We start from the raw sequence: 72,089 nt of genomic DNA on the forward strand, positions 1-72,089 counted from the left end.
TGGAAAAGGCAAAAGTCTGACACAGTGAGGAGATATTAAAAACAACTTTACTCTACAGAAAATGATAGACTGCTGGTCCTGCGCTAGAGTGTGTCAGATCTGGACCATGTGTGGTGGGGGAACTGCATCAAAGATTTAAAGCAACAGTGCACTTGGCAGTGTCTGCACCTAGCTCTGTGGATGATGTCACCCCAACATGTGAGAAAATTATGCCTGCTTGTCCTCAAACTATTATTTTTTTTTTTTTTTGTAAGGAGGAAAGACAAGTAAGCAGTGGGAGGAGAGAAGGGTTGGGGAGGGACCTGGCATCACCAGATATACCACAAGATAGGCACTAGCACCAGACATATCACTCCCATGGGCTCAACGGATCTAGAAGCAGAACAGGAGCCAAGATTCCCTAAAGGGACCAGAAGCTCTAGGGAGACTGTCCACCACCTGCTGGAGACAGAAAATACTGAAGGAATGCATACCATGCTATATAACAGTTCACTGCCTGTTCTCTATCCCCCCTTGCTGGTGGATAGTTATAACCCACAAGTTTCTGGATAACAAGGAAACACAGTTTAAGCTACTTAGATTGCCTTACACAGAAACTCCCTCCAATTTATGATAAGTTTTGATATGGCATGTTCCTTCATGCACACTACATTCACAGCTCAGTACTTGTTGGAATTTTCAAATGTGCATGTGGTTTGACTAAAGGCAACACAAGCTCATGTTTCAGTAGCTGGACTAGACCTTTGGAATAAGCTTCCTCCTCATCCTTGTCAAGAACAGACTTTGACCTTTCATAAGACACCATTTAGTTTGGCTTCTAAACTGTTTGTCTTTGACTTGTCTTAAGTGTGGTTTACTCATGTCTAGATTTTAGTTACCATTTAGCTATGGGTTTTTTTTTTTTGTAAACCACTTTGAAGTGTTAGAAGTTAGCCATACATAATACTGTAAATATTTATCCCTTATTGTACAACCTGAAGTGGCTTCACAATATATTTTAAAATAGCTGACAAACACAGGCAGGTTAAGCAGCTTCTCCTAAAGTTCATGGCAACTTGAATTAAATGAATTACCTAAAACATATTAGTAAACAGGGCCGTGCCAATGCGGTAAGCCAGGTAAGCAATGCAGGGGGGCGCCTGCCTTCGAGGGGCGCTGCTGCCCTGCGGTCCCTGCCTTCCACTCACTTGCAAAATCTTTTAGCTGAAGTTGCGATCGCCCCTTCCCTCCTTTTCATGGCAAACCGGAAGTGAAAGCAACAGCAGTATTCACTGAGGCAGGCAGGCTCTTCAAGTTATTTTAAAGAATGCAACCAAATTGCTATATATGCTGTGGTTTGGGGCTAATTCCTCACTCAGGGTGAGCTTCAAAGCTTGAACCGCATTCAAATTAAAGACAACCTGAAATTTTAAAAGTGCTAAAAATAAGTTTTTAAAGTATTTGTATTAAATCTAATTGCAGAATTCAGGTGCTGGGAGTCTGTACTTGGTTGTCATATGCTCAGATTTGTTTAAATCGTATGCAAATTAGTCCGTTTTTGGGAGGTTCTCATTTGCATATTTATGAATAAAAAATGATGGAAGTGTTTACAGCCTTAATGTTAGGGCATGGCTCTGATCAAAAGTGTGAAGTTTGGTCCAAAAACGAAGGGTTTATCTAGTGTTTTTCACTAAAAATTCCCATTACAGTGTCTGTATGTTAATCTGCATTCAAATAGAGCTCTCTGATTGGATGATCAGCTTTTGTTAGAAATCTGCCGGGAAGGGAACAGAGTGAGACAGCAACTGACTGTCGGTTTGGCCAAGAGAGACATGCAGCTGTGAGTTCCTGTGTGTGTTGACTGAAATTATAAAAGACTGCCAGATTATGTGGTAAATGAGAAAATATGAATGAAAAGAGGTTGGTGGAGATTGAAGTTTGAGATTTCTCTAGTGAAAAAGGATCTGATTTTTTCAGGATTACTTGAAGTTTATGAAGAATAGAAAAGGGTGAATTTCAGTTTAAGAGTGTTTAAATCCTATAAGCTATATAAAGGCTAGGTAGATTTAAGTGACTGTAAGCAAGGAAACCTTAATATTTAATCTGAAATAAATATTTGATCTGAGATAGTTGATCAGAGACAAATGTTTGATCTGAATTATATCCTTTGGTGCAAAGGAGATTAGAAAAAGAATCTTTGGAAACTAAGAGGACTTTGCTCACATTTTGAATTAGCATTCCTATTTTGAGTTGGAAATCTTTGAAGTGTTATGAAAATACATTTTGCTTTAATGAAATTGCTAAACTTTAGAGTCAGAGACTTATCAATGAGGGATACATACAGTGCTATTTTTTTCCTGAGGTCCAGCTTACTTGCCTGCTCCCTTCTGTTCCTGCTCTGCTAGACGGAGGGGGTGGGGGCGCCAACTGATAGTCTGCAGGGGGGCACCAGAGACCCTAGGCACGGCCCTGTTAGTAAATAGTTTGTCAGGTCACGTCAAACCAAGGGAACCACAATCTCAAACTTTAACTATAAAATTTGACACCACAAAAGTAAAAAGTCCATTGTTGCACACTCTTCCTTCTCCTGATTGTACCATGGTTTGCAAGGCACTATAGTAACATGTACCAATAAATAGACAATGATAAAGGATTATAAACCACACTGTTACCAAAGTTGATCATTCATGTGCTTCATTATAAAACACTACTAGCTTACTAGAGGCATGTTAATGAAAAGACAGACAAGCATTATGTAGTATTTCCTTTTCTTCATTAAGACTAGAATTTCTTTAGCTGAATCAACTCTCCATTGCAATTTACACAAATACCCAGAAGTAGAAAAATCACACAGTACATTGTAATCCAAAACAATGTTCCTGATTTTAAACAGTTCAGAAAGAACTTTTTAATTTGAGTTTTAAAAATAGGCTAACACTACAAGTATTCTTAAAGTTGTAAAGCATCCTATTAACCTCCAATATACCAGTCACATGGGAAGGATGCCAGTTAGTGAAAGGCCCAGTCAGCGGTTTTAAAGGGGGGAAAAAAGCAAAGGGCAGTTCTCACACTAGTGTTGCCCTTTGAGTTGACCATGCAGATTATATACCTTAATCCATGCATCTAATCAACCTTCACAGAAAGCTGCATTTATAAGTGGTCCTCATTTACTTGAGTTCAATTCAAGTAAGAAACTTAGGCCCCAATGCTCAAACGTAAACGCAGGCGCTAGAGGCCATTAGCTCCATACTAGTGCCTGTATCTACCTGCACAGAATGATCAGAGGGGTCTACCGTGGGAAACAAGCATGCCAGGCACTAGCACAGCTAGTGTAGTCAAGCTAAATGAGGTCATCTTATATTCCTCCCCAATGCTCAGAAAAAGGCGCCCAAAAACAGTCTTACCACTGCAAAAAAAACACCAGGTCGGAGCAGGCATTAGGGTGTTGGAAGAGAGTATTTCTCATGATTCTTTCCGCAAAATCTGCCATTTTGATTGCTTTTGGAAGCAGAGGGAAGCCTCTGCAAGCCCTTAAGTGCTGGTGTCTATTTCCTGTGTCTAAATTTAAAGAGTCTATGCTAAAAAAATAAACAAAATGCCCAGAGAAAGCACATTGGCATCCATTTCCTGTGTCTAAATGTAAGCGTCCAAGCTAAAATTAAAAACACATATTTAAGGCCACAGAAAACAAGACACCAATGTGTGCTTCACATTCAAGTTCATGTGCGCACATGAGCCAAGCTTACTGTGGAACTCTTCTGCGCACACACCAGCACAATCCTGTTGAATTCCCTAATGCTCATCGCTATGAGCATGCCTATATTTGCATCTCATCAGCATTGAGCATTAGGGTATTCTACGCTGTTCCGGCAGTATTTTTATGGCACTATTCAGAAGAGCATCAGGTTCTTAATGAAACCAGTTGCAGACCTCAGTTTGATCTCTTGCACCATACTTAACTTCAGGCTCGTCAGACTTCTACTTTCTAGGGCCCTCTGTGTGATGGTTCTATATTTATTTAATTTATTTGCTGCATTTGTATCCCACATTTTCCCACCTCTTTGCAGGCTCAATGTGGCTTACATTATGCCACAATGGCGATATATAAACTCTTGAGAGGTAAAAGAAATACTTAAGATTAAAATTGTTAGTTTAGATTTGATTTGCTGCTACTATGGATTACTGAGCACAAAGCTTGAAGACCACCACTCTAATGTCAAGATTTCATGAATAAGACCAATATTTAAAAGTGATGGTGTAAAGACAGCAAAAAGGCAAACCTGGAAAATTTAGGCAACTTGCAAGGAAAATGTTTAGACAAGAATCCCACAGCTTGTAAAGCAGATTTCAATTGGAGCCATTTAGATAGCATTAGCAATTAACTAATGTTTAGAAATTTATTGGCTATTAAAAAAAAAAATTTTAATCCTGGCTTTCTACGAGGACTTACAATTGTGATGTGTAATTGACTACACTTCAAACTCAGAAACCACTAACTTTCATGGATCCTACAGCCTCTGAAAAGCCATGACACTCCCACTTAATTTGAAAGAATTGCAGGCTGGTGTCAAAGTTCTTATGCCTTAGCACATACCATGCAATATACCTATAGCATTTGATGTGTGCATTTATGGAATAATTGTTGAAAACTTGTTTTTGATTAATACCATGATTTGTGTTGCATTTATGTTCCATAGAGCTCTATGTACCTTTTAATTATAACTCATTTGTACATTATGGAAAAGCACGAAAAACTTATGCTGCCTCAATGAAAGATCAAGAAGGTACATATGTGTAAGAATTTTCTGACAAGTATCCTTCCAGAAATATGCCCTTTTACTCAAGGTTACACCATCAAAACCTATTTTTGGTCATCAGATTTAAGTATAGTAGTATCCTTCCAGGCAAACTATTACTGTCACTATAACGTTCTAGTGAATTCAATAAAACATGAAGATAAGCTCAACTCTTTACCAGGAAAGTTAGATATGCTGCAATAGATTTGAAATTCTCCACAGAAATGCTGTCAGCATAGCTCACTCAATTCACTGTTCAGATTACTGAAAAAATTCCCCCCAAGCAAATGAACTTGGGGGAAGTCAGATTTGACTACAATGATACTGGTGTTAATTTTTGCATTTTTTTTTTTTTTTTGGAGGAGAAGAAAGCTACTCAATTTTGCTCTCTGCTCTCCCCCATTCACCTAGTCCTCGCCAATCACTGATGGCAGCAATTTATAAATTACTGAAAAGTTCATTTTTTTTGCTCCAATCCATTGGAGGTGCCTTCTTATTGGACCGTTTTTGGTGTGCTCTCTCCTTGGCAACAGCCAGTGGCACATTCAAGCCCAGCATAGGATTGGATGTGAAGTCTATTTTCTCATCGTTGTCCTGGGAAATAAACACAGAATATGTAAGAAACAGCAAAGTTAATACTCAACTTTCCACCCCAACCTAGGCAGTTGTTGCACTTGATTATAAACAAAGTAACGATAGTGGCAGTAACGTGTAACTAAGGTTATATCCTCTGCATCCATTGCTAGCTTCCAAGGGTTGGCTACACAAAGCTCTCTGCTTTGTACTTCAGATATAGTTATTTTTCCAAAAATAAGCACAGGTTAGTGTGCCTGAAAGCGAAGTTACTTACCTGTAGCAGGTATTCTCCGAGGACAGCAGGCTGATTGTTCTCACATATGGGTGACGTCCACGGCAGCCCCAGGTCCGGAAAATCTTCCTAGCAACAAAGGTTGCTAAAGCCTTCGAGCACGCAGGTGCGCGCACCGCGCATGCGTGACCATCTTCCCGCCCGTAGCGCTAGAGTCCCGCTTCAGTCAACTTGTGAAGCAAAAACAAAGAAAAGAACTCCTCCAAAGGGGAGGCGGGCAGGTTGGTGAGAACAATCAGCCTGCTGTGCTCGGAGAATACCTGCTACAGGTAAGTAAATTCGCTTTCTCTGAGAACAAGCAGGCTGCTTGTTCTCACATATGGGTATCCCTAGCCTGCCTCCAGGCTCACTCAAAACAACAGACAGGGTCAATTGGGCCTCGCAACGGCGAGGACACAACAAAGATTGACCTACGAAGAAACATCTGAGAGTGCAGCCTGGAACAGAATAAAATGGGCCTAGGAGGGTGGAGTTGGATACTAAACCCCGAACAGATTCTGCAGCACCGACTGTCCAAACCGACTGTCACGTTGGCTATCCTGCTGAAGGCAGTAATGTGAATGTGTGGACTGATGACCACATCACAGCCTTGCAAATCTTTTCAATAGTGGCTGACTTCAAGTGCGCCACTGACGCTGCCATGACTCTAACACTATGAGCCGTGACATGACTCTCAAGAGTCAGCCCAGCTTGGGCGTAAGTGAAGGAAATGCAATCTGCTAGCCAATTGGAAATGGTGCGTTTCCCGACAGCCACTCCCCTTCTGTTGGGGTCGAAAGAAACAAACATTTGGGCGGACTGTCTGAAGGGGCTTGTCCGCTCCACATAGAAGGCCAATGCTCTCTAGCAGTCCAATGTATGCAACTGACATTCAGCAGGGCGGGTATGAGGATGGGGAAAGAATGTTGGCAAGACAACTGACTGGTTAAGATGGAACTCCGACACCACCTTCGGCAAGAACTTAGGGTGCGTACGGAGGACTACTCTGTTATGATGAAATTTAGTATAAGAAGCATGGGCTACCAAGGCTTGAAGCTCCCTGACTCTACGAGCTGAAGTAACAGACACCAAGAAAACGGCCTTCCAGGTCAAGTACTTCAGATGGCAGGAATCCAGTGGCTCAAAAGGAGGTTTCATCAGATGGGTGAGGACAACGTTGAGATCCCATGACACTGGTGGAGGTTTGACAGGGAGCTTTGACAAAAGCAAACCTCTCATGAAGCGAACAACTAAAGGCTGTCCAGAGATTGGCTTACCCTCTACACGATAATGGAAAGCACTAATTGCACTAAAATGAACCCTTTTGGAGTTGGTCTTGAGACCAGACTCTGACAAGTGCAGAAGGTATTCAAGCAGGGTCTGTGTAGGACAAGAGCGAGGATCTAGGGCCTTGCTATCACACCAGACGGCAAACCTCCTCCATTTGAAAGAATAACACTTCTTCGTGGAATCTTTCCTGGAAGCAAGCAAGACTCGGGAGACGCCCTCTGAAAGACCCAAGGAGGCAAAGTCTACGCCCTCAACATCCAGGCCGTGAGAGCCAGAGACTGGAAGTTGGGATGCAGAAGCGCCTCCTCGTTCTGAGTGATGAGGGTTGGAAAACACTCCAATCGCCATGGTTCTTCGGAGGACAACTCCAGAAGAAGTGGGAACCAAAATCTGATGCGGCCAAAAGGGCGCAATTAGAATCATGGTTCCGTGGTCTTGCTGTAGTTTCAGCAAAGTCTTCCCCACCAGAGATATGGGAGGATACGCATACAGAAGGGCTGACCCCCAATGGAGGAGAAAGGCATCCGAGGCTAGCCTGTCGTAGGCCTGAAGTCTGGAACAGAACTGAGGGACCTTGTGATTGATCTGAGTGGCAAAAAGATCCACCGAGGGGGTGCCCCACGCTCGGATGATCTTGCGGACAACTGCCCTATTGAGAGACCACTCGTGAGGTTGCATTATCCTGCTCAACCTGTCGGCCAGACTGTTGTTTACGCCTGCCAGATACGTGGCCTGGAGAAACATGCCGTGACGGCGGGCCCAAAGCCACATCTGGACGGCTTCCCGACACAGGGGCGAAATCTGGTGCCCCCCTGCTTGTTGACATAGTACATAGCAACCTGGTTGTCTGTCTGAATTTGAATAATTTGATTGGACAGCCAGTCTCTGAAAGCCTTTAGAGCGTTCCAGATCGCTCGCAACTCCAGGAGATTGATCTGAAGACCTGATTCCTGAAGGGACCAAGCTCCCTAAGTGTGGAGCCCATCCACATGAGCTCCCCACCCCAGGAGAGATGCATCCATAGCCAGCACTTTTTGAGGCTGAGGAATTTGGAAGGGACGTCGCAAGGTCAAATTGGATCGAATTGTCCACCATATCAGGGAGTTGTAAAAAGTGATGGACAACAGGATTGCATCTTCTAGATCCCCTGCAGCTTGATACCACTGGGAAGCTAGGGTCCACTGAGCAGATCTCATGTGAAGGCGTGCCATGCGAGTCACATGAACTGTGGAGGCCATATGGCCCAGACGTCTCAACATATGCCGAGCTGTGATCTGCTGAGACGCTCTGACCAAGGAAACCAGGGGCAGAAGGTTGTCCACCCTCGCTTCGGGAAGATAAGCCCGAGCTGTCTGAGAATCCAGCAGAGCTCCTATGAATTCTAGTCGTTGAACTGGAAGGAGATGGGACTTTGGGTAATTTATAACAAACCCGAGTAGCTCCAGGAGTTTGAGAGTCATCTGCATGGACTGTAGAGCTCCTGCCTCCGAGGTGTTCTTCACCAGCCAATTGTCGAGATAAGGGAACACATGCACTCCCAGCCTGTGTAGCGACGCTGCAATGACCGCCAGGCATTTGGTGAACACCCCGGGCGCAGAGGCGAGCCCAAAGGGCAGCACACAATACTGAAAGTGCTGTGTTCCCAGACGGAATCGAAGATACTGCCTGTGAGCTGGCAGTATTGGGATGTGAGTATAAGCATCCTTCAAGTCCAGGGAGCATAGCCAGTCGTTTTTCTGAATCATGGGAAGAAGGGTGCCCAGGGAAAGCATCCTGAACTTTTCTCAAATCAGATATTTGTTCAGGGCCCTTAGGTCTAGGATGGGACTCATCCCCCCTGTTTTCTTTTGCACAAGGAAGTACCTGGAATACAGTCCCAGCCCTTCTTGCCCCGGTGGTACAGGCTCGACCGCGCTGGCGCTGAGAAGAGCGGAGAGTTCCTCTGCAAGGACCTGACTGTGCTGGAAGCTGAAGGACTGAGCTCCCGGTGGGCAATTTGGAGGTTTGGAGATCAAATTGAGGGAGTATCTCTGCCGGACTAATTGGAGAACCCACCGATCAGAGATTACAAGAGGCCACCTTTGGTGAAAAAATTTTAACCTCCTCCCGACCGGTAGATCGTCCGGCACGGACACTTTTATTGCGGCTATGCTCGCCTGGAGCCAGTCTAAAGCCCGTCCCTTGCTTTTGCTGGGGTGCTGCAGGGGCCTGACGAGGCACACGCTGTTGACGTGAACGAGCGCACTGGGGTTGAGCCTGAGCAGGCTGGCGGGAAGGTGGATTGTACCTACGCTTATTGTAAGCATAGGGAGCATTCCTCCTACCCCTGTAAAAACGTCTACCTGATGAGGTAGATGCTGAAGGGGCCAGGCGGGAGAGTTTCTCGAAAGCGGTGTCCCACTGGTGGAACTGCTCTACCACCTGTTCGACTTTCTCGCCAAAAATATTATCCCCCTGGCAAGGAGCATCCGCAAGCCGCTGCTGGACTCGATTGTCTAGGTCAGAGGCATGCAGCCAGAGTCTGCGCATCACTATACCCTGAGTAGCAGAATCGTAAGTACCCCTAGACAGGAATTTACGACACGCCTTCAGCTACCTGACCACTTCCTGAAAAAGCCTAGCCTGCTCCGAAGGGAGCTGATCGACCAGGTCCGCCAGTTGCTTCACATTATTCTGCAAGTGAATGCGCGTGTAGAGCTGGTAGGACTGGATTTTGGAGATGAGCATAGCTGACTGGTAGGCCTTCCTCCCAAAAGAGTCCAAAGTCCGAGCCTCCCGTCCCGAAGGCGACGAGGCAAAATCTCTCGTACTTTTGGCTCTCTTGAGAGCAGACTCCACAACCCCCGAGTCATGAGGCAACTGGGCCTTCATCAACTCTGGGTCCCCGTGAATCCTATACTGGGACTCAACCTTCTTAGGAATGGTGGGGTTAGATAGTGGTTTCATCCAACTCCTCAACAGTGTCTGCTTAAGGACATTATGTATAGGAACAGTGGATGACTCCTTAGGTGGCGAAGGATAGTTCAGGACCTCGAACATCTCAGCCCTGGGCTCATCCTCAGTTACCACCGGGAAGGGAATGGCCATAGACATTTCCCGGACAAAGGAGGAGAAAGACAAACTCTCCAGGGGAGAAAGCTTTCTCTCCGGCGAAGGAGTAGGATCAGAGGGAAGGCCACAAGACTCCTCAGAAGAGAAATATCTTGGGTCCTCCTCTGCCTCCCACGAGGCTTCCCCTTCGGTATCGGACAGGAGTTCTCTGACTACAGTCTGAAGCCAAGCCCGTCTCGACGCCAAGCTATGTCCTCGATGGTGATGTCGAGAAGTTGACTCCCATGCCGGCGGTGATGAAGCTCCCTCCATCGAAGTCGAGTCAACCCGGGGGGCAGCCGAGACAGACGTCGAGGGCCTCACCACAGGCAGGGAGTTAGCCGCCGCATCTATAGACAGTACCGTCAGCGCAAGCACCTCCAGTACCAGAACAGATAGTCGCAGCAGCCTTTCCAGGATCCCTCGAAGAATGGCATTGAGGCGCTCATCAAGAATGTCTGTCGAGAAAAGCTGTGGTGTCAGTACAGGAGTTGAGGCTAGAATCTGCCGAGGAGGAGGCGGTACCGGGCTGTCCGGAGACCGGCGCATCCACACTTCTTGTATAGAGGGTGTGTGGTCCTCCCAGCGTCGACGCTTCATGGGGGCTGATTCCCTCGACGCCCCGGAGCTCTCAGTACCGTGACGAGAAGGGGACTGATGACGGTGCTTCTTTGCCTTCGCTCGAGACACATCACTGGTACCCCTTGGTACCGATGAAGAGGACGTGGAATCCACACGCCTCCTCGGGGTCGGGTCCGAAAGGGGTCGGTCCCGATGGGCCTGTACCGCAGGAGCCCTCGAGGCAGGTGGAGACCCACTTGATGGTTCACTGCTGCCAGCATGTCTCTGGACAGCCATTACCTGTGCTCCCGAAGTCTATGAACTCTCCGGTGCCGACATCGACACCGCCGCCGTTGAAGTACCGGGCAAAGCTCCAAACAGGCATTCCCGTTGAGCTTGTCTCGATGCTTGTGTCCGCTTTTTAAGGCTAAGACACAACTTACATGTCCACTTTTTAAGACTAAGACACAACTTACATGCGTCTGGGCGATGGTAGGGCCCAAGGCACTGGATACAACACGCGTGAAGGTCAGTGCCTGAGATTGCCCGGTTGCACCGAGTGCACTTCTTGAAGCCGCTGGCGAGCCTCGATGTCACAGACGGAAATACAGCGGCGGCGAAATCAAAATTTGCGATGTTGCCAAAGGAAGGGCACAAAAAAAAGGGAGAAAACCCGTAAGGGTGGCTAAAATGGCCGCACACGACAACGAAAGGATATTTGAGGGCAAAAAACTAAGAAACTAAGGGAAAAACTTTTTTTTTTTTTTAAAGAAAAATTAAACAGCTCCTGCACGAGCACGACGAAGAAGAAAAAACTGGCAAAAAGCTGACTAAAACGAAGGCTTTTCTTTTCTGGTGTACAGAACTGCCGTAAACAGCCGCTCTTGACTGCGGAAAAAAGAAGACTGAAGCGGGACTCCTGCACTACGGGCGGGAAGATGGCCGCACCTGCGCGCTCAAAGGCTTTAGCAACCTTTGTTGCTAGGAAGATTTTCCGGACCTAGGGCTGCCGTGGACGTCACCCATATGTGAGAACAAGCAGCCTGCTTGTCCTTGGAGAATGTAAGTATTTTTAACCCAGAGGGCTTAGTTTTGTACCCGACAGATTAAAGGGTGAGGTGATTACAAGTATCAGAGGAAGAAGCAGGACCTGAACCCCTGATTTTCAGCCCACTACTCTACCCATTAGGCTGTGTCAACTTATTTTTAAAAATTTTTGACGTTTAATTACATCTCTTCTAATGATCTGAGTAGCCTTAAAACTCAACACTCTTATGTTTTCAGTGTTTTTAGCCAATAATGAATGTGTTAATATTTTTTTGCCGTTTTAGTTCCTTGCACTAAAGCAGACTTCCATCTCACTTTTAAGAACCTATATTTGTGTATTTTAGATAGTCATGTGTTCCACGCCATAAGTAGAGTGCTGCCACCTGATCTTGATTACAGCTATGGCACCTATTGCTTCAGAAAGACTAGTAAGTCTGCCATTTTTCTATTTCCATCTCCTATAGTCTGTATTGGATTTAAAATTACTAACCTATCATTTTCCCATGTTTCTGTTTTTAACCTTAGTGGTGAACCCATTTTAAAACACTTCTGGGGATTTTAAAATGTGCCTATGTATATATTATTTATCTAGGTATTTATTTTTAGATCACAATTCTTTTTTTTTCAATGTCTAGTTAAAAATGTAATGTGATATTAATGAGAATGTACTGATTAATCCATATTTATGTAATTTTAATGTATATTCATTTAATTTGGTCTGATTTGAGATCATTTGGTTCATTTAGATGGTGCTTTTTCATATATGCCTGTATACTTATGATTTAATATGATTTTTAACATGTTCTGACAGCATTATTGCCCTTGATGAGAACAAAACATGTTTGTTTGTCGGGCATTGGTTTTTAATCCTCCATGTGTTACGGTTGATTAATTCATCAGATCACTTTCATCTGATCTATTTTCACCTCCAAGGCGGGCTTTCCCCCATCCCTTTACCATATTAAGGGTTAACCACACAAGACCTCAACCTTATGGCAGATGTTGATTGCACACAGACCCTCCCTATTCCTCCTACTTCCATTATCTCTCCCATTCTAAGTTTCATTACCTGTTCATCTGGATCATTTGGAGTAGAAGGTACAGACAAAACTTCTGGCGTGGAAGGGGGACTTTCAGGCACCAGCTCAGATAGCTCTTCCGTCCTACTAGTCTAAAGAGATGGAAGAGGGAGAACACTTATGAAAAGTAATGTTGCAGCAAGGCTGATTTCCAGGTGTCTCAAACACTAGGGTCCAGTACCCAAGGTTTGTTATTACAAATTAACATTTGACAGAGCTGCAAAACAGTAGCCTGTACTAGAGAACTGTCTAGACACTAAATGTGAATGTGTGGTATTTTCTTAAAACTGCACATTGGAGGAAGGGAAAGGCAAGGATCAATACTTGTTCTCTCATGTGCTCGTTTCTGCTCTAGAAAAAAAAAAAAAAGTAAATCTGAATGGACTTGTTTATTCATATTAAAGAGGAAGCCATTCTTTACAGCAAAAATTCAAGTAGACCTATTGCTCCTTAAAATAACTGGATTCTTTTCAGGTTGATTAGCAGACCACCATAAAAAAATACAATAACCCAAAAGATAATCTCAATCTTATGTATTACACACTGGCTCCCTCTTGTACACCTTAGCACCGATGGGGGCTACACATCTCAAAAAATTCATGTACATCTTTGGATCATTCTGACATTAACAAAAGCTCAATATTATTTCAGATGTTTCTGGTTGAACATTAGCCACCGAGATTCTAGTCAAAGGAAACATCCCTGGGCTGGTAATGAAACATAAGGAATCCCATTTGATAAGAGATCACACAAGTAATCTTAGAAAAGATGGATCATTTTTTTTAATCTGGCAAATCCTATCTGCAACAAGCAAACCTGAACCAAGCAAAGTGGGTAATGTGAACACATGGGACCAGGACAAAAACTGAACCCCAAATTAGTACAAAGTTCTGAATATGCATGGCCTTTCCAGTGCACAGAAGCCTCCCCAGTTGCCTTTTTGTGCTCTGATCAAATGTGAAAAAGCTTTCAAGATTTATTTTTTTTAAGGTTTTATATCTATTCAAAATTATTGGCTTACAGTGATTGTAGCCAAACAGGAGTTCATTACTGATAAATATCAGCTTTGATTAACTTATACTGAACCATAATCCCCAAAAGAACTCTTCCCCCCCCCCCCCCCCAATCGTCCTCCCTACCATTACCTCCCCCTATCCATATCAACCCTCAGCCTTTCCGGAACCAGCTCAGCATCCTATACTTACCTACACATACAATGGTTCTGCGCCTATTTGATATTTTTGAAAAAAGTGTTTTCTTGAGTAATACAAATGTCTGATTTTCACTTGGCCACCGATGAATATGGGAGGAGGGCCCTGTGGGAGTATGTGGCATGTTCGAAACAGTGAATTGGGGTCTGCTGTGGCTTATATGCTAGGTTAAAGGGGTTGTGAGAGAAGGGATATTGTTTGTGTACTGAGCAGAGGTAGATATAATAGGAGGCAAGGTAGGTTTGGAATGAGGTTTTGTTTGTTCCAAAACAAGCTGATGTTTTGGGAACAGTGCTTAGCTACTTTAAAGACCAAATGCAGAAAACTTCCCATGTGGTTGGCACACTTTTGCACGGGTTTTCAGTGCAGAAAGGGTTTCTGTGCAGGCATTAATTCATGCAGAAACCCTGACCGCACATCACACTAAAATGAACGCAAATGCGGTGATAAGCTAACCAACAGCATGCAAAACAAAAAGAAAATGATTTGCATGTGCAGCTAATGGAGAGTTTTCATCAGGACAGCATGGAAAGGATTGGTTGAGTAGTCTTCCGCCAATCTGACCACCCTGCCCTAGATGTCCAGTATCGGTCCCTTCCCCAGAGTCAAAAAAAAGTCCGGTGGTCCAGTGGCTCCCCTCCTTTCCTCTCTGCTGAACCCCAACCCCACCCATAGTTCAAAGTGTTTCCCTGGTAGTCTAATGCCCTCCCGCCATTCAAATATTTTCCCTGGTAGTCCAGTAAGCTCACCCACCCCTCCCCCCTTTCCTGAATTAAAAAAAAATAATGTAAAATCCCTGCCTAGTGGCACTCCCCCCCACCCCCCTTCCCCAGACATCCCCATACCATCATCCTCTCTCCTAGAAAGGTACAAGCAGGAGTGATGCCCACTTGTTCCTGCAACCTGCCCTGGGGATGCACCAGATGGGCCTGCCTGCCATATAAGTTTTTGACACAGGGGATTTTTTTTTTTAATCTGAGGGAGAGGAAGGGGGTGCCATGACATCAGGGAATGGTGGGGGTTTTTTTCAGTGGGTGAGTGGTGCACTAGACACTCAGGATTATTTTTGGAGTCAGGGAGTGCTTAACACCAGGAAGTGAGGTTGTTAGTGGTGGGCAGACTTATACGGTCTGTGCCCTGAAAAAGACAGGTACAAATCAAGGTAAGGTATACACGAGTTTATCTTGTTGGGCAGACTGGATGGACCATGCAGGTCTTTTTCTGCCGTCATCTACTATGTTACGAATGAGGGGGACTAGGTGGTCCCCTGGGTAAGAGGGTTGGGTGAGCAGAAGGGTGTCGGACACCAAGGATTATTTCTTGGGTATCCGTTGGAAGGGAGGCAGGCAGGCAGCCTGCATAGAGCCCAATGCAGACCTACCAGACTTTCTCTGTTTTGAAAGGCAAGCGGGCTGGAGGAGGGGGATCAAAGGGTTAATATATATAAGGCAGCGGGCTAGAGGAAGGGGATCAAAGGGTTTATATATATATATATTGATGGATAGATAACCCTCTGATCCCCCTGCAGGACCTGCATTATATATATTCAGCCAGGGACCCACATAACTATCCTATGTGGGCCCCAGCTGAATATCATGGGAATGTGGTTAAATGAAAGCAAGGGGCCCTAGTAAAATTTCTGTTCAGAAGTGGATTATGTACACTCCCCAAGAAAGGGAAGCAAATTCAGTAAGACTTACCCTGCCTGAGCTAATTGTTTAGGAGATTTTAATGTGTATATGGAAGTAGCTCAGTGTGATAAAGCAGAACTGTTGACTTCCTCACTTGATGTAGCCAGTTTGGTTCATACGATGAAGTCTACGCACCAGGCTGGGCACACCCTAGATTTCATCTTTTTTACTGTTTTGCCCAAAGACCATTCATTCAGGGTTACAGAGATTAATAGCTCAATACACAAAAGACTAAATTAGTGTGATTTGGAGATTATCAAAGTCTCTTGTAAGACTATATTGTTGAAGCTTAACCAAAATGAAAATGATCACATCTTTGTTGTGAACCACCCTGAAGATTTTGTTAAAGGCGGTACAGAAGCATTGGAATAGAATAGAATAGGAGGTACTCTATGTCAATGTTGGGAAAGCATTGTAGTGTTCCTAACAAACCTAAATAGATATAATCCAACAAAAGAATTATTGGACTAGATAGCTTTCAAACGTAATACCTTCTTCAGGTCAGAAAATGAGCAAAAGATGGGCTCAAAGATGGCGATTCCTAACTGACGCGAGTTGATTCTCCACTCTTTTAACCTTTGTTGAATTTTCTCACAATGCAGAAGTGAAGGGGACGACCATCTGTTATGGTTTCGCAGAGATCAGCCTCAGTAGTGGCTGGCATGTTCGATTCTTTTGTACAGAGAACCGGGGATGCCTTTGGGGTTGGATAGCCTGCATATGACCCCCAGGTTGAGTGGAGATCTGTGGCACCACCAGAGATGGATGTTACTCTGAGCCCCAACCACAGAGCACCTCCCCTGCAGCTGCAGAGCACTAGTTTGCCACTGACAACGTCCTCGCAACCAAGAAGTGCTGCTCAGTTGGAGCAGCAGACTTTCACACATCCAGCCAGCAACTTAAGGGTATCAGCTTCACTGTAGTTCGATACCACTGTTAAATATGTGTTCTTTGAACCATCCCGTTTCACAGAGTTCCTTGCACCTAGAAGAGCAGGGGTTTAATCATTAGTATTAGCTCTCTAATTTAGACAGCCTGTATCATATCAGGTTTTTGTTTTTTTTTAATTTCTTGTTACAAGTTTTTTCTTTTTTGTATAATATTTCCACTTTATGTAATTTTGGATCCAATTATGTGGACTTCAGTGTAACTGTTTTCTAATGATGTAAAGATATTTTCTTTGTTATTCTGATTATTAATTATAATGATCCTTTACTGTATAAGTATTTACTTGGCTCTATAATTTTAAATCTAGAATAATTAAAAAAAAAAAAAAAAAAAGAAACGCGCAAAAGGTGACATACCAGAATATATAAGTGAACCATAAAAGAAATTCCAATTGAAGTCTCAGGGGGAAAGGCAGAGGTGGAGAGATGAGAAACAGGGAGAAATGGAGGAGTGACAAAGCAGTATTTTTTAAAAATTTTATTTGAAGAGGTCTTATTTTCAAACCTGCACAACTAAAAATAGCAACACTATTTAAAAACAAAACTAAAATGCCAAACCAATGCAAAAGCTTTTTAACCACTTAAGTTTTTCTGTTTTGTATAAATAAATCCACCCACAAAAAGAAAATATGGGGGGGGGGGGGGGGGGGAGGGTAAAGCACTACATTCTATAGTTTATACTCTCCCTCCCCCCCAGACTGTCATTGGAATGCTTTCATGGTTTACTTATGTATTCTAATGTGTTATCTTTTGCTCATTTCTGACCCAAAGATATTATCTTCAAAAGATAATCAAAAAATATATTTAGTCCAATAAATTTTATCTTTATTTCTATTTATTAGCTTCAAAAGTGAACATAGCTAACACACCAATTTGATCAAGTGGGGAAAGCATGCACTGCATGGCTCGGCTCATGGAATGCATGTGTAGGGGGCAAAGGGGTGTACATTGTGTCTGTGTGCACTTTGTGTGATCAAGATAGGAGATTGGGGAGGAAGGCAGTTTCAAAAGTGCAATTCTTTAATCACATTACAGTGAATGTGTATATATGCTGCAGCTGTTGAGAAGTGCTTCTCCAAGTAAATCATTGTAGTATTTTTTTGAAAGGGTTCATTTGTCTTGTGCCTCATACAAGATGCAGAAATTTCACTTTTACAACATATGGTCTGTGCAGATCACCTTCTCCCCTTCCTGTAACTAGAGATGGTTTCCAACCCTAATACACAACAGGGGAGCTCTTCTTCATTCCAAAATCTTCTTGATCTCCAAAAGAATGGAAACTGAGTAATAGCTGTTTTCTCCTTGGGTATGCTACCTCCAATTCACAACATCTTGATGGCAAGCAAGAAAACCTTCACAAGGTATTCATATGCTCTCAAGTGGAAGGGGTTTTCTATCTAGTGTTTTACTGAGCAAGACCCCATTTAGTGTCCTCCATATACTTCAGTCTACACTAGCTTGAACCACAGCTGTCCTGAGTAAATATCAGTTTACTCTCAACCCTCCAGATCTTGATAAGGCAGTTCCATTCTTTGTAAATTTGAACATTTGTTATACCACCATATGATCCAAGGATATCAAGCTGGTATACAAATAGTAAAATGAGCAGTATAATACTGTGACAGAACTGTGTTTCAAGCCTGTAAACTGCCTAAATTAATTTCTCTAGTTTGGCCAGCAAGTGGTGCATGTTTTATGTTAAAGCTGTTACAGAAAATTGAATGCCCTCTTAGTTTCACTCAGAGAAATCTACAGTACTGTGAGCAATATACTTTTAAAAATTGTTGACTGGGCTCTGATTGGCCCAGGAGCTGTACTGCCCCCCCCCATTTCAGCCCAGGAAGAGAGCGCAAAAGAGCTCTTTGCTGAAGCCCTGTAAAAGAACAGTTATATTTGATAAATGATGAACAGCTATATATGTATGCCCTGATCTCCTCAGGTACTAGGAAGCAACCAAATGTTTAGTTAGTGTTATGATTGATCCAGATTTCAGTTACCTGTTATTGGTTACGGACTGCACATTTTTTTTGTTCATTGTTCAAGTGTGACAAATTGACTACCTGTCTGGACTGATAAATCCTGGTGGTTTATGCGTTGGGTCTGGAGTGCTTTCTGGGAAATGTGGGACCACTGGGAGTGTAGCCCCAGTAACCTAGAAAATCAATGGGGATAATTTCAGAGCAGGAGACTTCCCCAGAGCGGTTGTGACCCAGGCGGTGGGAGGAGGGTGCTAATGTAGAGCAGAAGGGGCAGATGCAGGCTGACCTGAGCTGTGATAGAGATAGACCCTCTAAGTGGCCGAGGGGTAACCCCAGGCAGGTGGCTAGGCATTTCATGACTGACCCTAAAGATAAAAACAAAGGGAGAGAAAGGAATAGCACAACAGTTAAAACTGTACTAGTGGAACCAGACATGAATAACTACACAAAAGGAAGGTGAAAGTGCAGAGATGGAAAGGGGACTTTATATCACACCACCAATTCAGAAAGCTCATCCCATGAGATTTGGATGTTGTCCTTTCATCTAATGAAGCAATCCTTTGAGCCAATGAATCTTCATGCCTGAAGAATCTTGACCAGAAAAGTACTCTATGCAGCAGCAACATCAGCTGGAAGAAAATTCCTAAAAGTAACTGGTTATCTTCATATTAATGGCGATAATGCTATTTTATCATAAACCTCAAACATTACTGCAAGATTATCCTCTAGACCAATGTTATTCAGTATAAGGCCCATTGTCCAATAACAGCCTCTGGGGCAGTCCCCATTGTCACTTTTTCACTACCCTTTGTGCCTCCATACACAAGCTTTACAAAATGAAAATTTTTGGGGGGTGGGGAAAGGGAGCAAAGAGATGCATGCTTGGGACAAGGCACTTCTGAATAGAGCACATTTAGAAACACCCACCTCAAAGATCCATCAATGAAAATCTGAAGGTGGGCTAGAAGGAATGGATGTCTGTCACATGCTGGTCAGTGTAAGTCCCACACGAGAAGATATCTGGTAGCTCGCCTTCAGGTCATTTGATCCAAAGTGACCTAACTTAAAATTAGGCAACACCACTGCTCTATCCAAGATGAACCAATCAATAGGTCTACACAGCTGTGCATCTGACCCCAAAAGACTGGGAATTCCAGTGCCAAAGACAACTCTAGTGTCCTGTATCCAAATCAGGTTATGAGCAGGCAGCTATCCTTCTAACCACTACAATTTAAACCTCAGAGTCACTATTACCACTAACTCTTGAAATCTACTTTGCAAGAAAGCATCTTGACCTCGCATTACTAAGTGTACCAGTCTTAGTGCAAATGGCCATCGCAGTACTGAGCTATCTTCATAACCTACTCTACTTTCTGAATACGACGAGGTTGCTCCTCAACATCAATTATCTGAACTGCCTGTATCAAATATTATTAGCATTTGTATCCCACGTTTTCCCACCAATTCACAGGCTCAATGTGGCTTACATTTGCCGAAATGGCGATTGCCATTTCCGGGTCACAGAATACAAAAGTCGCTGCATTAAGGTGCATGCATACGTGGTAGAGAAGAATACATTGTGGTAGTGCATATTAATTTCTGTGTGATAAATAGGAATGTAACATACATTGGGTCATCGACTGTAGAGAAGTTATTCAACTTGAGGGTTAAAGTGACACTATATTCAGCATAAGGGTTAAAGTGAAAGAGGTCAGTCAGTCAAGTGTTAAGAGTTCATTTTTTCTAGTTCATGTGTAGTCTTTATTATTATGTATTGAGGATGAATATTATTGGTATGCCTTCTTGAAAAGATCAGTTTTCAGTAGCCTTCGGAAGATAGTTAAATCTTGCATTGTTTTAATGGCCTTCAGTAGTGCGTTCCATAGTTGCGTGCAGATGTAGGAGAAACTAGTTGCGTATATGTATTTATATTTTAATCCTTTGCAGTTGGGGTAGTGGAGATTGAGGAATGAGCGTGCTGATCTTTTTGCGTTCCTAGTGGGCACGTCTATAAGATCTGACATGTAGGCCGGTGCTTCCCCGTGAACGATTTTGTGGACCAAGGTGCAGACTTTGAACACAATACGTTCTTTTAGTGGAAGCCAGTGCAGTTTTTCTCTTAGGGGTTTGGCACTTTCGTATTTCCATATACGAATCTGGCTGCTGTAATTTGAGCGGTTTGAAGCTTCTTGATGATTTGTTCTTTGCATCCGGCATAGATGGCATTACAGTAATCTATAAGTAAGATAAAAGCCTACTCCTAATCTACAAGTCTCAAACCCGTTCAAACGGACAATCAGGTTGCCATGTTTTACACCAACAAGCAGGGGGGGCACCGGATCTCGCCCTCTGTGTCAGGAAGCCGTCCAGATGTGGCGTTGGGCTTGTCACGGCATGTTTCTCCAAGCCACTTATCTGGCAGGCGTGAACAGTCTGGCCGACAGGTTGAGCAGGATTATGCAACCTCATGAGTGGTCACTGAACATGGGCGTAGTCCGTAAGATCTTCCGAGCGTGGGGCACCCCCCTCGGTGGATCTGAATGGTCTAAAACATGGCAACCTGATTGTCCGTCTGAATTAAGATTACTTGGTTGGACAGCTGATCTCTGAAAGCCTTTAGAGCGTTCCAGATCGCTCTTAATTCCAGGAGGTTGATCTGCAGACCTCTTTCCTGAAAGGACCAGGCTCCCTGAGTGTGGAGCCCATCTATATGAGCTCCCCACCCCAGGAGAGATGGTCCATCGTCAGCACTTTTCGTGGCTGAGGAACTTGGAATGGTTGCCCCATGGTCAAATTGAATCGAATCGCCCACCACTGAAGAGAACTCTGAAAGTCAGTGGACAGTTGGATTACATCTTCTAGATCCCCCGCAGCTTGAAACCACTGGGAAGCTAGGGTCCACTGAGCTGATCTCATATGTAAACGTGCCATGGGCGTGACGAACTGTGGAGGCCATGTGCCCCAGAAGTCTCAACATCTGCTGAGCCGTGACCTGCTGAGATGCTCGAACCATGGACACCAGGGACAGAAGGTTATCCGCCCTTGTCTTGGGAAGATAAGCTTGAGCTGTCTGAGTGTTCAACAGGGCTCCAATGAATTCCAATTTTTGGACTGGGGTGAGATGGGACTTGGGATAATTTATGACGAACCCCAGTAGCTCCAGCACCCTAATAGTCATTCGCATGGACTCCAGAGCACCCTCCTTCGAGGTGCTCTTCACCAGCCAATCGTCGAGACAAGGAAACACACACTCCCAGTCTGCGTAGCAACGCTGCAACTACAGCTAGGCATTTGGTAAAAACTCTAGGCGCAGATGCCAGGCAAAAAGGCAGTACACAGTACTGAAAGTGCTGTGTTCCCAGCCGAAATCGAAGACACTTCCTGTGAGCTGGAAGTATTGAGATGTGTGTGTGTAAGCATCCTTTAAGTCCAGGGAGCATAGCCAATCGTTTTCCTGAATCATGGGAAGAAGGGTGCCTAGGGAAACCATCCTAAACTTTTCTCCGACAAGAAATTTGTTCAGGGCCCTTAGGTCTAGGATGGGACGCATCCCCCGTTTTCTTTTGCACAAGGAAGTACCTGGAATAGAATCCCAGCCCTTCTTCCCCTGGTGAAACGGGTTCGACCACTTGGGCCTGTAGAAGGGCGGAGAGTTCCTCTACAAGTACTTGCTTGGACTGAGCTCCCGGTGGGCAATTTGGAGGCTTGGATTCCAGACTGAGGGTGTATCCTAACCAGACAATTTGAAGAACCCACCGGTCGGAGGTTATAAGAGACCACCTTTGGTGAAAAAACATTAACCTCCCCCCAACCGGCAAGTCATCCGGTACAAACACGTTTACCGAGGCTATGCTGAACTGGAGCCAGTCAAAAGCCCGCCCCTTGCTTTTGCTGGGGAGCCGCAGTGGCCTTAGACGCACACTGTTGACGAGAATGAGCGGAGCTGAGACTGAGCCTGGGCAGGCTGCTGAGAAGTAGGAGTGTACCTATGCCTAGCATAGGAATAGGGAGCACTCCTCTTCCCTCCAAAAAACCTCCTAGATGAGGAGGTAGTAGCAGAAGACGCCCGACGGGAGAGAGAATCCATAGCATCATTGTGCTTCTTGAGCTGGTCAACCAGATCCTCTACTTTCTCACCAAAAAAGTTATCCCCCCGGCAACGAACATCCGCCATCTGCTGCTGGACCGAATGATCCAGGTCAGACACACGCAGCCATGAGAATCTGCGCATCACTATACCCTGGGCAGCGATCCTGGATGCTACATCAAAAGTGTCAAAAGTACCCCTGGCCAGGAATTTGACACGCCTTCTGCTGCCTGACCACCTGACGAAAAGGCTTGGCCTGCTCCAGAGGGAGTGCATCAACAAAACTAGGCAGTTGCCTCACCGAGTGCCGCAAGTGGATGCTCATGAAGAGCTAGTATGTCTGGATTTTGGCAGCGAGCATAGCGGCCTGATACGCCTTCCTCCCAAAAGAGTCCAAGGTTCTAGATTCTCTGCCTGGGGACGCTGAGGCATAGTCCCTAGTACTCTTGGCTCTTTTGACAGCGGAGTCCACCACCATGGAATTGTGAGGTAGCTGAGACCTCATCAATCCAGGCTCCCCATGGATCCGATATTGGGATTCAGTCTTTCGGGATCACTGGATTAGACAGAGGGAACGACCAGTTTTGCATAAGGACTTCCTTCAGTACATTATGCAAAGGAGCCGTTGCAGCCTCTCTAGGCAGAGAAGGGTAATCTAGGACCTCGAGCATCTCAGCCCTAGGCTCATCCTCAACCTCCATAGGGAAGGGAATAGCCACAGCCATTTCCCGGACAAAGGAGGTGAAGGATAGACTCTCCGATGGAGAAAGTCTGCTTTCTAGTGGAGGGGAAGGTTCAGAAAGAATCCCATAGGACTCGTCAGAAGAAAATTACCTAGGATCCTCCTCTTCCTCCCACGAACGCTCATCTTCGGTATCAGACAAGACATCCCTCAGAGCAGTCCAAAACTGAGCCTGCCTCGACGCCGGTGCTGAGAAGTCAACGCCCGCCTTGACTCTGGTGAAGCTTCCTCCACCGACGTCGAAAGGGAGTCGACCTGGGTGGCAGGCGGCACCAAGGTCAGGGACCTCACCACAGGCGAAGGGCCAGATGCTGCTGCAGCACGCATTGGCACCTCCTGAATAGAGGGGGAGCGATCCTCTCGGCGCCGACGCTTCCCGGGTGCTGATTCCCTCGACGCCCCGGAGCTCCCGGCACTGTGTGTCAAAGGAGAACGATGACAGTGCTTCTTCGCCTTCGCTCGACGCCCGTCATTGAGACTGCTCGGGGGCTTGCAAACAGGAGGCCTCGAGGCAGGTGGAGACCCACTCGATGCCTCACAGCTCCCAGCGCGAATAGGTCTTTCAGCAGCCATTACCTCTGCTCCCGACGTCGATGCTTCCCTCGAAGGCGATGTCGACGACTACGACCTTGGTACTGATGTCGAAGGACCGGACCGAGCCCCAAAAAGCTTCTCTCGCTGGGCTTCGAGATGCTTGGATCGTTTCTTCATACGATGACACAGACTACAAGCGGCTGGGCTATGGTTGGGCCCAAGGCACTGGATACACCAGGCGTGGGTATCGATACTTGAGGTGGTCCAGTTGCACCGAGTACAACGTTTGAAGCCGCTGGGTGTCTTCGATGACATGGAAGGAAAAACGGCTTCGGCAAAATCAAAAGATGCGATTATGCCTGTTAAAAGAAAAAAAGGGCACAAAAGAAGGGAACAACCCGACCGCGTCAAAAAACAAAGGAAACTTTAAAAAGGACAAAAAATAAAGAAAAAAAGGGCACAAAAGAAGGGAACAACCCGACCGCGTCGAAAAACAAAGGAAACTTTAAAAGGGGACAAAAAAAACAAAGGGAACTACGGGTACCTTTTGGTTTTGTTTTTTTAATGATAAATTGTTAAAAGAAAAATAAGGCAAAAAAAGCCACGAACAGACGAAGACCCTTCCCGGGCCTGAGAGGAGCACAGAAAAAAAAAAAAAAAAAACACTCTACCGCACCTCAATGCAGAGAAAAGAAAACAGAGGCAGGCAGGCAGGCGCGATGGGCAGAAAATCAGTACGCGCGCCACAAGACTCTGGCAAAACATTTTTTATATTTTGCTTGCAAAATGCCGTCCGATTCCCAGGCCGACTCGGATGTCGACCCACATGTGAGAACAAGCAGCCTGCTTGTCCTCGGAGAAACCAAGTTACCTACCTGTTAAGCAGGTGTTCTGTATAGATAGCTGGATCAGGCACACCATTTCTCCCACCTCCTTAAGGAGGTAAACTTGAGCTATGAACTGGAGGACGCTGCTGTGCACATTAGAGCCATACATTCCCAGAAGCCAAAGCTAGTGTAAAGTTCTGGGCTAGTTATGTTCTGGAATGAAACAATGTAACTCGTTCTCCATAGGCAGCAGATTAATCACACTTCTGTTACAGGCAAGCAACTCTACTACTACTACAAATCATTTCTATAGTGCTACCAGTCGTACGCAGCGCTTCACAACTGAACATGAAGAAAAGACAGTCCCTGCTCAAAAGAGCTTACAATCTAAATCAGGACAGACAGATCGGGCAAATGAGGGATAAGGGTAGGACAGACAGATAGGATACATAGGGAAAAGGGACTATTGAAGAGAGGAAGACAAGATAAGGTTACGAGCAGGTGACAAGTTAGGAATTAAAAGCAGCATCAAACAGGTAGGCCTTTAGCCCGGATTTGAAGGCGGCCAGGAATGGAGCTTGATGTAATGGCTCAGGAAGTCTATTCCAGGTATAAGGTGCGGCGAGATAAAAGGAATGGAGTCTGGAGTTAGCGATGGAGGAGAAGGGTGCAATTAGGAGAGATTTACCTAGTGAATGGAGTTCTTGGGAAGGAGTGTAGGGAGAGATGAGGATGGAGAGGTAGTGAGGGGCTGCAGAGTGAATGCACTTATCAAACATATAAACAGCAAGTGACCAACTCACCTGCAAATGCGCAGTACAGACTTCCCTCTCTGTCCCACCCTCGCGTCAAGACGTCATGACAGAGGGCGGAACAGAGAGGGAAACGGAGTCGGACGCCGCTGCTGCCGCCTGGAAACGAACATCGCGTGAACCAACCTCCACCCTTCCCCCATCCCCGCCACTGCTCCCGCCCCCCTCCGCACCGGACCCCCCCCCCCCCCCCCGCACCGACCCTGCTTCCAATACTCCAATTAGAGTCCAGGATAAACATGTATACTCAAAATTGTTCTGTTACCTTCTCGTCCACCTCTCCATTGGCAACTGGTTCTGGTAAAGGACCTAAAGGGGACAGAATTTTCATTAACCATTTTATTTTGCTTACCCATTGCTCTTCTATCAAGAAGAACTGCAAAGTATTCTGAGACCCTCTACAGCAATTTACTGAATGGCCCAAAACCATGATTTTTCCCATCCTTCATGCCAATATACCTACACATAAAGTGTAGTCATGAAGAGGGTGCAATCTGTTTATGGGATTTCATTAAGAAAAGGCATCAAGATCAAAGAAAAGAATAAAAGGATTACCACAGCCCCTACTCCCTACCTCTCATTTTATGGGCAAGATTTCGTCCAATGCTTTAATGATTTAATCACCAGGGGTAAAGGGATCTGCACATGAAAGTACTTAAATTAGACCAAGAACCACTGGAATGAAGGTGGAATAAATCTATGGCTCTGCTCAATTTCCCATGCAGCATCTTTGCTCTCAGTACAACCTTCCCTGAGCCACAGAAGGGGGAACCGACTTCAATCCTATTCAACTAAAGTAAAAATTTTACCCACATCAACAAGCAGTGCCAAGGGAAACTGCTTAATGCAGCTGTAAGTTCAGATACATGCAAGACACAGCAAAAACATGCAGATCAGTTTACAATTTTTTTCCCAGCCTTTTTGCTCCCTCGCTCCACGTCTGGCAAGTGAATCAACTGTTCCAAGGCGATGATATCTTGTACCAGGCTGCACTGTGGGGTGCTAGAGAAAGAGCAAGATGGGAAGAGGAAGGGAGCTGGTATGAAAGAGAAAGTAGCTACAAGTACACCAATTCTGTGAATTAGACAACTGTTTTGGATGACCAGCTGACTCCATTTTTAAGACCAGACTGAATTCTAGTTTTAGCCTGCAGCATGAATGGACTTTTATTTCTGCTTTCCTTAAGCAGCACTACAAACCCATATGCATTGGAGGTAAGGACTGATCAGGCTAGCCTGAACCAAAATGAAGCAATTTTGATGAAAAGGAGCAAATGCTTGATTTCCCCTGAATTCACCCTTGCAAAAACTAAACAGCACTTCATTTTATATGTTTTGGGCTAAGCACATGCCAAGAGAACCATTTCTTGTATGAACACTCTTGGCCTGAAGCAGGCAGTCTCATACTTCTACAGTATGGGTCCATTAAAAAAAACATCCCAAAATTAGAGGAAATCACATTTTTTATACTCCTAGGTACATAGTGCTACAGTTTAGCATAAGATATTCAAAGGAAATATTTGCAAGTCATTTATTCAAAGAAATATTTTTGGCCCTGCCCCTCCCCGACTTGCCAACGTCTCCTGCATTGAGCAGGAGAGCCTTGCTTTTGTGGGTCATCTCCCATACTCCTGCTGTTAAGACAGGGTCTCCCGCTGAGCAGCTTCCTCTTCCAATGGCAGCAGGAGAAACCTTAATAAAACATATCTTCTGCTGCCATGAGACCAGTCTCATGATAAGAGCTGTGTGGGACTGGTCCCGCGGCAGAAGATGTCGTCATTTAATGTGTCTCCTGCTGGCACTGTACTGGAGGTAACTGCTGGTGCTGCAGGATGTCTGCAAAGTGTGTCAGGACAGAGCTATGGATGGGACTAGGCAGGCTGGGGGTGTGCCCTAAACCTCCTACTGAAAAAGCTGGCTCCCTTGGCAGCTCTGCACCCCTCCTCCCCCATACACACACTAAACAGTGAAGGCAAATTCTGAGCAGAACAATTAGTGAAAAAGAATTAGGGTTCTGGTAAGTGTGTTAAAAAATCCATTACAGTTTATGTATATTGTGTTACTGGATTAGCTAGAGACTTTACTGTTGTTGTTTTTTTGTTTGTTTGTTTGAAATGTGGTGCAGCAAGTCTGTCCAGGACTAGTCACTCAGTAAACAGCGGGGATAAGTGACATGCATTCAGGATGACCAAAGGTGGTGAAAGCACGCCACTGAAACATTAAGACTGTCTTCTGCTCCAGTACTTTGTTAGCTGTAATCTTATGATATAGTCAACATTCATGGAAAAGCTAAAAAGGCAAAAGAAAGATGCTCTAAGGATCTGCCTCTAATTCTCTCCATCATGTAACTATTCTCACACTTGTCTGTAGAATCAGATTTATGATTAAACCTCTGAAATCCAGGCCTTCTGGAAAGCTGCTTCCCCTCTGGATCCTCAGCATACCAGGATTAAAGTTCAATGTGCATGTCTTTTCACCATTTAAAAAGCAGAGGATGAACAGAGTTCAAAAGCATTGCACTGAAAAAGGATTATACTCCAAGGTATCCGTGGCAACATGAGTACAGAGAAGGGGAAGAGAGACCGAGGGTGTTGCTATGCACCATTTGATAGTAGGCTGCCTGAGAAAAGGACCTTGAAATATGCTATGCAATGCAACTGCTCACAAGTTAAAATGTAAGGATACCAGAGAAACTGGTAGGCAGAACCAAAGTCATGATTTCTGGTCCATAAATGCTCCTGGAAGGTCATCATTAAATGCAGCAATATTCTGCTCCCAGCTTAAAATACTATTATGTTTGGGGATATCAAACCTTCAATCACTCCCTTGCACACTGCTAACACCTACATGATTTTTGCTGAACTCAGCTTTACCTCCCTTCAGATGCCCCTGCTACATTTTCATCAGTGAATGGTAATAGCCTTTAGATCAGGGGTTCTCAACCCATTCCTCAGGGCACACCTAGCCAGTCAAGTTTTCAGGATATCCATAATGAATACTGTGATAAGAACCTCCCCAAGGAGGTCTCAAGTAATTGGAAAAGGAGTCTCACCTATAACAGACAGGCATCCAACTGTCCAGCTGACAGTCCCAAAACCTAAACAGCATCAGTGAACTAACTCTTCTCACACTGGGTGAGACAAAATTCTCAATCCATATGTAATCCTGGTTTACCCCTCAATCAGGGCTGCCTACCTAGCTTCCTGGGTCAGGTGCCCAGGACCAGGATTCACAAAACAGACTGGTACTTCAGATGAGCTGTGTGTAGCCTGAAGGGTATTCTCACCCTGGGGGATGCAAAAGGCCATTTTTCTCAAATGACCAGCAGTCTTAACTTTTTTACTTGACAAACATTAAACCAACAGTTCATAACAACCCTCATTTCTTCAGTTTAAGTGTATAAGAGGCCAAAGTCACATCCAATCAATGTCCATATCTATCCTATCCCAGATTAGGGATCCACTGGGCTGGCAAGTCCTAGCAGGAGTGGGGCTCCTCCGCACTTGGGGCATCTTTTTTCCACCAAGCACTCCTACCTTCTCACAAACCCCCTTGAAAGGGACGTCACCCAGACTTCCTCTGCCCCCCTTGCAGAGGTTCCTAGCAACCAGCCACTACAAGTCCACCTGTTCAGCTTCGGGACTCCCCCTCAGGGTCTAGGCAGGGATAAGACAACCAATGACATGGATCCAATCACTTTTCTGCCCTGCCTCTGGATGCTGGGCTCCCTCCATTTCCACCCACCAGGCCACCTTTACTAGCTCCCATTGCCACAGTGACCCCTAGAAAATCCTTCCACCTGCAGCAGAGGCACATTTTTTTTTTTTTTGGGGGGGGGGGGGGCACACATGACTATCCTGCCATATATTAAAAGCATTCAGCAAACCTGAAGATACAAATCATTTCCCAACATTCTTTCTGGTATGCAAATTAGTTCAGTAGCTAATGCTGTCCCTCCCTTGAGGCATACAAAAACCTTCAGTTGCTGCATCACTTCTGCCTTAATCCCACAGGTTTCTTCGTGACCTTCTGCTGCTTCCTATCAGGTTTAAAACATGTCATTCCAAACACTAGCAGCATACAGCCCACTTAACTCTTCTCTCTCAAGTACCATGCCCTTTTCTTCTGCTATACCCTTTTCGATACCTTTCCTGCTCAGAGTAGAAGGGGGAAGTTCTGCTCACGTGGCTTCCTTTTGCCAAAACCCTCCCTATGACCATTCCCAACAAAAAGTGCAACCAAACTACCAGAGCATTTGCTCTCAAAGCACTATTACATACAGTTTATCCCAACTGTCTTTCCTCTAAAGTCCATTTTCTCTAGAGGAGAGTTCAACAGGAGTTAGCACTAGCATTCTCAGGGTTTCTGGCTCAGGGCAAAGCTTTATCTTTCTCCTCTGAAATCCCATGGCAGGGTTTTCTCACAGCAAACTCTTCCCAATCCTGGGTGGGGCTCTTCCTTTCCTCCTCCTAGGGAAGTTTATATATCCTACAGGAGAACCAACATCTCTCCTCTAACCGGAGCATTAAACCTCATGGGTAGATCTGGGATGACCAAGTTGCCGGAACGTTCACCAACTGTCTGTCCTTGGCTCCTCTCCTCCAGCCTTTAAAAGGGAGACACACACTCCCTTCCATCATCATAGGTCTACTGTACTACCAAAACCCCTTTCAATAAGAGGTACCGCCACAGGTTATCTTCAGCTCATCTACTTCTGAATGGCAATCCCAATGCCTTCTGGAACATTTAGCTTCACTTTCCCTGCTATAGTGACAAGCAATGGCTGCTTGTCACAATATGCATGACATAGAATAGAGAGTGCATGCAAATTTATTTCATGCATACTCATTGTGGATATCCTGAAACCCTGACTAGCTAAGTGGGTCTCAAGGACTGGGTTTGAGAACCCCTGCTTTAGATTGATCTAATAGTCTGTTTTAAGGGACTACCTAAAAGTGGTTCATGTTTTAAAAATAATTCAAAATGTAGCAATTTATGTCTCTATAGGTGTGCATGGAGAGATCATGTGACCCCCCTTTAGAGGGCCTACACTGGCTGCCAATTAATTCTGGTGCCAATTTAAAGGTTTTGATTGTTATTCATAGAGCACTGCATAGTGTGGTATTAGATTTGAAGAGTGTGGTGATAAGACAAAGGTATGAAAACACTATCAAATCAACTCCATTACTTTATTAAAACTCACTTGGTCCGACACTTGCCTCACCAGATTTTGTACACTGAAGCAATACTCTTGAGTCATATATCATACAGACATTATACAGTTCTCAAGATCCATTAAACAATCTGAAACAATATAAGCATGTGAACAGACAGCTATTACCTGTCAGGTGGGCCTCGGATGGAATGACTTTGCACTTCTTGAAGAAGTCATCTGTTTCTGGATCCACAACCAACAAGCTGGTCTCATCCCCACCAGCTTTAATGGCAGCTACCACTTCAGCATGTTGTTTCCCCTCCATGCACAATTTGTTCACCTGGATGGAGATCACCATGAGAACACGAGAGAAAGGCCTTCAGTGGAAACCATCTTTATAAAGGTTCGTCATAAGCCCTTCCACAGCACTTACAAGACTTCTAAATTTTAAAATCAGGAAAGATGTTTTTTTTTGTTTTTTTTAATTTGGTCTATTGCATCTTTGAAGTTTAAGACGCTACTGACAAACTGTACAAGTCAAAATACTTGTTTAGCTCTTCCTGAAGCATCGCTCTCTTGGAGGGTCCCAATGCTTAGGAATTCATACAGTGCTCTCCAAGTGGCAAGTGTACCACAGTAGGGAGGTGGTCATGGATTTGATATACTGCTTTTGTGGTACAAGCAAAGCAATTTATATTTGTTTATATTCAGGTACTTCCTGACCCTAATGGGCTCAAATCTAAGTTTTTTTTTGTACCTGAGGCAATGGAGGATTAAGTGATCACAAGGAGCCACAGTGGAAATCAAACCCAGTTCCCCAGGTTCTCAGCCCACTGTGCTAACCATTAGGCTACTCTTCCACTCCTAGACAAATTTGAGCTTAGCTCCCCCTGCCATATTGCTACTACAATAATTCAGTATCATTAATGCAGTTTTACCACTGGAATTAAATTTCATCAAATTGGTCTGCACCCACTTTGCTGGGATTCAGCAAAGTGGGTGCAGACCAGGAATTTAATAGGACTGATTTAGAACCAGGTATTCTAAGAATTAGGTATGGCGATACTTTTGGGGATTTAATTAGATCAAAACAAATGCCCCAAAAATGTCACATTTGACTGACATGTAGCCTGATCTGCACAATTGAAGCAATGACTCTTTTTGATTTTTCAGAGCAATATAAATGACAAGCAAATATTTATAGGGTTCCCATAGGGGAACCCAGCATAAGTGGAGGCACCATTAGGTCAAGTCTGCATTGATTCTATCTCACACACACCTCAATTATACGGTCCTGGGGTTTCAGCCCTGATGCTTCTGCAGGTGAGTTGGGGTCTACGGCTCTGATATATTGGCCTGGTTTGGTTTTTTCACTATGAAGATTAAACCCATAACCATTTGGCCCTTTCTTCATGGTACACAAACGAGGTCGTAGATCCTTCTGCAGGAAAGGGAATAAAATAGTATGAATGCCTTTGAAAACCAGGAAGGGGTTCAGTATGCACTGAATATTTTTAGATTAAGCCTTTTGAAACAAAGGCCTATGTACTACATGAATTGCAACTTGTAGAGCAGAGGTTTGGATAGGTAAGGAAAATCTTATGGATCAAAGCCAAAACATGCAAAAATAATTTGAATTTACAGTTGTAATTTAATGTGGATGCCATGTTATTCCATTAATACAGAAACACTAAAAAAAACTATGTAATCTACTTGGATTTCAGCAAAACCTTTGATACAGTTCCTCACAGAAGACTAAAGCTGAGGGCTGAATTTAGGATCCAAAGTGAACTGGACTAGAAACTGTTTGACAGGCGACAGGGTGGTAGTAAATGGAATTCACTTGGAGAAAAATGAAGGCGAGTAGTGGAGTGTCTCTGGTCAGTACTGGGGCCGATTCTGTTTAATATATTTGTGAGAGATTACTAAAGGGTTAGAAGGAAAGTATGCCTTTCTGCGGAGGACATAATTTCTAGACTGGATGCCCTGGAAGGAGTAGAAACCTTGAGAAGAGATCTCCAAAGAATAGTCAAAGATCCTGCAGTTAAAATTTAATGCAAAGAAGTGCAAAGTGATGCACTGGTGATGTACAAGATAGGAGGCAACAGATTGATAAGCACAGCTCAGGAGAGGGACCTCGGCACAACAGTGTCTCAGGATCCCAAGGTGATGAAACAATGTGACAAGGTAGTGGCCACAGCCAGTAGGATGCTAGGCTGCATATAAAGGGGTATAAACCAGCAGAAGAAAAAAGTGTTGATGACAGTATACAAGTAGTTGGTGAGGCCTCTGAGTATTGTGTTCAGTTTTGGAGGCCATATACTAAAAATGAAAAAAAAAAAAAAAAAAAAAGACTTGAAAAAAAGCAACAAAAATGGTATGAGATTTGTGCCACAGGATGTTATGAGAAGAGACTTGATGGTCTGAAGATGTATACCCTGGAGGAAAGGAGAGATAGGGGTGATATATAATACAGACATTCAAATATTTGAAGGGTATTAATATACAAGCCTTTTCCAGAGACAAGAAAAGTGGCAGAACTAGGGGCCAGATGCACTAAACTTTACGAGCCAATAACAAGCAAGCAGTAAACCCTGGCATGCACTAAACACTTTTGTCCGACGAAGGTAGCAGCTAACAAAAACAGAATGCAGATGAGCAAATCGTGTAGAAACCCTATTGTAATGAGATGCACTAACCTTTTCCGATTGCCTTAACGCTGGAAAATCTAACGAGAGGTCTGTACCTCTCGCTGGGGCTGCACGGGATTGGAAAAATTATTAAAATGTTAAAAAAAAAAAAGTCTGGAAGTCTGAGCCAATCCCAGCGCATTTAGCTGAGCTAAACACACTGTGATTGGCTCAGAGACTTCTCAGCTGAGTGAAGCAAGGGCAAAAAGGACGTTTTTATTATTCTGGGGTTGAATGATGTCCAAAAAGAGCCTGCAGCATCGGAGCCTGTTTGTTTTTTTTTAATAAAGCTTTGCTTAAAAAAAAAAAAAAGTCCATTTTGTGCGTCCTCCCCCGCAATAATAAAAATGTCCTTTTTGCCCGTGCTTCACTCAGCTGAGAGACCTAGAAGTAAGGGCGGGACATCCAAGCAAATAGAGCTGTGGCGAGTGGTTAGAGCACCGGTCTTGTAATCCAGAGGTGGCGGGTTCAAATCCCACTAATAGTTTTGTTAAAATTGGAGTTATTATTTTCTCCCCGTTTTTATTTATTTATTTGAACATTTGTTATTCTGCCATTCATGAACCAACAACTTCCAAACTGCACTTGCTTGCTATGAGTGAAATTCAGTCAACACATTAGCAGAAGTAGCATCGGAACCTAGGAGACATGAATTAAAGGTTACAGGGGGCCAACTCAGGAACATCAAGAAGTACTTTTTTCACAGACAGGGTGGCAGATAACCTGGAATGCCCTCCCGCAGGGGATGGAGATGAAAACGGTAAACAAAGGAAGCGAGACAAGAGATGAGGATTTAAAGGATGCAGTGTAGCACCTTTAATAGTATCAAGTCCAATCGCCTAGTGTGTCAGACTCGAAACAGCCGTATTTCAGCATGTGTGCCCGAGTCATGTAAAAAAAAAAAAAAAAAAAAAAAGTCAAATCCAGCAATGTGCAAACATAGAAAACACATGCAATCCAAGATATAAGGCATTCAGTACCAAACGGGGCAATGTGGAAAAGCAGCAGCGTATCGCATGAAAACAGCAACAGAATTCAAGTATGTGGGGTAAACACAAAAGAATCCTGTACGGAAAGAGAATTGAACCAAACAAGCTTAATGGTGCTTATATAGCACCTTCAATAATTGTGAAGCAAAGTCAGTGCCTGGTAGACTTCTACAGTCTGGGACCTAATCATGGTTGGACAGATTTGGATAGGCTGGAGTGCAGCTTCAAAGACAGCTTCAGTAGTTGGGGAACAAGGTCAATGCTGCGCAGAGTGTTACACTGTGCCCTGAAAATGGCAAGGGCAAATCAAGATCAAGTATGCATATGTAGTACTGCATCATACTTTATGTTATGAGTTTATCTTGTTGGGCGGTCAGACCGTACAAGTCTATCTGCAGTCATCACTATATTGCTATGTAAGTTGTGAGACTATTAGATAAATTTGAGCATAGCTCTGAAAAGCTGGTTAAACACTTTAGTCCAATGAAAGGTGCCTACAAGTTGCTTGTTGATCTCTGTAGTTGGAATAAAGCATTCTGATGTATTAACATCTTAGCTGGAAGAACACAAACAGTATGCAACAACAGAACACTATTTCAAGCAAGTCAATTGGTTGGATCACTATGTTAACCCCTCAAATATCCACTGTTTAAAATGTACCAAATGTTAGATATTTTAACCAGGATTTAAAGCTGAGCAATACAAGTTAGGCAGCAGTAAAACATAAGTCACCTAGTATTGGCTAGTTGCATGCTTACAGGGAAGACGCAATATACAGATTCTCCAATCAGCTTTTCAGAACAAGGAGTGCAAAACTCAAATACCTCCCTGCATACAGTGAAGGCATTCACTCAATACTAAGGATGCTCCAGTGCCCCAGAGTTGGCACCTATGCAGGATATTAGCTGGCAAATGCCATTTCCCTGCAATTATTTAAGAGTGTCAGTTTTCTGGAAATGTCTGTCAACTGATGAAAATACTAATCTCGAACAAAAAACAGAATGGACATGAAAGTGCTGGAGATCCGAGGGCCCTGAAAAACAGCCCTCAAGTCCTATCAAACAGGTCCAAACATATGGTTTTCCTATCCTAGCAGCAGATGGATAGATTGTGCAGCTCTGTTGCAGGCTACACTTTATCCTATATGGGGTGATGTCGGCAATCTAGTCCTCTCAATTAGCTGGTAACAAGAGCAAAACCTATGAGACCTGGACTGGCCTGGTGAGATAAGGAAATCACATTCTTTTAATCACCCACCCTAATAGCAGTGGTGGCACAACAAAAATGCCACAAATACCTTTTCCCATCCCACCATCACCACTTCGATTTTTGAATCAGGTGATCATTTCCTTAGGTATGGGGATTTGCAACTGTAACTTGTATAGTGCTATAAAGCAGGGCACTATACAAAAGAAATTTAACAATTCTAGCTTCCACGGTTAAATGCGATGTTTTAGTATTATAAAATTTACTGGTCAGTCAAGTACAAAACTCACCAATGCGTCACCATATGATTATACAAAAGAATTGGCTAAGGAAGTCTACACAAAAGAACGAGAGTAAAATAAGTGACATGCTAAGAGGGGGGGGGGGGGGGGGCAGGGAAGCACTAACACATGATTTAAGATTAAGGAAAAGAACTCCCACATTGCAAGAAAGCTAAGACACCGTTATCTTAACCCCTGCATTCCAGCATTTATAACTCCTTCCTTCTTAATGCTTGCTTGAATCCTGAAACCAAAGTGATCAATTTTTTCCTGTTCTAAATGCGAAAAGACCTATTACTATTTAAGTCTTGAACAGGAAATTGACACTTGTTGGTCAGGAACAATATTTATTCATGAGATAGGAGTGGTTTTAAAGTCAAATGCTAAATGATGGAACTGGGCTTCAGGCCACTGGAGAATTATGTTCAAAGTCTCCTGTCTGATAAAGATGTCAGTACTCAGGGAAACGATGGAGATATGAGACTGTGTTCAAATCTAGGAAGAAAAAGGTAGGATTATTACTATTGTGGTGACCTCAGTTGGCCACACAGGGTGCCGAAATGTAGTTTGAGATTTTTCCGCCAGATTTCAGGGCTAGCCAGCCTAGTTAAGAGGCCAGGACATGCTGTCTTGGATCCAGGCCATATATTAATAGAACAAAGGGATACAATAAAGTCACAGACTTTACTATTATTCAGTGTATACTAAACCAAGAAGTTTCTATAAATCAACTACACAAACTGATAAATGTTTTCCTAAGTATCAGTCCAACTCACATAAGTTATCTAGCTGTGTGGTGAATAACGACCAAGTTACATTTATATGTTCATTATTTGGTGCTCAGAAAACAAGAATGATAGCAGATTAAGACTATGCAACTTAGCCAGTCTACCCACCCTCAGATGGGAGAGCACTAGGACGCTGCTGCTTAGTGCCGCAACCATCCCAGGCACAGTGACAAAGTAACCATTACAGCTTTTACTACATTGAATAATTCCATTTATAAAAACTTCTGCTGTACAGGTAAACTAAATGAGAAGACATACCAATCTCTTATTACAGACCACACAATGACCCTGTAATGTTCAACTCAATAGGCAAGTTTATTTTAAAGCACAACTAGAATAAACCTGCGTTCACTTCCGAAACCAAAATTGGGCATAAATGATCACAAGCTTACAAATACTGCCTCCACAACTGCTTGTACTGAGTTCAGACTTGGGACTTTCAAAGATTAAAATTTGCACTATCCTTAAAAAAAAATAAAAAAAAAAAATCAAGAAGATACTGTTCAAAATACTGCACAAAAGATTGTTACTGATTTTTCAGCTCCACAGAAAAACAGGACATCAGAACATATCTTCTGTTTACCCAGCAAATCCTCCTCAAATAGCTGCCAAGCAACAATGGTTCAACCCTGCTGGCAAGGCAATCCAAGTTATTTCACACTAATAATTACAGACAAAAGGCCGACTGCTCCAGTAAGTTCCTGGTAAGAAACATCTTGACCCAAACTAGAATAAGTGAAGAATAATGGTGTAAACTGTACAGAACTTTCTATAAATGTTAAGTCCCATCTTCCCTGTAAATTTATATTTTCAGTCTCTTTCACCATTAAAAAAAAATAAAAATCAGCTTGCTGCTTTCAGTCCAGTTTTAACAATACTGCTTAAATCTGGGCATTTTGCACAGAACACCATGGCAAAATTGGTGGTTCATCCACCCTACATCAGCAAGCATCTTGTCCCATTCCCTCCCTCCCTCCCCCACACCCCATCAGTACTGATATGGAAACTGAAGTTGCTTATGAATTCCAGCAGTAATCAGGGATTTAGCTATCTGTACTCCATACTAAGTAGTGTTGTCTGATTCAGCCAAATCGATTTGAATCGATATTTGATTCAGTTCTTTAAGGCTATCAATATAAAATAAAATTCATTTTTCTACCTTTGTATGGTCTTAATTTTTGTAATTATGTTGGTCCCAGACTCTGGTTTCTGCTTTCTTCTGTCTTCTCTTAACTCTTGCCCGAGTCTCCTGGTCCCACTTGGCATTTCTTTTCTGTCAATGTCTATTATTCAACTCCCCTGTGTCCCTGCTCCTATCTTCCTGCCAGGTTGAACAGTTCCTCTCTCACGGCCAGATGCACTAAACCTAATGAGCCCACAACTTGCGTTTTAAACTGGTTCCAGCTGCACCTCAACTGAGCTTCTGCTCTGAGCTGCCAGAGGGGAGGGGAGGGGAGGGCCCCTCCCCCCCCCCCCCCCCCCCCCCCCCCGACAAGGAGACTAAGAAGAAAAGAGCTACCGGAGGGGAGAACTCCAACTGGAAACCATCACCCAGAATAACCAGAGCTAGAGCTCAGCAAAAGGTAGAGCATATGTCCCGAAAGGCCTGAAGCGGCCCCCTGTAGGCCCAGAGGGAGTATCCGGCCTGGCTACATTGGGATTGCCAGGAGACAGCAGCCACTCACTCTCACTGCCCTGCCAGCTCTCCGTTCCCCGGAAGGAAGATAGCTGGGCCCGAAACTGAGCCCTCTGGCCAAGGGTCTGACAACCAGACCTACACATGGAGCTGTCACGAAACTGGGCACCTGCTGAGCCCGCAAGGCAAGCAGAGGAACAAGGAACATCTTCTGGAAGACGCTGGGGCCTGCTCACCCAGCTCCTGAACCAAATTTCTGAGGTCATTCCCAAAGAGAAATGTGCCTCAAAAGGGTAACCCGACCACGCAGGCCTTTGAAGTGGCAACAGCCACCCACGCCCGCAGCCAGAGATGACGCCTCGCGGACAGCGTCAATGACATGCCTGTGGCTGAAAAACTAAGAATGACATACACAGTGGTGATCAGACAGGCTAAGCCCGCCTCCATCTAGGCAGCCCGGGACTGCCCCAGGAAAAGGACTGCTGATGCCACTGCTAACAGGCCTGTGCCACCAAGGGACTACAAATAGAAGCCTGCAGCTCCAAAGCAGTCACCTCAAGGTGTGCTGCAAAGCCCGTTTTGGCTTCCAATTTAGCAGATCCCTCAAGGCAAGGCTGCCAACCACCGGGAGGGGTAGTACTCTAGGTGACTGCAGACACCTAGTCCAACTTAGGTAAGGGAACATCTCCACCTTCTAGCACCAGAGAAAAAGGATGGGCCATAGTCCTCCCAACCAGTAGGCCTGTGTCAGACGCACTCCACATTGCAGCAAGCAGGACCTGAATGTCCAGGTGAATGGGAAAATACCCTGTACGGGCCCCTGAGGTTCTTCATAAGGCTAGCTGCCTGACTACCTTCCAGAAACTCCTCAAGGGAGCGCTGCAATTGCCTCTGAAATCAGGGGGCCGCCTCCTAGCAGCCCAACTGCAGCGAAATCTGAGATTAAGTCTCCACAGAGCAGCAGTAGTGATCCCTTGGGAACAAGCATGGAGATCCCCATCTCCTCTCTCTCCCCGGAGCTGCCAGGCCTGCTGGAGAAGAGGCTCCTAGCACCAGCCCAAGGCCAGATAGAGCAGATGAAGGGCTGATCCAGCTCCCCCCCCCCCCCCCCCCCCCACACACACAGCTGCCTGCGCAGGGGCTTTGCGTCTGCAACAACAAAAAAAAAAAAATGGCCACCATTCCCACCTCCTTCTGAGGCGAAGCGCCAAGGCCCTGCACAGGAGCAGAGCTGAAACGCACCGCTGTGACTGAGCGCGCCCTGTATGTGCGAGCCCCGAATCAGCTCCTCCACTTGGGAACCGGACTGCACACCGTGGCGCCCCAAGGAGGAGTACCGCTCACTGCAAGACGGGCTTGCAGGTCACACACTAAGCGGGGGCTGCCATGGCCAGAGACTGCCGCTGCACGGGAAAACATGTGGTGCACCGCGCTACACATCCACTTTTTTTTTTAAAACCGGAGTACAGCACAAACAAGCAAAAAAATATGTTTATTTTTTTTTTACATTCAGGTAGATTAGGCAGTTTTCTGTCTTCAAAGGAAACACGTCTGTTAGTATCTGCCAAAGACCTCAAGAAGCAGTTGTGAGATTTCAACCAGGCTCCCCTAGTTCTCACTTCACTGATCCAATCATTAAACTGCTCCTCCACTTCCTCCATGTTTTTTTTTTTTGTAGCACCGACACGCAGTGCTCCCATCGATGTCCCACGGCCTGAAACACCGTAGAAAGGACCAACCACCCTGGGTCCACACTACCCGGGGACACAGTCACCACCCCTTTCAGAGCAGGGCACGGCAACAGCACCGGCCTGCCAGACTCACTGTGTTGCCTGCAGCGACTCATCTTCTGAGTAGACTGGTTGCTGAGCAGGCTCTCACACAGAGGACAAACAGGGAAAAGGTGCAGAACACCCCAGGAGGAAGGCACGACAGGGACCCAGCACCACCAGGTACATCTGCTCAACTGGGAACCAGCTGACCAACTGGACCAGGAGCAAGGCCTCCGAACCAGAGACAGAGGAAGTCTGTTCATCCACCTGCTGGAGATAGAAGATACTGAGGAGCTGAGCTGCTAGCAGGAAGCTATGTAGTGGTGTTCAGTTCTGTATTTTCTACCTCCACCTGCTGGTCGATGGACATAACTACCCACTCGTCCTGGAATAGTGGGAATGAACATAATGGAAAGTACAGTTTAAACTTATAACCCCGCCGGGCAGTTCACAGTTACAGCCCCAGCAGCAGGCAGCTCTCAGTCACCACCTGCCCGCCCTCAGCTCTGCAACAGCCCTCCTTTCGTTCCTGCCACCCTGCGTTTAAATCTTTTATTTTACCTCAAGTCGCAGCGATGGCAGTGAAAGCAGCAGGTTCACCTCCAGCCTTCCCTTCCCTCTGTGTCCCGCCTTCCTCTGATGCAATTTCCTGTTTTCGCAAGGGCAGGACACAGAGAGAAGGGAGGGCTGGAGGCGAGCCTACTGCTGTCACTGACGCCACTATGACTTGAGGTAAAATAAAAGATTTAAACAAAAGGCGACAGGAACGAAAGTAGGGCTGTTGTAGAGCTGAAGGTGGGCAGGTGGTGACAGAGCTCCCTGCTGCTGGGGCTGGAACTGTGAACCACCCGGCTGCGGTAAGCATGGCTTGTGGCGCCCTCCAGAGGTCGGCACCCCCGTACCTCACTTACTGGGTTGCGCCGGCCCTGAGCAAAATGGATTTTGTGGGACAAAAAGTGATAGAATTAAAGGGATTATATAAACAAAGGATGGGATCAAAGCAAAAACAGAGGGCTGTAACCAGCACAGAGCAGCAGGTACACATACTGCTCCAACAGTAAGCAGACACTGCAGTGTGGTTCACAACCCAATATAAAACAAGAGATTAAAACAAACAAAACCCATCCCTTAACAAATGAGTATTATACCCCCCATCCTCCCCAGGCAATAAGTGACATCTAATGATTACAGCTGGATATGAAGTAATGACTACAGCCCAATGAGGAAGGAGAACTTAAAATCTTATCTGCTTACATTTAGTAACCTTGTGCCTCACATAACCGCCAAATATCTATTAACACGGACACACTCAAGATCATGCATCCACCTCAGTAAACCTGAAATCCAATAAACTACACACTATAGGTTCCCAACACATAGTACGTGTACCTCAAAGGGTACACAACACAACTGTAGAGAGTATGCAGCACCCAGTGCCCAACCGCTGTCTTCCTATCTCTGCTGCCACTTGCTTGCCTTCCCCATGTCTGCAGCAGCAAGAAAAAAATGGAATCTGTCCTTCCCTGCCACCTTTGACACTTTGGCTGCAAGCAAACCAAAACAAATCACGGGGCCATAGCCTTGTGCATGATGCTGGTGGTCTGTTGATTCTGCCTATGATAACTTCCTGTTTTGGAGGGGAAGGACCAGCCAAGAGACGCCAGCAGTGTGCACAAGGCTATGGCCTGGTACCTCGTTTTGGTTTGCTTGCAGCCAAAATGTTGGGGAGGTAGATTTGAGCGAATGGGTAGACACAGGAAGGCAGCGGTCTGGCATGTGAACAAGTGGCAGCAGGGAGAGGAAGACAGTGATGAGTTAGTAAGCTAACTGGTGAGTGGAGGCATCAGTGTAGGAATGAGTGACTGGGGGTTGGGGTAGGAAAGAGATGGAGCAATGCTGGTAGTGGAGGGAGAACGAGATGGGCAATATGGTGGTTGATGGAGGGCTAGAGGAGATGGCTGGGGGAGAGATGCACAGAGATGCTGCATGGCTGGAGGGGGGAGACAAATACACAGAGGAGATGTACAGCGCTGCTTAGGTCTAGTAGCGCTTTAGAAATAAGTAGTAGGAGATGCTACATGGCTAGGGGAGATATTGGGAATGAGCAAAGAGGGACAGAAAGGGAGATGATGGACATAGAGAAGTGTCAAATGGACAGAAGGTCCTGGCAAGAAAGAGAAGACAAAGGAAGCACTAACCAGATACTGGGACCAACATGATTAGAAAAATAAAGTGACCAAAGGTAGAAAAAAATAATTTTATTTTCTATTACAATGATTGTTTTGGTATGTTCATCTGCCAGACCGGATTAAAGCTCAGGGATATTTGGGTGGAATTTCTTTGACTTAGGGGAGTACTTGGCTTGAAGTTGGGAAACTCGATACATCAGTGGATCTGCTCAAAATAGCCTACAAAAACTTCTGTGAGTAATGCACCAGAACGCTTCTGTTCTAGGCATTGCCAAACAGGTAACAAAGATGCCAGCTCTATGCTACTTGAACACCAATGTGCACAATAGTCCTTCACTGTCTAGGAAGGGTTGCTCAAAACTAGTGCTACTAAACTCAATTTGGAAGTTAACGTCTCTGGCAGGTAAAGAATCCATGATTTGTTCAACTCAAAACCTTATTACAGCTGTATTTCAAAATAATCCACAACTACAGATAGGTTTTATAATGAAATCAAAACAGCACCAGCTCTGAAGACACTAGGTTCGAAGACTGACCAAGCAAGCTCCCATTAGATCTGCAGATGCTGCTAGCCGTCAACTTAGAGCATTGCTTTTTGCTCTAGATTACAGCACTGGCTGGGCATGCTTGGAATATATATTGAGGATGGTTGTAGAAGAGTTGAAAGGTAAAGCAGTGGAGTGGTTGATGTGTTGCATTGCATATGGGAATTTTCTTAGTAAAAAAAAAAAAAAAAAAGGTGCATATACTACTACTACTACTATTTGGCATTTCTATAGCGCTACAAATCGTACGCAGCGTTTCACAAACACAGACGAAAGACAATCCCTGCTCAAAGAGCTTACAATCTAATAGACAAAAATAAAGCAAGCAAATCAATTAACGTGCATATGGTAATTTGCTCATCTACTCAGTGGTACTCTCAACTGAGCAGATTTAATGGGACAATTTGGTCTTTAACCCTCATTTACTGTTGCTATGTAGCAGCAGTTGTCTGCCTCTCAGGAAGTTATATGTGGTTTTCCCCACCTGCGGCAGAGTGAGCAAGAGTAAAGCCTGAGCCATTTGAGAATGAAAGTTTAGCAAGTCAGCTTGTAGAGCCCCATTAATTACAGTATGTATCCAGCAAACAATATCAGCACTCAGTTCAGTTCCCACCAACTGCTCTCTTCTTCCATCTTTTGCTTATATCTGCCCACTGTTTTGTTTCACTATTTACTTAAAACTTCAGCAGTACTGAACCAACAAAGTTATTATGCAATTAATCTTCTCACCCTAGGAGCAATGCTTTAGAAAGCGGAAGCACAACCTTCTCTGTTATAACTGGTTTTGCGGTATGAGTAATAACAAAAGTTGAAGGCTCAGCTGTTAAAATCCTACTATATAACTGTGTTTTTAATTTACTAATTTTTCTCTACCAATCCAGCTAAAATCTTTACTTGACAAATTAAAATTTAAATAAAAAATAAATCAAATTGTAGCTTCATAACATCACTGTAGTTCAATGTGCATCAATTTGGGGCCACTTTTGACACTTTTCTTCCCACGCTCTAAATACAGGGTCTACTTTAAGTTCTGCTTACAGATACCATCCTCCCACAGTCCCCTCTCCCCCCGCCCCTCCCCACCATACCTAACCCTTTACAGTTTACATGTTATGGAAAAAAGTGAGTTACATAGAATGTTCTATTCTTTTCCAGAAAGGTAGTTAGTGGCAAAAATGAGAAGCTGTTTAAACCATGGAGGTACCAAGGACAAGAATCTACTTCAGCAGTTGTGAATTCTTGCCCTCAAAAGCTGAGGTACTACCAGCTGTCTTTTTTTTCTACTCATGTCTTCAAAGAGACTCAACAAGCCTCCAGACCACTACCACTGTATATTACTAAAAAAAAGGTGAAGGTACTTATCTATACTGGATGTTCTCCAAGGACAGCAGGCCTTATATTCTCACAAGTGGATAACACTTTGTGGAATGCGGCCTACTGACCAGAAAATAGAGGGAGGAAACAAAAAAAAAAAAAAAAAAAGGCAAACTAAAAAATATTAAAGGAAGAGAGGAAAAGTGGACCCAAAGACAGGCAGAAGGAAAAGAAAAATCTTCCCAAAAATAACCAAAAGGCACCAAAAAATGCTTTGACCGGGCGAGTGAAGACACACCAAAAGGGACACCCCCCCCCCCAAAGCCTCTTCACAGCGGGGACTGCGCCCTCGTGGCGGGTGAGAAGGTACTCGCGAATGCACAGTGAAGCGTGTCTTGTGCTCCACAAAGCTCTGTTTTGAGCTTGTTAGAAGCTCCAGACCGGCGCTACCCACTTGTGAGAATAAATAGGCCTGCTTGTTCTTGGAGAAATCATAGCTACGGAAATAACTAAGTACCCTAGTCTCAGAATGGGCAAATGCACTTCAAGTTTCAGGAATCAGAACAAAGTCACTCAAACTGCTAATGTCTGACCATTCAAGAGGCTAAGCACAATATTTCCCTTCCCCATTCCACTGCCCCACTAGACCTTCTTCCACATCAAAATCTCTCCACAAAATCAAGAACAATCTGTAGTGTAAAGTTTCAAACAGAACATTCATGTCTGAGTTGAGAAACAAATGAGCAGAAAGCAATCTCCTTTTCCATAAATTCTAATTTGGAAAATAGTCTTCCTTAAACTATCACCACAATAACCCTCAGTGTCAAAGGTTGGTTCAAGCTCACTCAGCAAGCAAGGGCAAGTCCAGCCTATAACACAATGCATATTACGTATTGTTATATATAAACCATCCGAGCTAGAACAAAGCCAATATGAGTTTTTAATGAGACTCCCCGAAAGAATGGGTGTATATAACCCTCTGATCCTCAAACAGGAGCAAAAATCTGTTCAAAATTGTAAGGGGGGGGGGCTTCCAGATCCAAGACAGCACATAGGCAAGAACGTGGCTGTGTAAACTATTTTTTCCTAATTTCTTCTACAGTGGGTAAGAGCAAATCTATAACGTGACCCTCAGTCAATTCTGCACCTTTGCCTAGCTCAATGGATAGTTTTGTGACCCAAACAGAGGGATCCACATCTGGCTCAATTAAGAAGTCATGGGAGAACTTAATTGCTCTTTGGAGCACCTCACCTATCACTGCTGTAGTGTCCTGGCCACAGAGGTAGCACTGTTGAGAGAGACTTTAAAGCTTGCTATGGCCAGCTGTGAAGGAACCAGTCTGAAGACTGCAATAACTATTAGTCACCCAATCCCAAAAATAGGCTCTAAGAAACATAAGGCTGGTGCATATACCAGGAGCTACAAAATTAAGACAGATTCAAATACAAAAATATTTTGGCACAGTGCAGTAGTTCTCAAACCTGATCCTGGAGGCACCCCAGCCAATCAGGTTTTCAGTATACCCACAATGAATATTCATGAGATTTGCATGAACTTCCTTCACTGCATGAAAGTCTCATGAATATTCATTGTGGATATCCTGAAACCTGACTGGTTGGGGTGCCTCCAGGACCAGGTTTGGGAACCCACTGGAATAGTGTTTTGCAAAATCAAGTTTCTAGAACACAATGAAAACAAAAAAAATATGTCAAATGTAAAGGGAGACCGTTCCAGACCTTAAGTTACTAGAAAGGATTAATCAAGAATGTGCTTAAATCAATTTTCTTTAACAGAAGGGAATTCAAGCAAAGAATGTCAACTTGAATGCTTAGGTGAGAATTACTACGGAGTGTAATGCTCTGGGCTAGAACCTCAAAAGTGTATTGAAAATTATACATTTTAAAGAAAACCTGGGCCTCAACTGGCCACCAGTAGAACCTTAACAGGGGAGTAATTCTATCATATTTCTGGGCTCTAAAAGTCCGTCTAGCAGTATTTTGTAAAAGCTGGAATTTACCATCTTCAGAGAAATTCTCAGTTACAGAGCATTACAGTAACTGATGTGAGGTAGGATCAACAATCTGAAGTGATCCTCAGAAAAATATGATCTAAGAGGGAAATGCTAATTTATAAATTTCAGTTCCAAGTTCTCACTTGTGGCTCCATAGTGTCTAAAATAGAACATCTAGGGTTCAATGGTCTTCTATCAACTAAAAGAGTTAATCCTGAATAGAAAAGCAACTCCAAGTACTACATTATAGAATAGGATCTTAGTTGTGTTCAGCTTTACAGCTGATAAAGACCATATGGCCTACATAGTCTGCCCATCCATGCTATCCCTTATGTACTTGTTCTAAGCTTTCTTGAAATCAAGAGTTTTCATCTTCACCACCCCCATCGGGAGGCCGTACTATAAAGTACTCCCCAGTCTCTCCCCTTTCACCTTCATCCTATGCACACTCATTTCAGAACTTCCTTTCAACTGAAAGACTTACCTCCTATGCATTTGTGCTACAGAGGTATTCAAATATAGTGAAGATATTTACCTGTAGCAGGCTACATATTCACAGAATTGGGTAATGTGATCCCATCTTGTCAGGTCTGGAGCTTGTAACGGTCTGGAGCTTGTAACAAGCTAAAAAAAAACAGAGCTTTGTGGAGCACGAGAGTCGCTCCACCGTGCATGCACAAGTGCCTTTACACCCACCATGAGAACATAGATACCACAGTTAAGATACTACAGCATAAAAAAAGAAAAAAATAGGAGACAACCCAAGGAGAGGCGGGAGGGTTTGTGAGAATATAAGGCCTATTGTACTCAGAGAATACCTGCTACAAGTATCTTCGCTTTCTCCAAGGACAAGCAGGCCATAATTCTCACAATTGAGGTATCCCTAGCATCCAGGTTCACCGAAAACAACAAACATTAGTCAACTGGGTCCCACGATGACAAGGACTTAGCTCAGATTAATTTGAAACTACATACAAACTGAGTGAGTGTGTAGCCTGAACAGAATAGAATGGGCCTAGGGCGTTGAAGCTGGATTCTAGACCCCAAACAGATTTTGCAACACTGTCTTCCCAAACAGACTATCGTGTTAGGTATCCTGCTCAAGGCAGAAATGAAATGTGAATGTGTGGACTGAAGACCACATCGCAGCCTTGCAAATTTCTTCAATGCAGGCTGACCGACGCAGCCATGGCTCTGACATTGTGAGCCTTGACATGACCCTCCAGGATTAGCCCAGCCTGGGCATAAGTGAAGGAAATGCAATCTGCCAGCCAATTAGAGATAATGCTTTTCTTGATGGTGACCCTCATCCTGTTGGTATCAAAAAAAAAAAAAAAAAAGTTAGGTGGACTGACTGTGGGACCTAGTCCACTCCATGTAGTAGGCCAATGTTTGCTTGCAGTCCAAGGTGTGCAAGGTGCTCTCACCAGGAAGGGCATGAGGTTGGGGAAAGAATCGACTGTTTCAGATGGAACTCAGACACAACCTTTGGCAGGAACTTAGTGTGTACAGAGGACTACTCTGTTGTGATGAAACTTAGTATAAGGTGCATCCACTATTAAAGCCTGAAGCTCATTGACACTATGAGCTTAAGTAACAGCCACCAAGAAAGTAACCTTCCAAGGTCAAGTACTTCAGATGGCAGGAATTCAATGGCTCAAAAGGAGCTCTTCATTTATAGTTAGTTATTCAAGGGAGGAGTGCTCTTACAGAGTTTTAATTATGTTTCATTATTTCTAAGAAGAAAACACTAAATAAAAATCACACATACCACATAGACTAAATACTTTTCTATATTAGACTAATATCCTTAATACCTTAGCCAGTTTTAAATTACTGAAAACAAATCAAAAATATTAAGATGGAGGCAGCAGTCCAGCAGCAAGAGGGATGCTATCCAGTCTTTTGCTTTGAGTGTCACATGTATGATTATCTCCCATGTGGTGAGCGGTTATGTGTGTGTGCCCAATGCAAAGAGCTCCTAGCTCAAAGAACGGGTCTGTTCTCTTTAGGCTACAATAGCAGACTTGGAGGAGCTGAGGGAGACAGAGGTACATAGATGAGACCTACAGGTATGTTGTAGAGAAGTCCCACCATAAGTCTGGCGGTCCCTGTGATGCCTTAGCGGAGGGAGGTCTCCTAGAAGGAGAGCATCACCCTGGAGAAGTAGGAAGTACACCCACCAGGGGGATGCACTATCCTCTCACACCAAGGATATGTCTCTGAGAACTTCTGCCCAGGCGGCAAGGGTTAGGACAGCTGTTGTAGTTAGTGATTCGATCATTAGGCATGTAGATAGCTAGGTGGTTGGGGAATGTGAGGATTACTTGGTCACTTGCCTGTCTGGTGCAAAGGTGGGGGACCTCATGTGTCATCTAGACAGGATCTTAGACAGTGCTGGGGAGGAGACAGCTGTCTTGGTACATGTGGGTACCAATGACATAAGAAAATGTGGGAGGGACATTCTGGAAGCCAAATTTAGGCTCTTAGATAGAATGTTGAAGTCCAGATCCTCCAGGGTAGAATGATGCTCCTCATTTCACATGCAGGACCCAAAAGGCAGGCAGAGCTCCGGTCTCAATGCATGGTTGAGACAATGGTTCAGGGATGAGGGATTTAGATTTGTTAGGAACTGGGCGATGTTCTGGGAAAGGGGGAGACTGCTCTAAAAAGGATGGGCTCCACCTTAACTGGGATGAAACCAGTGGGTGCGAACTTTTAAAAAGGAGATAAGAGAAACTTTTAAACTAGAATGGGGGCAAAAGCGTCGCCCAGGAGCGCATGGTTCAGTGTGGAATACCCTTGAAGGATACTAATGAAACAGGACATTTAGGGAATCCCAGTAGAGCCATTTCAAAAACTTGAATCAGGCGTGGATGCTGTTCAAAAACACCATCCTAGAAGTACAGGACAAATATATTCCGCGTATTAGAAAGAGGAAATAAGACCAAACGTCAGCCGGCATGGCTAAACAGTAAGGTAAAGGAAGCTATTAGAGCCAAAAAACAATCCTTCAGAAAATGGAGACGGAAACTGACAAGACAATAAGATAAAGCATAAGGAATGCCAAGCCAAATGCAAAAAGGAGATAAGGAGGGCTAAGAAGGACTTTGAAAAAAAGTTAGCATTAGAAGCAAAAACACATAGCAAACATTTTTTTTAGGTATATTAAAAGCAGGAAGCCGGCTAAAGAATCGGTAGGGACGCTGGACACCTGTGGTGTTAAAGGGGCGATCAGGGAAGACAAAGCTGTAGCGGAGAAATTAAATGAATTCTTTGCTTCAGTCTTCACCGAGGATTTGGAAGGGATACCGGAGCCGGTAAAGGTATTTGAAGCGGACGAGTCAGAAAGACTAAATGATTTCTCTGTAAACTTGGAGGATGTAATGGGGCAGTTCTACAAACTGAAAAGTAGTAAATCACCAGGACCGGATGGTATTCATCCCAGAGTATTAATAGAGCTGAAAAATGAACTTGTGGAGCTACTGTTAGTAATATGCAATTTATCCCTAAAATCAGGTGTGGTACCGGAAGATTGGAGGGTGGCCAATGTAACGCCAATTTTTAAAAAGGGTTCCAGAGGAAATCTGGAAAATTATAGACCGGTGAGTCTGACGTCGGTGCCAGGAAAAATGGTGGAGCACATACAAAAGCATGGGCTACTGAGACAAAGTCAGCACGGATTTAGTGAAGGGAAGTCTTACCTCACAAATCTACTGCATTTTTTCGAGGGGGTGAACAGACATGTGGACAAAGGGGAGCCGGTGGATATTGTATATCTAGATTTTCAGAAGGCGTTTGACAAAGTGCCTCATGAAAGACTCCAAAGGAAACTGGAGAGTCATGGGATCAGAGGCAGTGTATTATTATGGATTAAGCGCTGGTTAAAAGATAGGAAGCAGAGAGTAGGGTTGAATGGTCATTATTCTCGATGGAGAAGGGTAGTTAGTGGGGTCCCTCAGGGGTCTGTGCTGGGACCGCTGCTTTTTAACATATTTATAAATGACCTTGAGATGGGAGTAACTAGTGAGGTAATTAAATTCACAGATGACACGTCTCGTCACGGGAGGAGTGTGAAAGATTACAAGAGGACCTCGTGAGACTGGGGGATTGGGCGTCCAAATGGCAGATGAAGTTCAACGTTGACAAGTGCAAAGTGATGCATGTGGGAAGGAGGAACCCGAATTACAGCTATGTCATGCAAGGTTCCGCTTTAGGAGTTACAGACCGAGAAAGGGATCTGGGAGCCATCGTGGATAGGACGTTGAAATCTTCAGCTCAATGTGCTGCGGTAGCTAAGAAGGCGAACAGAATGTTGAGTATTATTAGAAAAGGGATGGAAAACAAGCATGAAGATGTTATAATGCCGTTATATTGCTCCATGGTACGACCGCACCTGGAGTATTGTATTCAGTTCTGGTCGCCTCATCTCAAAAAAAAGATATAAAGGAATTGGAGAAGGTGCAGAGAAGGGCGATGAAAATGATAAAAGGGATGGGACTACCTTATGAGGAGAGGTTAAGGCTAGGACTCTTTAGCCTGGAGAAAAGGTGGCTGAGGGGCGATATGATAGAGGTCTACAAAATAATGAGTGGGGTATAGCGGACAGATGTGAAGCGTTTGTTTACGCTTTCTAACAATAACAGAACCAGGGGACAAGATGAAATTAGAATGTGGTAGGTTTAAAACAAATCAGAGAAAAGTTTTTCTTTACTCAGCGCATGGTAAACTCTGGAACTCATTGCCGGAGAAGGTAGTGACAGCAGCTGGCCTTGCTGAGTTTAAAGGGGGTCTGGACAGATTCCTGAAGGAAAAGTCCATTGATCGTTATTAAATTTTGGGTTTTTGCCAGGTTCTTGGGGCCAGGATTGGCCGCTGTCGGACACAGAGTGCTGGACTTGATGGACCTTTGGACTTTTCCCAGCGTGGCAGTGCTTATGTACTTATGTACTAATGCTGAAAGTAAGCCAGGTGTGCTTAATGAGAGAGCAGGGTAAAGGATGCGAATTATTCCCTTCAACTTCTAAGCAGCTTGTAGATCAAAGGAAAAAACACAATTTAAAAGTGCCTGTATACAAATGCTAGAAGCCTAAAAAATAAGATGGAGAGAGATTATGTAACACTAAATGATGGTAGATACAACAGGCATCTCAGAGACTTGGTGGAAAGATGGCAATCAATGGGACACTGTGTTGTGTACAAATTGTATTGCAATGATAGAAAATATCAAACTGGGGGGGGGGGGGGGGGTTGTTACATGTTACAGGGAATGGAGTCAATTAAAATAAACATTCCACATGAAACAGATAGCAGCATGGAATCATTATGGATAGAAATTCCATGTGTGAAGGGAAGGAGTATTCTTGTAGGAATGTACTAATGTCCACCAGGATAGAATGAACAGACGGATGAAGAAATATTTACAGAGGGTAGGGAAGTTGGCAAATTGGGCAACACTATAATAATGGGTGATTTCAATTACCTCGATATTGACTAGATAAATGTTACATCAGGAAGTGCCAGAGAGATAAAATTTCTAGATGCAATAAATGACTACTTCTTGGAGCAACTGGTCCAGGATCTGACAAGAGGGGGAGCCATTTTGGATCTGGTGCTTGGTGGAGTGTAGGGCATACTGAGCAAGGTGGCGGTGTTGGGCCCCCTGGGAAAAAGTGATCATAACATGATCAAGTTTGAGCTATCTAGGATAAACCCAGCAAAGGAAATCTATTGTAGCTGCATTTAATTTTCAAAATCCCCCAGTCTCACGAGGTCCTCTTGTAATCTTTCACACTCCTCCCGTGACGAGACGTGTCATCTGTGAATTTAATTACCTCACTAGTTACTCCCATCTCAAGGTCATTTATAAATATGTTAAAAAGCAGCGGTCCCAGCACAGACTATAATAAAAATGAAAATGATTAAAAAGAAACTAAAAGGATTGACTGCTAATGTTAGAACACTAAATCAGGCGTGGACGTTATTCAAAAATACCATCTTGGAAGCCCAGTCCAGATGCGTTCCACGGTTGCAAAGGCGGAAAGAAGAGAAAACAACAGCCAGCATAGTTAAAAGGTGAAGTAAAAGAGGCTATTACAGCCAAAAGACTGTCCTTCAAAGAATGGAAAAAGGATTCACATGAACAAACTAAGAAGCAACATAAGCACTGGCAAGTCAGATTCAAAGCATTAATAAAGAAGGCTAAAACAGAATATGAAGAGAAGCTTCCCGTAGAGGCTAAAACTTACAGTAACAACTTCAAGTACATCAGAAGCAGAAAGCCTGCGAGGGAATCTGTGGGACTATGCGATCATGAAGGAGCAAAAGGGGCACTCAGTGAGGACAAGGTCATAGCAGAGAAACTGAATGAATTCTTTGCTTCTGCCTTTACGGAAGATGATGTAAGATTTGCCTGTACCGGAAATAGTTTTCAACGGTGATGATGCGGAGGAACTGAAAAATCTTGGTGAACCTGGAAGATGTACTGAACCAAACTGACAAATTAAAGAATAGTAAATCACCTGGACCGAATGGCATACACCCAAGTTACCAAGCAGTTGGCAAAGATTCACTACAAAATTCTTTAGAAGGAAGTCAAATACTATCAGATTGCATAAACTGTACTCTATACCCCATTCACTGCAAAAAAACGTAATGCACTAATTTAAAAATACGTATTTGAGGGTGGCATTCACACTAAAAATTGTAATTCTCTCAGCAACATTACCCGACATTAACACTTAAAGAGTAGGTCACCATATCGCAAACACCACAAATTACATAACAAATCAGATACACTGTAAGCAATTTAACTCTTGCCAAACAGCTACTAATAGGGGTGGAGTGGAATTTCAAGACACTTGAAAAATAGCAAAAAGATTCATCTGAAATTAGTGTTATGTGATTTTTCCAAACATTACACGCAAGGTACACAGCTTCTTTTATACCAGATACTGCTCTAGTGACTAAGTATGGCACCCTGCAAAATGGATAAAATCAGATTAATTGAATTATTATGACTGAATATACTGACCTTCAAAAAAAAGCATTACAGGGCAGATTACAGATATGCAAATATAAAATAGTAATAGAATAAAGGAAAAGAATGCCAAATTAAATAGGAATGCTGTCAATCATACCTACAGAATAAAATAGGAAACACCTTGAGTGAATTCCTTCAAAACGGCAGTAAATAAATAAATAAAATAAAACAAAACCAGATTAATACTGAGGGAGAAAAAAAAATAACAAGTAGGTCAGTGAATAGAATCTGGGCAATGGTTAGAAGGATTCTAGGTATCCAAAAAAGGGTATAAATATGTGGAAAAGTTATTCCAAGACCCAGAGCTCCTGGGGATACAGAAATGTAAATTGCAGACCTACAATGCCATCCGAGTATAAAGAACACTGAATTCTTCGTAGCAAATTAATGTTGTCCCAGTATTAACTGCTGTTTGTCACCATGATCTACAGCGGCAGTCCTTATGCTGTTGGATTCCTTAATTTAAGCAGCATGTGCAATCACTCACTGGAAATCAAAAGCGTGGTCTAAAATTAAAGTTTAGAAACAAGGTTTATATCAATGTAAGCACGCACATTTGTGGCTATGATAGTAATATGGTAACGAAGGCACTAGATTATGTTAGGAACACTGTAAAAGCTCCCTTGCAGCTAACTTTGGAAATTATTTTGCTGGTTCTAATTATAAGAGATCTGGAGGTTTTTTTTGACTCAACTTTAGAATCTCACTTTCCTTAAATTGAGGTTGGTAATTTGGCACACTGACCATTTAAGATAATAGTACAACCCTTGGTAATAGCATACATAAAGCCCATTAGTCATTTTTGGACTGGCTCATGCCGAAACTAAACAGTACAAATGTATTAGCCAGAATTATAACTGCTCCAGAATTACTCCAGCCACCTTTCTATTGTATCAACTACACTGGCTGACAATACACACTAGAGGTAAATTTAAGATCCTCTCCCTTACCATTTAATATTCCATGGGAAAATGGTTCAATCTGAACAGTATTAATCTGGTTGAGCTTTACATTGTTTGCAAAGTGAGTTACATATCTTTGCTGTAAAGGGACTAGCCATAAATATATACAAGCCAGGCGTTTTCTGTTTTAGCACCCAGACTGTGGAATAAGTTGCCTGCTTTAATTAGAAAAATAATTTTCTGGTACTCAGAAGAAAACATGTATTTCCAAAGAGAAAGAACTAGGTTACTAATGTGGAGTATGCCAGATGGCATACAGAGTTAACAAATGTGAGTACAGTTGCAGACAGGGTTGATGGCTACCTAGTTGGACTATGTGAAGATGAAACAATAGTGAGGACTGGGAGGCCTGTAGAAAGATGAGGGTGGGTGGATTTTGAAGTAATTTCTTCTTTAAATTGAGTGGGTACCAGGTTAGTCCTACCAAGGTAGTTTAGAAATTGTTAAACTCGCTTCAGATTTTGTTTTTGGATAGTTATCAATAGAAATCAAACAAAATAAAACATGGAAAAGAAAATAAGATGATACCTTTTTTATTGGACATAACTTAAATACATTTCTTGATTAGCTTTCGAAGGTTGCCCTTCTTCCTCAGATCGGAAATAAGCAAATGTGCTAGTTTTTGGATAGTGAAATCCCGTGGAAGAATGTAACTAACGGCAAAGACAAAAGATTGTTAGCTAAATGTGAGAATAACTTTTCTATTAACAGTAAAGTAGTATTTAGGGCCAGATGTTCCACTGCCTTTGAAGGCAGAGTTCTAACAGCATCATCATAACAACCTGCAGCACAGACCAAAGTGTAAGAATGCAAAGTCCAAGAGCTCCCAAGTCATTCTCATTAGACTTACTTTGACCATCCTTCAGGCTTTCTTGAAATCCTATGCAAACTAATTACCTTTAACCTCCTATAACCTAGTTTCAGAAAAGCAGCCCAAAATTAAACAAGTCCTGTCATCAAGAGAAAAATAAGACTAGGTTTCTTCAAATGGAATATGTCTGATGATTACATGCATCTAAAAGTTAGTTTTACAAAAACTATAGTATCTATCTTATGATCAGAGACCAGCTTTTAGAACAGCTGAAATATTTTTTAAATAGTCCCAGGCTGGACACTGCTTTTGAATACAATATATGCGTAAGTCTCTCAGATGTCGGTCCTCTAATAAAACATCTTTACCAAAAACCTTTATGTGGATAAAGGTGAGCCAATTTATGTAGTTTACCTAGATTTTCAGAACGCTTTTGACAAAGTTCCTCATGAAAGACTCCTGAGAAAATTTGAGTTATGGAATAGGAGGCAATGTCATTCTGTGGATTAGGAATTGGTAACTGGACAAAAAACAAAGGGTAGGGTTAAATGACTATTCTTCTCAATTCAGGAGGGTGAATAGTGAAGTGCTGCAGGATCTGTACTGGGACCGGTGCTATTTAACATTTACAAATGATCTGGAAAATGGAATGACAAGTGAGGTGATTACGTCTGCAGATGAGAAAACTATTCAAAGTTGTCAAAACATATGCGGATTGTAAAAAGTTGCAGGAAGCCCTTAGACTAAGCATCCAAATGGCAGATGAAATTTAATGTGGACAAAAGCAAAGTGATGCACATTGGGAATAATAATCCAAATCATCTACCTAATGCTAGGGTCCAACCTAGGAGTCAGCACTCAAGAAAGATCGAGGAGTCATTGAAGACAATAAGCCAAAAAATGCAAAGAGGATGCTAGGAATTATTAGGAAAGGGAAACAAAATAAGACCAAAAATATTATAATGCCATCGCTCCATGGTGCAACCTCACCTTGAGTATTGCATTCAATTCTGGTCACCTTATCTCAAAAAGATATATAATGGAATTTGAAAACGTTCAAACAAGAGCGACCAAAACGAAAAAGGGGATGGAACGCCTCCTATATGAGGAAAGGAGGTTAGGGTTCATCAGCTTGGAAAAGAGATGGCTCAGAAGAGATATGATGGAGGTCTACAAAATCCTGGGAGGTGTAGAATGGGTAAAATGAAATTACATAGAAATACTTGTAAAAACAAAATATTTTTTCACTCAAAGAATAATTAAGCTCTGAAACTCGCTGCCAGATGATGTGGTAACAGTGGTTAGCATATCTGGGTTTAAAAAAAGGTTTGGACAAGTTCCTGGGGGGGAAAAAAAGTCCACAGTCTTATCAAGATGGACATGGGGGCAGCCTCTGCTTGCCCAGGGATTGGTAGCATGGAATGTTGCCAGTGTTGCCAGATGGGCGGTTTTCCCGCCCAATTGGGCTCCTTTCTGCGACCCGCTGCGGCTTTTTCACGCCGCGTGTGGGTTGCGGAATTTTTGGTGGCTTCTTGTTGCCCCGCTTGTGGTTTATACGCCCGCTGTGGTTTTGGCTAGTTTTCCCACTGCCGCAGCCAGTAGAAGCCCCACGGAGGCGGCCTTAATGACATCATTTGTATGCAAATGACCTCAATATTTATTAATGATGTCACTCACATGCAAATTGACTTTGTGTGGTTTTGGGCGTGACACGTTTTCCATCTGGCAACACTGAATGTTGCTACTAATTGGGTTTCTACCAGGAACTTGCAACCTGGATTGACCACGTTGGAAAAAAAAACAGGGTACTGGGCTACATGGACCACTGGTCTGACCCTGAATGGCTATTCTTATGTTCTTAGGAGCACAGCTTAGGAAGATAGATATACTGACTCTAAAAGGTTATCAGTTATAACTTGATTGATGACTTCATTAATACACGAATTAACCAATAGGGGCAACCCTCTGCCGTGGGATTCATCAGCTTTCTAAAATAAACGTGGAATACAGGAAGTTTTCTGTTCTGGGTCTGAAGTCCAAACCCATGAGTAACTTTAATCAAACGCCAGCTGAAAATCGGGATTTATTATTGTATCAGCCAACTCACCCATACCACGTTTGTTAATTACTTCAAAAAGAAACCAAACCCCATTTATTTTCGAAATAAAGCTGTTCTCTGCTATCTCCCCCTTGCTTTCTGCACCATACCAGGCTTAGAGATGACCTTCGAGCTGCTACAAAGTTGGTGACTGATCCCACCCTGGGGGGGGGTTAACTCCAGCATCCTGCCCCCCACCCTTTTTCCCCCCTGTCCCAGGGAAAGAAGGGCGTGGCAGACAAGCCTCCCTCCACTCCCCCTGGCCCACTCGTACCCCTCTCTCCTCTTCGGGGCTCAACTTGTCGTCCTTTTGCCGCCCCTGGCCAGAGTCCGGCAGCCCGCGGAGCAGCTCCTCCCGACAGGGGATCCCCAGCTCCCGCAGTTTCTCGTCCGTCTGGCGGTCCACCACCAGGAACCGGACGTCGCCGTCGGCCTGGCGGATGAGGTTCACCACCTGCTGGTGGCTGGCGCCCTCCACGTTCTCGCCGTTCACTTCCACCAGCCGGTCGCCGGCTCGCAGGCCCGCGCGCTCGGCGGGCGAGTCGGGCTCCACCAGCCGAATGAACTGGCCCGATTTGTTCCTCTCGCCGTGCAGGTGGAAGCCGAAGCCGTCGGGCCCCTTCGACAGGTGGCAGAGGCGGGGCAGCAGCGGGTCCCCAGCGGCGGAGGCGCCGGTACCCTCCTCGGCGCTCATGATCCTGGTGATGATGGAGAGAGAGAGACAGGGCTGGCGGGTCTGTCACAGAAGGCGCGCGCGGCGAGAACTGGCGAGCGCGAGCCACCCCTGTATTGCAAACGAGGGCGCGTGTAGAACTCTCGGCTGGTCGCGAGGGAACAGATGTAGACCAGCCAAAGCCAACGGTCCCCCTGGCCTTACACGAAGTGTACTTTCGCACTGGTGAGAGTGAGGGGAGCCGCCCCCTTATACCAACTTATAAAAAGATAGGCGGAGCGACGGACTGGCCTAAGATCGACAAGGGCATTGGCCAACCGTAGCTAAGCCAGGGAGGAGCTAACATTTTGGCCGCTGGGGCCCGGGCGTGTACTATCTTGTTAGAAAGCGTGGGAACCAAAGAGCTTCTCAATCTAACCTCCTTGATGGGAACAGGCTTATAGGCGGAGGCATGCAAATATGGATCACTTAGACCCGCCCCTAAATTGCAGCTCCGTTAAAAGGGATATTGTTCCGGGCCTGGGGGCATCTGAAAAGTTGTCAGCTTGAGCGTGTTGGTGACATTTTTCAATAGGGGAAGGGGGAGTCCCTAAAACTATTCACATGTCTTTAGCAGGTCAGCTTGTTCAGTTTTCCCAGTAGGGGTTTTTGCAGTTTTGTCTTCCTAGGCAGGGTTATTATTGTTTGAATCCTGGATGTGAGTGCTGGTTTAGTATGGCAAAGTTTGCTATATGTGCTCTGAGTGTGTTTTTTGCTGAGTTTTCATTAATTGCTTTGTTTGGCATTACAGCAATACATTTTTATTTTTATTTTTATTTATTTGTAGCATTTGTATCCTACATTATGTCGTAATGGCAATTGCCATTTCCGGATAGAGAAATACTGATGGTATTACATTAAGATGCATGGTACAGTATAAAACGATAAGGTATTGCATAGAGGTTCCTGAGTGATAGAGTAGATTATAGCAAAAGTTAGATAATCAATTATGAAGAGTTCATTCCCGCATGGGAAATAAAGTGGTAGTGCGTATTGCGTAACTTTCATTAGTAGCCATTTGGTTATCAGTCAGGTGTAGGTGTACGGTTCTGTCTAGTTCTTGTGAAGTCTGGTTGTCTCGTTGTTAGAATGGAACGTTGTGGTATGCCTTCTTGAATAGGTCAGTTTTCAGTAGTTTCCGGAAGATTGTTAGGTTGTGCGTTGTTTTTATGGCCTTCGGTAGTGCGTTCCATAGTTGTGTGCATATGTAGGAGAAGCTGGATGCATATGTGGATTTATATTTTTTTTTTATATCTCATGTTTATTGAAATGTGGATTTATATTTAAGTCCTTTACAGCTGGGGTAGTGGAGATTCAGGAATGTGCGTGCTGATTTTTTGTGTTTCTAGGTGGCAGGTCTATGAGGTTTGACATATAGATCGGGGCTTCACCGTGAACGATTTTGTGGACCAGGGTGCAAACCTTGAACGCAATTTGTTCTTTTAGTGGAAGCCAGTGTAGTTTTTCTCTTAGGGGCTTAGCGCTTTCGTATTTCATTTTTCCAAATATGAGTCTGGCTGCTGTGTTTTGGGCAGTTTGAAGTTTCTTGATGATTTGTTCTTTGCATCCTGCGTAGATGGCATTACAGTAATCTAGGTGGCTTAGCACATTGATTGTACTAGGCTGTGGAATATTTCCCTTGGGAAGAACGGTTTGATTCTTTTTAGTTTCCACATCGAGTGGAAAATTTTCTTTGCTATGTTTTTTGCATGACTTTCAAGTGTAAGATTCCGGTCAATTGTAACTCCAAGAATTTTTAGACTGTCTGAAATATGAAGGTTATAGTCAGGGGTGTTTATGGTGGTGGGTTTGTTCGTATCATATTGTGAGGAGAGTATGAGACATTGTGTCTTTTCTGCGTTTAGTTTTAGCTGGAATGCATCCGCCCATGAGTTCATTATTTAGAGACTGTGGTTGATTTCATTTGTGATTTCAGTTAGATTGTTTTTGAACGGGATGTAGATCGTGACATCGTCTGCATAGATGTACGGGTTAAGTCCGTGGTTGGATAACGACTTTGCTAATGGTATCATCATTAAGTTGAAAAGGGTTGGTGAGAGCGGTGAACCTTGTGGAACTCCGCATTCTGGTTTCCATGTTTTTGAATTTGATATCACTTGATATGTTCTTGTGGTTAGGAATCCAATAAACCATCTGAGTTTGTTTCCTCCAATCCCGAAGTATTCTAGAATGTTAGATAGTATTTGGTGACTGACCATGTCAAACGCGCTGGACATGTCAAACTGTAGGAGAAGCACATTATTTCCGGCTGCTATTGCTTGTTTGAATTTGGCTAGGAGAGTGACTAGCACTGTTTCCGTGCTGTGGTTGGATCGAAATCCTGACTGTGATTTGTGTAGTATTGTGAATTCGTTTAAGTAATCAGTAAGTTGTTTGGTTACCATACTTTCCATCAGTTTGACAACCATAGGATAGATGCTATTGGGCGGTAGGTAGTTGGTTGTGTAATTTAATTTTTTCTTTAAATCTTTGGGTATAGGGGTGAGTAGTATATTTCCTTTGTCCTTGGGGAAGAGACCATGTTGTAGCATATGATTCAGATGTGACATGAGGTCTGTTATGAAGCGTTGGGGGGCGAATTTCATTAAGTTGTTGGGACATATATCCAGTTTACTGTGGGATTTTGCGAATTTGTTGATTGCTTAAGTGATGGTTTCAACGGTTAAAAGATCAAAGTTTGTCCAAGTTCGATCTGCTGGGTATTCCTCGGGTGTTGGGTCCAGGCAGTCCATGAATTTTTCGTATTCAGTGTTATTGAGTGGTAGTGTTGATCGTAATTTTATGATTTTCTCATTAAAGTATTTTGCAAAGTTATCTGCTGATGGGGTGTCTGTGCTGGTTGTGGTAACCGGTGTGGTGTCTAATAATTTGTCCACGAGTTGGTAGAGCTTATGCGTGTCTTTGTAGTCTGGTCCTATCTTGGTTTTGTAGTATGTTCTTTTGGTTTGTCTTATTGTATATTTGTATTTTCTTTGTGTTTGTTTCCATATGTTCAATGTATGATCATCTTTTATTGGGATATGTACAGTGGGGGAAATAAGTATTTGATCCCTTGCTGATTTTGTAAGTTTGCCCACTGACAAAGACATGAGCAGCCCATAATTGAAGGGTAGGTTATTGGTAACAGTGAGAGATAGCACATCACAAATTAAATCCGGAAAATCACATTGTGGAAAGTATATGAATTTATTTGCATTCTGCAGAGGGAAATAAGTATTTGATCCCCCACCAACCAGTAAGAGATCTGGCCCCTACAGACCAGGTAGATGCTCCAAATCAACTCGTTACCTGCATGACAGACAGCTGTCGGCAATGGTCACCTGTATGAAAGACACCTGTCCACAGACTCAGTGAATCAGTCAGACTCTAACCTCTACAAAATGGCCAAGAGCAAGGAGCTGTCTAAGGATGTCAGGGACAAGATCATACACCTGCACAAGGCTGGAATGGGCTACAAAACCATCAGTAAGACGCTGGGCGAGAAGGAGACAACTGTTGGTGCCATAGTAAGAAAATGGAAGAAGTACAAAATGACTGTCAATCGACAAAGATCTGGGGCTCCACGCAAAATCTCACCTCGTGGGGTATCCTTGATCATGAGGAAGGTTAGAAATCAGCCTACAACTACAAGGGGGGAACTTGTCAATGATCTCAAGGCAGCTGGGACCACTGTCACCACGAAAACCATTGGTAACACATTACGACATAACGGATTGCAATCCTGCAGTGCCCGCAAGGTCCCCCTGCTCCGGAAGGCACATGTGACGGCCCGTCTGAAGTTTGCCAGTGAACACCTGGATGATGCCGAGAGTGATTGGGAGAAGGTGCTGTGGTCAGATGAGACAAAAATTGAGCTCTTTGGCATGAACTCAACTCGCCGTGTTTGGAGGAAGAGAAATGCTGCCTATGACCCAAAGAACACCGTCCCCACTGTCAAGCATGGAGGTGGAAATGTTATGTTTTGGGGGTGTTTCTCTGCTAAGGGCACAGGACTACTTCACCGCATCAATGGGAGAATGGATGGGGCCATGTACCGTACAATTCTGAGTGACAACCTCCTTCCCTCCGCCAGGGCCTTAAAAATGGGTCGTGGCTGGGTCTTCCAGCACGACAATGACCCAAAACATACAGCCAAGGCAACAAAGGAGTGGCTCAGGAAGAAGCACATTAGGGTCATGGAGTGGCCTAGCCAGTCACCAGACCTTAATCCCATTGAAAACTTATGGAGGGAGCTGAAGCTGCGAGTTGCCAAGCGACAGCCCAGAACTCTTAATGATTTAGAGATGATCTGCAAAGAGGAGTGGACCAAAATTCCTCCTGACATGTGTGCAAACCTCATCATCAACTACAGAAGACGTCTGACCGCTGTGCTTGCCAACAAGGGTTTTGCCACCAAGTATTAGGTCTTGTTTGCCAGAGGGATTAAATACTTATTTCCCTCTGCAGAATGCAAATAAATTCATATACTTTCCACAATGTGATTTTCCGGATTTAATTTGTGATGTGCTATCTCTCACTGTTACCAATAACCTACCCTTCAATTATGGGCTGCTCATGTCTTTGTCAGTGGGCAAACTTACAAAATCAGCAAGGGATCAAATACTTATTTCCCCCACTGTATATTACATTTACATGAATTATACTAGTTCAGTGTATCCTCAGTGCAACCGACTATATTGAGGGAGGCAGTGTCCATTCCTCTAAAAACCCATAGTGCGTGTGCGTTTTATTGGTTTTTTTTCTTTTCTCAGAAATATTTTTTTAAAATTGTTTTGACCACTGTCCGCTGTTCCTGTCTGTTGCTCTGAAGATAGATTGTCTATTTTTATTTGTGCGCTGTTGTATTTTCTGTTTTCATGTAAATAAATATTAGCATAACTGTAGAATTTGTAGTCCCAACCAGACTTAGGGGAAGTTATTAAGGTGTGTGAAAAGAAGGGCTTTTACTGCACCCTGGTTTACCCTGATAAGTTACTAGCCTGCAGTATCTCAGTATACTCCTTTGCTAACTCCTATGGTAGATTAACAATGTTGCTTGCGAGCCACCTCACAAGCACTGTTCCCTCTAAGCTGGGCAGGAGTCCTCCAATTGCATTGCTGCCATTGGGGAGCAGAAGTCCTGCAGAACTTGTCTGTCTCTCACTATTGAGAATGTGATCGTGAAACTGCCCTCTACTGGCAGGACTATAGGTGGAGGACTCCCACTCAGCTTAGAGGGAACATTGCTCACAAGCAATGTTGTTCCAGCAGCTTAGGAGCATCAGGTTGCCAAGCTACAGCCCGATGCTGCTGAATCATCTCTTGAAGGGGCCAGCAACCTGCCAAAATTGTAGGCTCCCATGAACTTTCCAACACAGTGCCCTGTTGCAGCCCCTCCCCCTACAATTGTGCCCCCAGAAGCAGCCACCCTCGCCCAGAAGCCCCACCAAGTCAAGAATAGACCTCCAAAGTTCCTCCTCCTTGTACCTTTAAAATCCCTGGGATCTAATGGGCAGGCAGGAGTGATCCCCAGTCACTCTTGCTGGTGCTGGGATTCAAAATGGTGCCAGTGACCCCCTAGCAGGGCCGCCGAAAGGGGGGGACAAGGGGGACAAAATTCCCCGTGCCTGGGCCTCCGGGGGGGGGGGGGCCCGGCGCTGCCGCCGCAGTCCGGCCCGCCCTCCGTCACTCCCTGGCATTGGATTTAAGCTCCTCACCTTCGAAAGCGCAGCAAGCAGTGGCAGACCACTCCTTCCTTCCGTGTCCCGCCCTCGCCTGACGTAACCCACGAGGGCGGGACACGGAAGGAAGGAGTGGTCTGCCGCTGCTTGCTGCGCCTTCGAAGGTGAGGCGCTTAAGGTCTGTGCAGAGGGCCCAGGGGTGGAGAGAGGGCCGGGTGGGGGTGGGCCCGGTGACCTCGGGTGGGGGGGGGGGCCCGGGGGCGGCCTTGTCCCGGGCCTGGCCCAGTCTCTCGGCGGCCCTGCCCCCTAGCGGTAGTATCTTAAGAAAGGATGTCAAAGCCTATCAGTGAAGAAAGCAGAAGCCAGTTTCTTAGTAGAAACTAGGAAGCTCAGGATGAATATGAGGAGCAGTGATGGAAAAAGGGCTGAGAATTCAGGTAAGAGGAAAGATCAGGGGTGGAAATGGTATTGGTTTGCGTATGAGAATGCATATGCTTATCTACCCCAAGCAGAAGTATTTCAACTGGGCAGACTGGATGAGCCAACTTGGTCATTTTCTGCCATCATTTACAATGTAATTATTTATCAGTTTGACATGAACTAGTAAGGAATCCTGTGCCGAAGGAATGGATCCTCAGGAGCTTAGTCAAGATCGGGAGGCGGGGCTGGTGGTAGGGAGGCGGGGATAGTGCTGGGAAGACTTATACGGTCTGTGCCAAAGCCGGTGGTGGGAAGCGGGACTGGTGGTTGGGAGGCGGAGATAATGCTGGGCAGACTTGTACGGTCTGTGCCAGAGCCAGTGGTTGGGAGGTGGGGCTGGTGGTTGGGAGGCGGGGATGGAGCTGGGCAGACTTATACGGTCTGTGCCAGAGCCAGTGGTTGGGAGGCGGGGCTGGTGGTTGGGAGGCGGGGATAGTGCTGGGCAGACTTATACGGTCTGTGCCAGAGCCGGTGGTGGGAAGCGGGACTGGTGGTTGGGAGGCGGGGATAATGCTGGGCAGACTTGTACGGTCTGTGCCAGAGCCGGTGGTTGGGAGGTGGGGATGGAGCTGGGCAGACTTATACGGTCTGTGCCAGAGCCGGTGGTTGGGAGGTGGGGATGGAGCTGGGCAGACTTATACGGTCTGTGCCCTGAAGAGCACAGGTACAAATCAAGGTGGGGTATACACAAAAAGTAGCACATGTGAGTTAGATTGTAAGCTCTTTGAGCAGGGACTGTCTCTCTTTGTTAAATTGTACAGCGCTGCGTAACCCTAGTAGCGCTCTAGAAATGTTAAGTAGTAGTAGTAGTTATCTTGTTGGGCAGACTGGATGGACCATGCAGGTCTTTTTCTGCCGTCATCTACTATGTTACTATCGGGCTCATTTTCAAAGCACTGACAAGCTCATTTTCAAAGCACTTAGCCTCCCAAAGTTCCATAGAAACCTATGGAACTTAGCCTCCCAAAGTGCTTTGAAAATATGCCTCCATATGTGTTAAAGGGGTCAAAGGGATACAAGAAAAAAGAGAGTAGCACCACAAAGACTTATTGGTAATACCTTTAATTAAAACCCACTAAAATCATACAATAAAACCCAATATGGCCTCTCCTTTGTATGCTCTATGTCAGAGCGATGGAAAAAAGGACAGAAATCCGGAGAACCACACAGCAGTTAATTCACGGCTCATCATGTTTGTAAATGCTCTGCCTTCCCCACGACTCTGCCAGATGAAATGCCTGAAAAGAGAAATAAGATCCTTGTCAAAGGTTTCCCTCCTCCACTTTCACCACTTCTCTATTTTGTTCCTCACAGAAAGTACAGTTTTTCGGAAGAGGCCAATGATCTGGAAACTTGCCAAGCAGGAGCTTGGGCTGGTTCTGGCACAGAGTCAGTATTGGTGTCAGTGAATGATGACATTTGCTGTTGCTGAATTAGAGTCCATTTTATTAGTTTTACAGGATCTGTCCGGTGCATTTGACTTGTTTTGAGAATGACATTTTGTTTTAAAGATGTACAATTGGGGTTGGGAAGTATAGTTTTCGCCTCAATTTCTTCCTTCCTGTTAGGGCATCATTGTAAGGAGAATGCTACGCTGAGAATTTTTTTCTCTGAGAGTGAACTGCCTCAGGAAGGGGGGGAGGGAGCAGCTGTCCCTATTCCTATATAATAATTCTCACCTCCAACGTTCCATGCTTGGGACCGTGGGTCCCTGGCTTCAAGTGGTCTGCGAGGCAGACACGCAGGACGTCACTGACGTCAACACAGCTGATTGCAAGGCAAGGGGAGGAGTATACTCCTCCTACTGCCTCGGAATCATCTGTCACCCCCCCCCCCCCGCGCTATGGCCCCCTCGAACCCACCCCCTCCCGCGAACCTGTCGATCCCCCCCCCCCCCCCCGCCGGAACACCGAAAACTGCCGCCGCCGTTGTTGTGCTACCTTCCCTTCCCGTAGGTTGTTCAATCATCTTCTTAGAAAGTTTAACTCCGTACGTCAGACGTCAGACGCACGGAGTTAAACTTTCTAAGAAGATCATTGAACAACCTACGGGAAGGGAAGGGAAGGTAGCACAACAACGGCGGCGACGGTGGCGGCAGTTTTCAGCGTTCCGGGGTAGGGGGGGAATCGACAGGTTCGCGGGAGGGGGTGGGTTCGAGGGGGCCGTAGCACGGGGGGGGGGGGGAGATTGCCTGCCTAAGGCCCGTTTCCTTGCCTACAGAAACGGGCCTTTTTTACTAGTCTTTAATATTTTTTGTATTCCCTGGGAAGTATCATTCAGGGATTTGCATGCTTACCTTATCTATATACAGGTGGCATTTAGGTTGTGGGCCTCTTGGGAGTGGAGGAGTGGCCTAGTGGTTAGGGTGGTGGACTTTGGTCCTGGGGAACTGAGGAACTGAGTTCGATTCCCACTTCAGGCACAGGCAGCTCCTTGTGACTCTGGGCAAGTCACTTAACCCTCCATTGCCCCAGGTACAAATAAGTACCTGTATATATATGTAAGCCGCAGTGAGCCTGCTATGAGTGGGAAAGCGCGGGATACAAATGTAACAACAACATGGAATGTTGCTACTATTGGAGATTCTAGATGGAATGTTGCTACTATTGAGATTCTGTTGCTACTATTTGAGATTCTACATGGAATGTTAATGTTGCTATTCCACTAGCAACATTCCATATAGAAGCCTGCCCTTGCAGCCGCGCAGGCTTCTGTTTCTGTGAGGCTGACGTCCTGCACATATGTGCAGGACGTCAGACTCACAGAAACAGAAGCCTGTGTGGCCTAGTGGTTAGAGTGGTGGACTTTGGTCCTGGGGAACTGAGTTCAATTCCCACTGCAGGCACAGGCAGCTCCTAGTGACTCTGGGCAAGTCACTTAACCCTCCATTGCCCCATGTAAGCCTCATTGAGTCTGCCATGAGTGAGAAAGCGCAGGGTACAAATGTAACAAAAATAAAATAGATACTATTGGAGATTCTACATGGAATGTTGCTACTATTGGAGATTCTACATGGAATGTTGCTATTCCAATAGCAACATTCCATGTAGAAGGCTGCGCAGGCTTCTGTTTCTGTGAGTCTGACGTCCTGCACGTACGTGCAGCACGGCAGACTCACAGAAGCAGAAGCCTGCGCGGCCACATTGGTGATCTGCAAGGGCCGACTTCTACATGGAATGTTGCTAGTGGAATAGCAACATTCCATGTAGAATCTCAAATAGTAGCAACAGTGGAGGAGTGGCCTAGTGCTTAGGGTGGTGGACTTTGGTCCTGAGGAACTGAGTTGGATTCCCACTTCAGGCACAGGCAGCTCCTTGTGACTCTGGGCAAGTCACTTTACCCTCCATTGCCCCATATAAGCTGCATTGAGCCTGCCATGAGTGGGAAAGCGCGGGGTACAAATGTAACAAAAAATAATAATAATGTTGAGGAGGGGATACAAAATCTGAATGCCTGTCTGGCTGAGGTAATGTTGTGTTTAAAGAATAGTTGTTTGATAGTAAATATGGAAAACAGTGAAATTTGGGGGATAGGTCAGGTGGATTGGGTGAGTTTGGGCATTTCAGCACAAGTTTGCTGGCCATGTTGTTCATCAGAGGTAACTAGTTTTGTGATTGGACTGGATTGTGGGTTTTTTTTTTTTTTTTTATGGATCAGCTCTAGGATTAAGGTTAGTGGATCAACTGAGGCCTTCTATAGACTGCTTCAGTGTGTACTGTGGTACAAGCCTTGGTGCTTTGTGTTATTGTAATGACTTAAAAGATGGAGTACCAAGAAAGCTGGTGAAGAAATTCTAGATTTTTCAAAATGCAACAGCCCAAATGGTGTTGGGGGTGTTTGAGGAGGGTGAGTGCCATTTTGATACTATCAGGCTTATTTTCGAAAGAAAAGGACGCCCATCTTTTGACACAAATTGGGAGATGGGTGTCCTTCTCTCAGGGTCGCCCAAATCGGCATAATCGAAAGCCGATTTTGGGCATCCTCAACTGCTTTCCATCGTGGGGACGACCAAAGTTCTCGGGGGCGTGTCGGAGGTGGGACTGAGACATGCTTAACAGATGGGCGTCCCTGACGAGCACTTGGCCGACTTTACTTGGTCCATTTTTTTTCACAACCAAGCCTCAAAAAGGTGCCCGAACTGACCAGATGACCACCGGAGGAAATCGGGAATGACCTCCCCTTACTCCCCCAGCGGTCACCAACCCCCTCCCACCCTAAAAAACAAAATTTAAAAATTTTTTCCAGCCTCTATGCCAGCCTCAAATGTCATACCCAGCTCCATGACAGCAGTATGCAGGTCCCTGGAGCAGTTTTAGTGGGTACAGTGTACGTCAGGCAGGCGGACCCAGGCCCATCCCCCCCTACCTATTACACCCACCTGAAACCCACTGTACCCATATGTAGGTGCCCCCCTTCACCCCTTAGGGCTATGGTACTGGTGTACAGTTGTGGGTAGTGGGTTTTGGGGGGCTCAGCACCAAAGGTAAGGGAGCAATTTGTGAAGTCCACTGCAGTGCCCCCCAGGGTGCCAGGTTGGTGTCCTGGCATGTCAGGGGGACCAGTGCACTATGAATGCTGGCTCCTCCCACAACCAAATGCCTTGGATTTGGTCATTTTTGAGATGGGCGTCCTCGGTTTCCATTATGGCTGAAAATCGGGGACGACCATCTCTAAGGTCGACCATCTCAACATTTAGGTCGACCATCTCTAAGGTCAACCTAAATGTTGAGATTTGGGCGTCCCCAACTGTATTATCGAAACAAAAGATGGATGCCCATCTTGTTTCGATAATACAGGTTTCCCCGCCCCTTCGCCGGGACGTCCTTAGAGATGGGCGCCCTTAGAGATGGTCGTCCCTGTTCGGTTATGCCCCTCGATGGGAGCTTCATTGGCTGCCAATTTGGGAAACGGTAAAGTTTAAGCTGTGAACTTTGGCCTTTCCTGTGTTGCAGGAGTAGGGTGTTTGGAGGATTGGCTTGCATGGCCAGCATGGATAGAGCATTACAGATCATGGGCGTTTTCAAAAGTTGCCTCCAAGTTGTAGAATTTTCTACATCCAGGACTTTACCAGGAGCCTATCTAAGTTTAAAAATGGAATTTCTTTTCCAATTTAGTTCAGTTGATTGTGTAGCCCAGGTCTCACCGCAACTACTACTAGCTCAGTCCCCTGCAGACCCAGGCCACCCGCAAACCAACACAACTTTCTTTCCACTCAGCATTTCTGCAAGTCACACAGTCACATGTATCACCATTCAAGCTTGGTTATAGGTCAGGGCTGGAACAAAGATCCAGAAAGCAATTAGGAATTACGTTGGGTTTCTCAGTGGTACTTTACCAGTCCGGGAAGCAAGCATCCTTACTCCCACGCTAAAGACCACACTGTACTCTGAGGATTTGATTTTATACAAATTCAACTTTACTGAACTTTCTGCAACAGGCAGGTAAACTATTTAATAACTCCATCTGTACAATCAATTTGAATCAACAATCCTCCTGTCCATTCAAGATTGTGTATTGCAACCTCAACCACTCTCCAACTTGTTTCACTCAACCAGCCCAAAGTATTAACATATTTATAGTGCTACCTGTCCTTTACCCATTCCTTTGGGCTAACAATAATCCAAAGATGCGCCTGATAATCCTGATCACAATCCAGTTCTCTTTCAGGCACAGACCCTTTTGGTTGTTCTCCTTCCAACGATGCAGTTCTCAGAGCTCCACTCTGGCCTTGAACAGGCTTCTCCTGCTCTGGTTCCTACTCTCAGGTTGGGTTCCTCTTACCCACCCAGAGCTCCTCACTCCTTCTCAGTTGTCACTTTTAGGGGCAGCATCTACGCCTTAATTCAGTCTTAGTTTATTCTGCCACTCCAGGACCACCCTTTCCTCCAAGGGTCCCGATGGGGGTACATGCAACCAAAGATCCTGTGCTCCCTTCCGTAATCCCTTTTAACTCTAATTCCTCCCCAGCTATCAATCATCCCTAAGAAACACTTTTCCTTTGCAAGTGTCCAGGAAACCACCCCTTGGGATGGATCCCCACTCCTCTCACGACTTCAAACCCTCCCCCCCCCCCCAGTAACTCTGGAAAGTTCTACATCCCATACTCTGGGGAATTACAGTTGGGTTATGGAGTTGTGGTGTTTCCCCCTTAGATTCTGAGTATTATTGTTTTATTTATGGTATTTGTATTTTTTATGCATATTTTAGTTAATTTTAATTGACTTTTAGGATGTTTATTGATGTATTTTACACTAGTAAAAAAGGCCCGTTTCTGCCTGTGATGAAACGGGCGCTAGCGGGCACGGGACTCCCTTCCCCTCCCCTTACGCTAGTATCCCTGGTGGTGTAGAGGTACCTGTTCGCTTGTAGCGCTGCTGCTAGCTGCCCTGCTGCATCCTGTGTGAGTCCGGCTCTCGGCGTTTCAAAATGGCCGCCGAGAGTTGAAGTCTCACGAGGCTGCTTCAACTCTCGGCGGCCATTTTGAAACGCCAAGAGCCGGACTCACACAGGATGCAGCAGGGCAGCTAGCAGCAGCGCTCCGGGCAGGAAAGCAGGGGCTGTTTCTTTCCTGCCCCCGAGCGAACAGGTACCTCTAGACCACCAGGGATAGTAGCGTAAGGGGAGGGGAGGTGACAGGGGGGAGGGAAGGTGATGGGGTGAAGAGGGGGCGACCGGGGGCGTGGTGATGGCGTGATGGTGCGAAAGGGGCGGGGTGATGGGCACGTCCTCGGCGGCAGCGATTCATTGGATGGGGAGGAGTACGCTACACGTGTTTCCCTACTCCTCCCCTTTCTTTCATTTGCGTGTTTGTGTACTTGTCCCGCCCTCGACGTCATCACGTGTGATGCGAGGGCGGGGCATGGAGACATGGTGAGTGTTCTGGCTTCACCACCATGAACTTATGAACCGGTGTCTAAGTGCCTGCAGTGACGTCAGTGTCCTCAGAACGTTGAGGGTGCGTTTTATTATAGTAGATACTCTCTGTTGTAAATAATATAGATTGTCTATGGCTAGCCAGGTGGTAGAAAAAATGTGATAATCATAGAATTGTACTAAGTCCATGTGAATTACTGCTTCTATTGAATGTAGAGTGGGATTGCATGTGTTTCTACCCACTGGCCCACCAAACCATTGCACGTTACTACTATTCAATATTTCTGTTGCAGTACAAGATGTGTACAGCACTGGTGTTCATTAAGAGTGGTGTTATTTTGAGTCAATAAGATACCGCACAAAGTATATTGAGTCTGGATCATTATGAGTCTCATAATGCCTACAATGACCTAAGCAAAATGATTCCCAAACCTGGTCCTGGAGGCACCCCAGCCAGTCAGGTTTTCAGGATATCCACAATGAATATTCATGAGAGATTTGCATTGTGGATATCCTGAACAATTGACTGTCTGGAGTGCCTCCAGGACCAGGTTTGGTCATCACTGACCTAAGCCTTACCCATAGCCCACAGTAATACCACAAGAAGACAGATTGTGGTTATTAAATGATTTTAAAGCTGATTGTACAATATTTGGATTTAACCCATGTTCTTGTTTCAGAGTATTTTATTGGGTGGATCTTTTGGCAACCAGGCAGGTTGCAGAGATTTATCCTACCTTGTTATGACTATATAACAAGTATGGGTGTTCAATTCTGATGGGCAATACCAGTGGTGCTTTACACTGAGAAGCAGGAGGCTAAATTGCAGAGAATTTCTGACAAGTCACTGACCTGGAAATGTTTTCATTTTCTCCAGTATATCAAAAGGGGAGGTTGGTGCTGGCCCTGACCCAGGAACACCCACCCCCTTTCTTTTCTTTTTTTTTAGAAAATTACCATAGAGGTTGAAGGTTAAACACCTTCAACCGCTCAAACAGTGCCAGTATCCCATACAATATACAAGCTTCGTATCATTTAGTTGGGGGGGTGGGGGTGGAGAGATTGCAAATAAGTCTTTTTGCCAACTTGGATCCAGCTGGAATTGTTATATTTGGATAGCAGTACAGGGTGGAAGGTTTAGCTATATCCTGTCATTTTATAACAGATTATATATGAGCCTATTGTGCCAGAGTTTGTATATAGACATCCTAGGGAATACGATTAAGCAATAGGTCACCACAATTGCCATATTGTCTCCTCCACCCAGACACAAATGAAAAGCCAGAGCCACAGTGCTGAGGAAAAAGAGGATGTGTTTCCAATTTCACTCAGCTC

General features: G+C 44.5%; 1 protein-coding gene and 1 long non-coding RNA gene across 3 annotated transcripts; both read right to left on the reverse strand.

The window, feature by feature from the left end:
* Positions 1–3,961: 3,961 nt before the first annotated feature.
* SLC9A3R1 (SLC9A3 regulator 1) lies at positions 3,962–57,896 on the reverse strand. 2 transcript variants are annotated; one of them, XM_030208335.1, is made up of 6 exons: positions 57,283–57,896; positions 31,953–32,114; positions 30,860–31,013; positions 25,785–25,828; positions 12,680–12,781; positions 3,962–5,369 (listed from the first exon to the last, which is right to left on the reverse strand). In XM_030208335.1, the coding sequence occupies exons 1-6, from the start codon at positions 57,700–57,702 to the stop codon at positions 5,214–5,216; spliced, it is 1,038 nt and encodes a 345-aa protein (XP_030064195.1). In that variant the 5' UTR covers positions 57,703–57,896; the 3' UTR covers positions 3,962–5,213. The 2 variants fall into 2 exon arrangements, with proteins under 2 accessions (XP_030064195.1, XP_030064194.1); XM_030208334.1 differs by having other exon boundaries at positions 31,953–32,117.
* LOC115473400 lies at positions 13,489–14,559 on the reverse strand. The gene is made up of 2 exons (XR_003942654.1): positions 13,835–14,559; positions 13,489–13,794 (listed from the first exon to the last, which is right to left on the reverse strand). It is a non-coding gene; the product is annotated as an uncharacterized LOC115473400 (long non-coding RNA).
* Positions 57,897–72,089: the final 14,193 nt, after the last annotated feature.

Source organism: Microcaecilia unicolor, chromosome 6 (assembly GCF_901765095.1).
Source record: "Microcaecilia unicolor chromosome 6, aMicUni1.1, whole genome shotgun sequence".
Classification (NCBI taxonomy): domain Eukaryota; kingdom Metazoa; phylum Chordata; class Amphibia; order Gymnophiona; family Siphonopidae; genus Microcaecilia; species Microcaecilia unicolor.

Excerpts from the sequence above, each read along its gene's own strand:
- SLC9A3R1 (XM_030208334.1), bottom strand. The coding sequence starts at position 57,702 with ATGAGCGCCGAGGAGGGTACCGGCGCCTCCGCCGCTGGGGACCCGCTG. Across the intron at positions 12,782-25,784 it reads ATGGAGAGGTGGACGAGAAG|ACTAGTAGGACGGAAGAGCT; the intron begins GTAACAGAACAA and ends CCATCTCTTTAG. Across the intron at positions 5,370-12,679 it reads CAAATGATCCAGATGAACAG|GACAACGATGAGAAAATAGA; the intron begins GTAATGAAACTT and ends TTTATTTCCCAG.